Raw genomic sequence first — 72,089 nt, 5'->3', positions numbered from 1 at the left:
TCACATGCTTTAGAGTCCTCTAGAGAACCTGTAACACCCACCATACTACATTTTCCATCCAAAGATTATGACTCCATAGGTAGGGGTAAGACCTAAGACTTCACATTTCTTCCTAACAACCTCCAAGATGCTTTTGCTACACACTGAGAACCATTGCTCTGCAACATCTATGACTTTGAGGACAACACAACTCTTCAATTCATCATACATGCCCATAGGAAGTGAACCTGGCCAATAGTGTCAAAACACAGCAATTTTAGAAACAGATCTCACTCCTTCACTAGAGAACAATTGCATAGGCAGATAGATAATAGATACTTGACTTTATGACATCCTGGATAGCCAGGTCCAAACTTTTAGATAAGGAGGAGACATAGAGACAGAATCTTCCTTGGTTTTCAATTCTGCCTGAGGTAGCCAGGCCAATGGATCAGCAAATGCCAATAACCCCCTACTTCTGGTTTATCTGCATCCACCCACACTGCCTCCACCACACAGCTCATGCAAGAAGAAGCTCACAGTACTTATGTCTAAATAGACTGAATGATTGAATCCAAATGATTTAGACAAGTTCACTAGCAGCAAACATTCCCTAATATAGTTCCTGCTGTATAATTATCATAAATCATTGATGGTGTCTATTTCAAAATGATAATTTCATGTGCATTGTAATTTATTACATTAGATAGTTCTTTGTGCAAAATCTTTCAGAAGTCAAAATGTCTTAATATCCTCTGATCTTGAGCAAAGAAGCACATAAATTAAGCTACCTGGCCTGAGGCTGAACACTAAGTCAGTGGGTGTGGAGTCAAAAATCCCAGAACTCTTAAGAATTATGTCCATCAGTTCACAATACCTGAAAACTTTATTAACTTAAGAGCTCATATTCTGAGAAGTGATTTTTTTTTGCCAGTCCTGGGACTTGAACTCTGGGCTTGAGCACTGTCCCTGAGCTTTTGTGCTCAAGGTTAGTGTTCTACCATTTGAGCCATGGTTTCACTTCCATCTTCTCTTGTAGTTTAGTGGAAATAAAAACATCATGGACTTTCCTCACAGGTTGGCTTCAAATTGTGATCCTCAGATCTCAGCCTCCTGAGTAGCTAGGATTACTGGTGTGAGCCACCAGCACCTGGGTGAGAGCTGAATATCTAACGCTAAAATGGAGATTGAATTAAGCTTTCCATTAGCTATTGACAGCAACAATAGATCTCCTAGCCTCCTCAATGTAGTCATGTGACTGAATTATAAAAGGTAATTGCATATGCTTGTTAGTTTTATATTCATATTTTGAGTAACAAGAAGGGTCCCTTTTAGATTGCATCCAGTCAGTGGTTATGACAACAGAGTATAAAAGCTACCAGAATCAAAGTGTGGAAGATGTCTATACTAACCTACTTTTGGTCAGATTTAGAAAACCAAAACTGAGATATACTATAATTTAGGCACTTAATGTTTACTTATTTGAGTTACTGTGATACTATTGTGTATTTCTAGGATAGTGTCCTAGATTGTGAGTACTCAATAAATGTATGAGAAAAAAAAAGAATTATGTCTAGTCACAGTGCCTTTATGTATCCTGAAAAATTACTAAAAAGAAAAGATAAAAAAATAAGAACTTGTGGAGAGGTTGACAAAGGTGCAGTAGCTATATGCATGTTATCATATAAAATAATATTTATCAAAATGAATTCCAGGAAATAGAAATAGGTTCTTTTTCTTTTTTTTGCTGTTTTTGTTGTCTTTTCCTTTTGTCTTGTTTGTTCATTTATCTGTCTTTGGGGGGGCAAGGGTAAGCCCCAAAATGGTGGAACAAAAGATGAACAATGCAGCAGTGATACTCACTACACACTATGGGGAAAATGAACTATACAATTTTTGGGTGGGGATGGAAGGAAAAACTAAGAGAGAGCAAAGGAAGGGGTGATATTGTTCAAAAAGAAATTTACTCTTGATCTGACTTATCTAACTGTAACCAATCTGTACAACACTTTTACAATAATAATGAGATTTAAAAAACAACAACTTGAAAATGAATTATAAATATGGAATTATGCTTGAAACTATATAAACATAGAAATGTCTAATAACTATTTAAGCTCTGAATACAAGATTAATCACAAAGTCCATGTTATTTTGGGGTCAAAATAAGTAACATAGTGATTATGGTTTTGAAAAATAATTGTAGGAAACAGATCTAAAAGTCTCAATTACATTAAAACCATTTGGGATGGAGGAGATGAGAGGCTCAAAGTGTGCTAAGTCCCTGCTTAAATAGGGGCTACCATGTACTCTTGAGCTCATTATGATAATCCTGAGACATCACTGGAAATGGAGAGTATTTCTGACATGTCTACACTTTCAATTATCCTCCATGGCCATTTTTTTTTATTTTTATTGTTAAGGTGATGTACAGAGGGGTTACAGTTACATATATAAGGTAGTGAGTACATTTCCTGTCAAACTTGTTACCTCCTCCCTCATTTTTCTCTTACCTTCCCTCCTATCCAATTTTCCCTCCAAGTTGTACAGTTGGTTTACAATGTATTGTCTTGTAAGTACTAATGTTGTGTTGATTCACCTTTTAACCTTTCTCTCACCATTTTGATGTTCCCCTTCCTTTCCCTGATTCAGACAAACATATATACACTACCCAGGCTACCAAAATCAAATACAATAGCAACAGGGGCTAAACCATAGGGAAGATGAACAAAAGAAAAAAAGAAATAATTTCACATAGTGTGTTAAAAATAACAACAACAATGATGAAATGCTTGTTTCCATAACTTGAAGTTCATTTCTCTTAGCATCATCTTATATGATCATATGTACACAGCTACTGAGCTATTATGATCATCTTCTAGGACTATCCTAGACATATACTAATTACTACCAATGAGGGAAACCATAGAGTCTATGTTTCTTTGAGTCTGGCTCTCTTCACTTAGAATGAATTTTTTCTAAGTCTTTCTATTTCCTTATGAATGGGGCAATGTCATTCTTTCTGATAGAAGCATAGAATTCCGTTGTGTATATATACCACAATTTTTTGATCCATTCATCTACTGAGAGGCATCTGGGTTGGTTCCATATCTTAGCTATGGTAAATAATGCTGCAATGAACATGGTTGTTCTGGTAGCTTTATTCTCCATGGCCATTTCTAAATGTGCTTTAGAAAACTTTGCTCTCCTTTAGTGATGCAGATTTTCCTGTATATAGTCAACATATGTATGTTTCTGGCAATTCATAGATTATTTGTTGTTTCAAAAATTGCAGCATATTTTAGTTTAGTTAGATGATTTTTCTGTCAGTCCAACTTGCAAAACTTTAGCTTCTTGTCTATTTGGTTCCAATTCATTCCAAGTACCAGTAGCCATAGTGAGAAGTTTTTGTTTTTGTTTATACTGCCTAAATTTGCCATAGTATAATATGAATAAGACTAAATAAATGGTTACATTATTAATACAATGAAATGAAGTGGCAACATTTACTAACTGTAGGGAAAATTCATGAATGTTAAAGTAGAGTTGAGTATGAGTTCAAGGTAGAAAAAGCATTTTCTTTGTCTTATCAAAGTAAAATTTATTTCTGTCAATAATCTAGCAAGCAAGCACACAGAAAAATCATTTAAATTTTTTTAGTGTCATTATAAATTTTAGTTTTTAAAAATTTCATTATAATCCCCACTATAAAAATTTTAAGGTAGGAGCTAATTGAGTCTCTCAAATCAGAATGCTTTAAAAAAAATTCTATTTCTATTATGTCTTATTGATTACCGATGTATTAGAATGTATTTAAAATCATTTGTTTTCATTTCACACATACACACACATACATACACATATAATGTACATAAACTTGTGCAGGAAAGATGCTTTCTTTATAATATGGAAAAGTTAAATATCAGTCTTTCATTTTACTCAAACTAATTTTTCAATCTCAAACTGACCTTCTTAGCAGAGACTGGTGTTTGCATGAACGCAAGAACATAAATGAGGATTCAATGTTTGACAAGACAAAGTGCGTCTTAAGCATATGAGAAAACTTAGGAAATTGAACAACATGCATTTACAACACACATGGGGACTATAATAGCTTTATCAAAATAAGAGGGCTTCAAAGCAATTGATTTTACTTGCTGTATCTTTATTCCCACATTAGAACATACTTTTTAAACCTCCCCACCTAAGGGATATACTAAGAATAACTGGCCAGAATCCTCAATGACATGAGAAGCTGGAAAAGATGGCAGAGATGGAGGCATGATTATCTAATGAATAAGGGGTCTTATATCCTAGATAATAAAAATGTCACAAATTCTGCAGATTATCATATTATATCTATGTTACTTTTCTTGTTTTGAAAGTAACTTCTAGAGCTATGTAAAATATTATCATTAGGAAAACCTGGGGAAAGGATTTAATAGGAATTGTGTCAACTGTTTTTGTAACTTTTCCCTCATTCTAAGATTACTTCAGCTAAAGAGTTAAAAGAAAAATGAATAAACTATAATCTGCTTTGGCTTGACTGCGAGCAATGTACTCTCCAAATGATAGGAAGTTCTGCCCTTGTTTGACAGGAGTTCTCCACTTGAGCTGAAGTTAGGATTATCTTCAAGGAGCTAAGCCACTCTGGCCTTAAAAGTAACATTTCCATCAATACTTCTAAGCCATCAAAATGAATAGTTTAGGGTATGAGGGGCAAGGTAACAAACAGTACAAGAAATGTATCCAATGCTTAACGTATGAAACTGTAACCTCTCTGTACATCAGTTTGATAATAAAAATTTGAAAAAAAATGAATAGTTCACATATAAATAGATAGAAAGAGGATAGATACTGATGTAGTTGGTACCAATAGAGGATGCAGATAAAGATGCTGTAGACATGGATATATGATGTTTAAGTTTAAATAACTGGGCTCATGAGATTATAGGAGCTACCAAATCTAAACTCCTCAAGGTAGGCCAGTAGGTTGGGTGCCTTGGAAAGAATTGTTGCAGAGACAGAATTGAGATAGAATTCCTTTCTTTTCAAACCTTTCCCTCAATATTTTTCTCTTAAGGCCTCTGACTGACTAGATGAGTCCACTGGTATAATGAAGAGTTATCTGCTTTCCTCAAAGTCTACTGATTTGAATGTTGTGCGCATTTTTGAAAGCAACTGCACAATAACATCCACACTACCTTTTGACCATAAATACCACATCCTAGCCAAACTTGACAGATAAAATGAACCACTGTTATGTGTCAGGCACACAAAGTGGTGAATTAATGTAAACTGTGAAAAGAAAATTAATTGCACAGACATTACACATGGGAAAAGCATAGGACTTCATGTGGTAAAGCAAAGTTGGCCTTATGGGTTACTGGTGGGGGATAGATATGCTGCCCTAAAGGCCAGCTGTTACATCTTCTCCAGTAAGGGCAACCCTGCCAGTCACTTTAACATTCCCCCGGCTATCTTTACTAAGTGTGCTGCTCATTTGGGTCACCAAAGATGACTTCTCTCATAGTGCACAGTTAGAGAGCTCACATGTGAAAGTACTCTGTAAAATGACTGTCACATTCTTTGTGCCTCTCCTTGGGCTTCATTTTTCTTCTACTTGTATCTTTGCAGGACTCACTGAGAAAACACACCAAAATATACAACCCTGAAGGAAGGTCATGGAATTTAGTTACAAAGCTCGATCAACATTAATGATGGAAGGGGTGACATCAATCAAGATGTACTGCATTCATAAATTCCTGTGTTAAGTGGTAGTCCCTTTGTATAGCTACTTGCAGATAATCAAATACAATAAAATATGATAATGAAGTAGGGTTCCCTTTGGGCCACATCCCTTCCAACATTTATTATTGTTAGTTTTCTTGATAAAGGACATTCTTACTGGGGTGAGGTGGAATATCAATGCTGTTTTGATTTGCATTTATTTTATGGCCAGTGATGTAGAGCAATTTTTCATGGCTCTTGGCCATTCTCATTTCCTCATCAGAGAAGTCTCTTTTTAAGTCTTTAGCCCACTTGTTGAGGGAACTATTTGTTCTTTGAAGTTTTGTTTTGGAGGAATTTAATTTTTTTAGTTCTCCATATATTTTAGATATGAGGCCTTTCTCCATTGTATGGCTGGTAAAGATCTTTTCCCAATCTGTGGGCTTTCTGTTTATCTTGCGAGCTATGTCCTTTGCCCTGCAGAAGCTCTGCAGTTTGATGCAGTCCCATTTGTCCATCCTTTCTTTGATTTGTAGTATTTCTGGGTCTTTGTTAAGGAAGTTCCATCCTGTGCCAAGGAGCCCAAGTGTTTCTCCTACCCTTCTTTTAGTGTTTTCAGGGTATCTGCTTTAATTTCAAGGTCTTTGATCCATTTGGAATTGATTTTGGTGCAGTGTGATAGATAAGGATCTAGTTTTAGTTTGTTGCATGTGTTGAACCAGTTTTTCCAGCACCATTTGTTAAAGAGGCTATCTTTCTTCCATCCTATTTTTTTTTAGCTCCTTTTTCAAAGATTAAGTAGGCATAGTTCTGTGGGTTAATTTCTGGGTCTTCAATTCTATTCCATTGGTCTTCAGGCCTGTTCCGGTGCCAATACCATACCAAGCTGTTTTTATTACTATAGCTTTATAATACAGCTTGAAATTTGGTATTGTAATTCCTCCATCACTGTTCTTTCTGCTTAAGATTGTTTTTGCTATTTGTGGTCTTTTATTGTTCCATATGAATTTCTGGATTGCTTCATCTATTTCATTAAAAAATGGTGTTGGGATATTAATGGGTATTGAATTGAATTTGTAGCCTTTAGCACAGGTTTAGGCTAGTCACAGCAGAAGATCACAAGGGCCTAATAGCTATACCCTTATGAACACATAAGATGACGCTAAGTGAAATGAACTCCATGTTATGGAAATGACTGTTATATCACTGTTGTAATTACTTTCAACATGCCATGTGAAACCGTAGCTTCTATTGTTGATGATCCTCTTGTACCCCCTTCCTGTGGGTGTACCCACACTATCACTGTATCTTCTCTGAGTACGTTGGAAACTGTATATACTGTTATTAGAACTAGGAAAGTGAAAGGGAATATAAAAAATCGAGAGACAAAGGATAAAAAGACAAACGACTCCAAAAGCAATACTTGCAAAACCATTTGGTGTAAACCAACTGAACAACTCATGGGGGGAGAGGGAAAAGGGGAGGGGGGAGGGGGAAATGAGGGAGGAGGCAACAAACAGTACAAGAAATGTACCCAAGGCCTAACATATGAAACTGTAAGCTCTCTGTACATTACTTTGACAATAAATAAGAAAAAAATATGATAGTAATAATAATAAAAAGACTTGGGCAACATTTCTCTTGTGACAGGGCTATATTGTCTATTTCGTTTCACTGGAATCACAACATGAGACTTTCTTTTGTTCTGGTCTGTACATGTTAGTCTGGTATGACATGAAAGTCATCTTTCTTGTTACAAAAGCTCCTCAAGCAGTTCCCCAGACATATCATGATGTTTATGATCAAGGAGATAGAAATGCCATGTTAACTAGATAGCTAAGCAACTGTGATAGAATTACTCAAGACCCAAGAGTAGCTGGTTACTAGGATTTTTTAAGATAAAAAGGTGTGTCAGAATGAGAAGCTGGTAGCCTCTACAGCTGGGAGGGGGTAATGCCATCAAATGGGGTGAGCTATTTAAAATTTCCAGCAGTCTACCAGAAGTTTTCTCTCTGCTTTCGATTAATTCTCCTGTGACCATGTATTTCCATTTCAAACCTCCTTTCACAGTGACTTTATCCACTTCTCCTCCATTCCAGGCCCTAGTTTCTAGCCCTAGTCTAGTATCATCTCTCTGACTTCTAATGGCTTCTGTTGGTTCCATTTTAGTTTTGTTCACTACAGATTATATCACAATCAACCAACAATTTAACACAAAGACCGTACATTCCCATTTCTGTTGAATAACCATTCAAAGACAATGATCTGTGTGCATAAAAAAGGAAACAGATACAATTTTTGTGAATTTTATATCAAACTTATTTCTGATTCTGCTCCATAGAATATGCTTTTTATACTAGGGAGAAGATAGAAATCATAAAATTGTTCTTTCTACTTAGTTCTGTTTTCTCCCTCATAATTCTATCATCATAATGATATTTAATTAGTAGCCTACTTCAGTACGTTCATAAGTTTAGGCATCACACACTATAATCCATGTAACCAAGAAGTCAAGGGAAAAGTCAGCAGAGAAAAAAATTATTCAGGAGACCCTGAAGATATTCTCATATCCAGTTACATGTAAGACTCTGTAATGACAGTTCATGGCTTGCAACAAACTACAGTATTCAAAATATACAGATTTTTAAAAATTATCTTTAAGTTTTTATACAAAAGAGTTACCACTTCACAAAGTAATTTATGAAAACAATGCATCCTGATCACCCCTTTCAACATTCTAACCCTTCCCTTCCCTCCCCATTCCTCCCCTCATTCTTCTTAATTTGTAGTATATACATTGAATTCTTGCCGGCATCCCCCACCCCTCTTCATTTCTCTACTCTTTCTCCTTGACCCCATCCCACCCCTTTTAAGTACCTACTTACTTTTGTTTTATTTTGTTGAACTTTGACGTTGCTTTTCTAAGGAATTACACTATTGGAATTCTCTCTTGAATCTACCATATTTCAGGGAGTATATTTGTATACACTTGCATTCTACCCAATGCCCAATGTATTTACTTATAAGTTTATAAGTGAAATCTATCTTCTGCATATAAGGGAAAATATACATTCTTTATCTCTCAGGGTCTGAATTACTTCACTTAACATAATTTTTCCAGATCTTTCCATTTCTTTAAAAATGGTATAATATCATTCTAATGGGTGAATAAAGTTTCATTATGTATATATAACCTATTTTCTTTTTTAAAAGGATAGATAAAACAAACATTTATTAAAAATTGAATCTAAAAATCACTGAAGTTACAAATGCTAACTCTGTCAAAGGACCATGTTAGTAAAATATCCTACTAATTATATTTAATTTAATATCATACTATCATATTTTTTTCTTGGCAAGATGAGCTTTTAAATTAAGAGGGTCAAGATCAAAAGAAAGATTGCTAGACCAGAAACACTGAGAACTTAGGCCCGATAAATTAAGCAGGACTCTCTCAATAGTCACAAAGTGAGATCAAAGGAGGATATTTTTAGGAGAGGATCATAAGGGCTCAATAGCTATGTGCATATTATCACATAAAATGATGCTTATCAAAATGAACTCCTAGAAATGGAAATGAGGGCTTTTTTAATTTTATTTTTTGTGATTGTTTTCTTTTTCTCTTTTGGCCCTTTTGTTTCTGCTTTTGATTTCTGTACTTTTTGTCTTATATGTAAGTTTATCTGACTTGGGGAAGGAAAGCACAGAAACAGTGGGACAAAGGGGGAATTAATGCAGCAGTGATACTTACTAGACACTGTGTTGGAATGAACTATACTATTTTTGGGGGAAGGAGGGCTGGGAGGGAAAAATTGGGAGAAAACAAGGAAAGGGTAACATTGTTGAAAAAAATGGAGTCAATACCTGGCTTATGTAACTGTAGTCCCTCTCTACATCACCTTTACAAGAAAAAGGAAAAAGAAATACAAAAATGCAGAGAATGGAGAACGTATAGTATTTCTTTCCTAATGAAATTTGTCAAACACTCGAGTTATACCTTCTACTTTTTCTTTGTTCTTGTACTTTCTTTTGTTCGCTCATAGTTTTTGTTTTGTCCTTAGTAGATAGCCACCTATCAAAAATTACTCATTAGACTGAATGAATGGGTTGCAAATGAGGAAAGCAAATAATTGAGATAATACAGAAGAGTAGAGCCAACCTTTCTAATATGGCCTTGTACTTAGATATAGATGACCGTGAAGGTATTTTTATTGTGGGCTTCCAATGTTTGAAAAACAGGTTCAAATGATTCCTGAATAATGTGCTCAAGGGTGTTGTTCATGTAATTAATGAAGTAAGTAGACTTGGTAGTGAACATGAGCCAGTAAGTAGCTTAACTGATCACAGTTGCTGTTATTGATATGACAACATAATGATGTTGTGAAAAAACATTGCTTACTTTAAGTTGATCTCACTAGAAAACTGCTGATCTGTGCACACAGCCTATTTCAGAGGATTATCTGTATGATCTGTCAAGGGATTTCCTCAGGCAGCTTTACAGTTGAACTTCTGTTTCGACAAAAAGGTGTTCCAAAGTTGAGAACATTTAATGTGCATTTCTTTTCTCTCTTCCCACTCCCCACCTAAGGTAAGTTAGAACACAGAAGCTTTGGAGGGTATTAGTTTCTTTTCTACAGTATCTCTTGATCATGAACTACTTCAAGGAGACTAGTACTATACTTACAAAACAAATTTAGAGAGAAAATGGTAGTAATTTACTAAGGTTAGGAAAATAAATTTACTGACTTGGCCATAATAAGCATCTCTCTCTCTCTCTTTCTCTCTCTCCATGTGTATATATATATGTACATATAAGTATATATGTGTATATGTGTATATATGTATATATGTGTATATGTATGTATGTATATACACATACATACATATACACATATATATACACATTCATGCCATAACTAATTTAAAAGGGAAACAAATTAAACAATAAGGTACACAGTCCACAGTCCTCAAATCACTGGTTTTACTTTCAATCCCTTCTATTTCTTCTTTTTCTGTAATACTTTTCACCCACCAACATGCTCCAAGCTTAATAATTGTTGTGTCAATTCCCCTTACCATTCTCCTGCTAGAATGTAAGCTCCACAAGGATAGCCACCTGTTTTTTCTCTACCAATACATTCCTGTTGTTTACATCAATGTGTTTTGTTCATTCATGTAGTCAGTGTCACATAATAATTCTGCATGTAAAAGAAGAATTTTAATACTAGAACTTTATGCATATAACATGAGAGTTCTACAGTCTATGTTAGAAGCCATGGGATAGCACTTATTTTTGTAAGGACTAGGCAATAGGATTTGCAAACATAAGAGCTCTATTACAAATCTCCAACTGCACTGTGGTAAGGCAAAGGTGACAATAGAGTATAGGTTAAGAACTTAGCTATATGTTTCAGTACAACTTTATTAATAGAGATTGAATATCATTTCAATTAATTTTAATATAATACGATTTTCAGGTGTAATGAAATATCTCTTTACCCTGCAGCAATTTGGACGGTAACATTCAATCTTGGCTTGTGGTCTAGATTTGGCCAAAAAGCCAAATTAAATAATATTGTGAAAGATAAATGAAAGCCACAGACAAATGCTAAGAGAATTATGCCAAGAATAAAATAAATAAATATCCATATCTATGAATATAGATACATATCTTGGCAATATTGCTTTGTAAGATACATATTATTTTTGCAAGTTTTATTTCATTGAAATAGAAGGATAAAAAAATCTAAGTATCTAAATATTCTTCTAAGTCTAATTATTTATGTAGAATCTTACTATCTATGTAATACAACTCAAATTGCAAGCCATAATACACAAAGAGCCAAGGCTCTGGTGGATTTGAGCAAACAAGTCACATCCCTGGAGATCAACATCTGTGCCTCCAACCTCTTGACACAGTGTTTATGTTGATATTAACCCATGGGGTTAAAGACAACAAAACTTAATGCATTCTAAAGCATTCAGAACAAAGGTGATAGATGTGTAATATTGTCTTTTCATTTTACAAATGGGTGGTTTTATTGTCTGACCCCTCTGAAGATCAAAAATCTGGCATGTGATTAGTTAAGAGGAGAAAAAAAAACCACTCTACATAAAACTAGAGATGAGTCTTCTTTTCAAACTATCCTAACAAATACAATATGTTTTTTTTTCTTTTTTTATTGCTTTGCCTCTTTCTTCCCTTTCCTGGCCAGCAGCAACTGTTGTGTGGTATGATATGAAGGGGAAAAGTGCAGCCTTTTCTTTTTAGTATGTTCTGATGGGATTTACATGCACTAAGCTCCACCACTGTCACTGGGTGGGATTGAAATGTGATGTTCCTGCATCTGGACTGTGATAACCGTTGGTCACTTGCACCTTGAGAGCGGGCTGCAGTCATGGCCTAACTGCATAAGGTCAATTAGATGTTGGGGGTTTCTACACCTCTTTGAATCTTAAGTATTCATGTAGCAAAATCTTTACCCTGAACTTTATCTCCACTTTCTCCTAAGACATACTGCTGGATGAAAGCACACCTCTGGATGCAAGTATCTGTTGAAAATTCTGTTTCCACTCTCAGTGATATTTGGAGATTCAACAGATATCAGTGCCCACTGCCAGACCTGCCTACAGAGAACACACTGGCAATCAAAACAGACAACATGAAGCTCAAGTTCTGGTGATGGTAGACCTATATATTGAACTCGGAAAAATAAGGAAAGAAAACAAGCATTTTGCACAAATTTAGGAAGTAGATCAGCTATGATGTAACTGAACAGTCTGGACAGGAGGCTACAAGGTTAGATGGAGTTGGCAGGATCCACCTCACTAGAGAGTCTATCTGTCAGACCCCTGCCTGCATTGCTCTTAGTAATCCCGATAGTTTCCAGCTCTCTCTTCAGATCCATTCTAAGCTCATCCTCAGAATCTTCAGAACACAGCCTGTCTTCTATATCAGTGAGAAAACAGATAAACAAATCAAAGCTGAATCAAATTTCTGTCCATCAACTTTCCCATTACATTCCCTAAAATACATCTGGGGATTTATTTTTCTTTCATAATACAAATTAGCTTGTGAGAGGGTGGTTTCTAGCAAAGATCATCAACTATGGCCAATAGGCCAAACCTAGCTCACAATCCAAGAACAGTTGTTTGTTTGTTTTTACCATTCAAGAGAAGTCACTTTAAGACCAGCACTCCACCTCCATTGGATTTAGAACTTCTGAGAGCAATGTGTTTCTGTAGAAGCTAGAGATGCCACAGGAAAAACACCTTTAACTCTCCAGGTTTTTGTAGTTATGGCTTTGAGTCTCCCTACACCTACCTTAGGGTTGCTGAGATTGGAGTTTAAGACTGTACCCTATTTTTCTGTATTACTTTTTTGTTTCTCTATGCTCTTTTGTTCTCCTGTCACCTCTTTATTATTCCCAGTGCTCTTCTTCCCTTTTCCTCCTTGAAATATAATGTCTTTATCATTGTGACTCTTCTTTTGAAAAGTTGAACACAGGAAACTTCCTGTCTGTCATCTTGTCCTCAAAGTCTCTAACTTTTCTTGGTAAGACAATCTCATTACTTTCTTGAAGCTACAATCCATTACATTGTCTTTAATTATGCTGAACATGATCATTATGAAGATTAATAAACTAAAATTAAAAATCTAAAACAAACCCTAGCCAGATAAGAATATTGAGTATCAGTGACTCTCACCAAAACATCAACTTTCAACAGAAGCACTTCTAGGAAAAGGAAATTGGGAGTTCAGTCAGGTCCTTTGCTATGCTCCTATCTGCCATATGTACCATACACTGAGTGTAATATCCTGTGAAGAGAGTTGGCCAACTGGACCACATCAAGGAGACAATAACTGAAACAGTATTGAAATTGTAATCATGAAATTGAGCCAAGGACTATCTTACCAAGAGAAAAAGAAGTTATTAGCTTGTTCAAACATTTAAGTATTGTCACATGCACTAATTCCACATTGCCTTAGAAGAGAAAAATAAAATAAAATCAGTCATGTGGGACAATTCCAGAAAAAGCAGAAATATATATATATATATATAATGAAATTAGAATTACTTGGATGAATGAATGAATGTGAATAAGTGCAAAGAATTTAGTTCAAATCCCAGCTCCCCTTGCCAAGTATATAGAATCACTAGAAATATAAAACCATAGACATTAGGTTAGATATAGCAAAAGAATAATTCAAAGAATCACAAGATCCAATAGGGGAATTATTTAGCATGCAATGTGAAAATTTAGAAGCATCAAGGAATAAATTAAGATACGTGGGAGTTATCAAGACAAAGTGGAATGTACAATTAAAATGAGACAAGAAAATGGCCAAGAAGCAATACTCAAAAAGGAAAAGGCCAGGCTGGGAATGTGGCTCAACGGTAGAGTGCTTGCCTAGCATGCATGAAGCCCTGGGTTGGATTCATCCCCACCACATAAACAGAAAAAGCTGGAAGTGGCACAGTGGCTTACATGGCAGAGTGTTAGCTTTCAGCAAAAAGAAGCCAGTGACAGTGCTCAGGCCCTGAGCCCAAGCCCCAGGACTGGCAAAAAAAAAGGAAAAGGCTGAGAACTTTTCAGAATTTATCATTAACATGAATGGCTTTGACAAAAATAGTGTTACAAAGAAAATTCATAGTGCTTAGAGTGAAGGGAAAATATTAAACAGAGGAAAAAACTACCTATAAGAAGCAATAATTATACTGACAGTAGAATAAAAGAAGAGAGGATTAAAATATATTTATTGGGTGAAAAAGAGCTGAAATTAAAAGTTCTCCTACCAGCTAAACTAATTTAACTGGGGAAAATAAAACTCTACTTTTTGTTATTTGCCATTTTTTAACCAAGATTAAACATTTGGCATTATATCCTAACTAAAAAGAACTTAAAGTACAATCTTCAAAATAAAGGAAAGTTAACACAGAAGGTATGAAATATAAGATGCAACCATATAAAACCCACTAATAAAAATTGGTCAATCTAATAAATAACACTATAAAGTAATAAAAATTATAACTAATTGGGAATTTTGAGAGATGTAAATAATATACAAGGAAACAGAAAGTTGGAATAAATGACAGTTGTAAATAATATACAAGGAAACAGAAAGTTGGAATAAATGGGAAGATAATCAGATTTTTGTACAGGGATCACCCAGAAATATCTAAGTCCTGGATGTAAAGACATGGAGCCAGCTTTGATGTTTGAAAGCATCTATAACTGGTCTCTTAAATGTGGCTTATTTCCCAAAAGGAGAGATAAAGCAGTACAACGTGATCATTTTATGGGGAAATTCATGTACAATGCCTTTGACTACTTAACTTTGCAGCACTAAATACTGGCTCACTCTAGATATAGAGCTCCCTTATGACCCAGCAAGCTCTCTTTGGGGCATTTATCCAAAGCATTACAAGCAAGATCACACTAAAGCTACCAGCACAACTATGTTTATCACAGCACAAATTACCATATCTAAAATATGGAACCAACCCATATGTCTTTTTAGAAGAAATAAAACCAAACTGAGAAAATGAAAGATGTTTCAGAGAAATGAAGAACTCACTTATGATGGTTTCAGTGAGTTGAATAAATATATGTGATATCTTGTACCTTCTGAAGTACTGAGCAGAAAGATGTCACTTAATTATACAATTTCAACAGCAGAATGACAAGCTTTGTATTTTTTGGTAAAATTAAAATGTAATGTTCTTCAAGAGGTTTTGAACTTCTTCCATGAATCTTTTTCTGTTTACTTTTACATTTCTTAGTTTATCACAACTTGGGGGCATGGCAAGGCCTCTTTGACTGCCAGTTCAGCAGATAGTTCATTTCACCAAAACTAGGTGTGGTCTGTCATTGATTGTACTGACTGACTTGTTTTTGGAACTTATTTTGGGGGGCATATTTCTCTTTGTAACTTAAAGCCTATTTTTATTTTTTCATAAACTGAAATTATAAACATTAGCTGGACACTATTTTCATTGTCTACAATATAAATAATATAAAACCATCTACAGTGGTGAAAATGTTTGTGTTTGTAAAAAATTAGATAATTAATTATTTATTAATAAGCAAGAAGCACATTTCTTACTTCCCAAAACTGGTGAAAAATATTTCACTTGGTGTTTTTGATGTGTTAGTAGTGTTAAAGTTCAGAGCACATCAGTGTCAGTGTATGAGTTACAAATGTCACCATTAGACATGGTCTATTACCTACAAGGCTCATGGCAATTTTTTAATCCAAATTTAGAGAGTCATGGGAAGGGATTATACACGAATTAACTCAACAAGATATAAAAGACTTCTATGGAATCTGGCTTTATTTACAACCAGACACAACAAGACTACTTTTACTAAGGAGCTGAAAGTAAGCTTGAATTTTTGTCTTTCTGAAGCTTAGTCTCTTATCTTTTCCTTATATATAGTTTTGTGGGGAGAAAGTATGGGATAGCTGTTAATATCTTTTACCTGATTGCAATTGTATGGTATAATACTTTTTAGCCATGGAAACAAGTAACAAGTGAAGTGTATTAATTAATTAATTCACTCACTGCAGTCCATAAACTAGGATAGCTAAAGAATCTCAAATCTTGGTGTTTACTATGCAATCAATATAAACTAAAGTTATAACTAACAAAGTATATGAAAAGTGCATTAACTGAGATGTATTGTCTGTGCATGGTAGTCCTGTCATATGGGAATTCGATCCAGGAAATAGAGAGAACATTTATTAAAATGCCTGTGTGCTTAGCTCTCTCTGCTTGAGAAGTTTAAAGAAAGCTTATTAGGAAGTAATCAGTTGGAAAAGGCAGATATTTCTGAAGTAGAAACAATATTTTCAACAAATGACATTTTCATCACAAAAGAATATGTATGCATAGTCACCATAGTTAGTCCAGAGAGAGTAAAGTGTTATTTTCCTGTGTCCTAAGCCTCTCAGTCACCATGTGGTGTCTTTAGCTGAGCTTTATCTCCCCAAGTCCTGGCCCTGTAAGTGTTTGTAAAACATACCAATAAATAAAGAAGTCAATATGAATAGATACAAAAACTAAGGTGCCGAGACACTAAGCATTGATATGTCATAATTCTATCAATAAGCTTTGAAGATTAACTAGCAATTTCAGATAGCTTTTACTGGGTCATTAAAGAGAGAAAATTAACAATATGTGGAATTTACTTTTGCAGGCTTGTGTAGAATATGATTGACAATCACGGTGTGTGCTTTCACTGGCTTGTCTCATCAGATGAGATGTCCTCTACTCTGAATCTTGTGTCAAAGATCATAAATGACCTTGGATACACACCATTGCTACAGAATTAACCTTCAGCACATAGTGCAGTGTTTTAGCTGTTGTTCTTGCTGAAGTTAGTATTACTAGACAACTTCTGGTTCTCCACACCTACTCTGCTTCCTCTTACTCCAGTCTTTATTCATATTGTCTCCACCTTCTGGAATGGCAACAGGCAGGGTGCATGCATGTGTGCGTGCATGTGCATGTGTGCACGCATGCACACACACACACACACACACACACACACACACACACACACCTTCCTGGTTTTATACCAACCTAACTCTTACACCTTTAATTTTTTCCCTGTGTTTTCTTTCTCTATCAGGCCAGGTATTCCTTACCTGTTCTGCTTGCCCAGGTGCCACATGAAGTAATGGTATGATTTTACATATTATGTAACCTGCAATTACGTTTGTGTTTCTTTCCTGAATATAAAGATAATTTGAGAGGAGAAAAAAAGTTGGCTTTTGTATATTTTTGGATGCCTTGAATCTATCCCAGTCCGTGCTAAAGATTTATGAAAGCCAATTGTAGGTCCTTGTGACAAAGTTATTTTAGAAATCTTAATTTTTTATTTCAAAGTATTCCTCCAAATAGAACTCTTAATTTTTACTAATCAGCTGAAGCACTATGGCCAAGAAACGGATTGCTGTGATTGGAGCTGGAATTAGTGGACTAGGAGCCATCAAATGCTGCTTAGATGAAGATTTGGAACCCACCTGCTTTGAGAGAAATGATGATATTGGAGGCCTGTGGAAATTTCAAGTAAGTCTGGCTTATGTTATTTGATTCTAAGTATATACCTTCTTCACATAGCTGTAACAATTCAAATGCTTTCTTTAAATGGAACACATAGCAGTCATGTTTTAAGAACGATTTAATGACCCTAATCTTGTGCTTGTATTGCCACTTGCTTCGAAAGAAAGGGGAAAATGGTGTCAGAGTCCTGTGGAAATTTCAAGTCTGTTGTTTCAAATAATTTTTTAAAATATATTGAGGAATAATGCATTCATTAAATCATGTATACTCAGCTTACTCATAAAGCTTCAAAGTTGTTACATATTTATACACCTGTGCAACTCTAATAAAGTCAAGAGTTTAAGTATTTGCAGAACTTTAGAAAGCTGGTTTCCATATGTTTCTTCCTAGTGAGTAACCGGAGTCCTCAGAGTAGCTGCTTCTTTCATTTCTAACACCTTCAATTACTCTTCCTGGCTTTTGGAAGCATATATTTCTCTTCATTTATGTACTTGAGATTCATTTACATTGAACTTGTAATAGTAGTTTGTGTTGTATTTTCTGTTCATGTGTAGTATTGCTGTATAAGAATATACTGTAATTCATTCCTTCATTTTGCTGTTGATGACTTTTGGGTTGTTTTTACCATGTGGCTTTATGTCTGACTTCTTTCCCATTCCAAATCAAACCCATTTGTGATATGAGAATTTCAGTATAACACATAAAATGTTAATTACTGTGTAGCATTACTTATATGTACCACAATCAACCCATCCATTATATTGCTAATTGGCTTTTAGATTGTTGTCAATATCTTGTAATCATGGATAAAACTACTGTGAACATTCCTGCATATGTCTTTCGGTAGATACTCACTAGCTTGTCTCGCATACATTTCTAGAAGTAGAAGTATGGCTCTATAGGAATGTTTTGCTTCAGTAGATACTGCCAAACATTCTTATAAAACTAATACATCCATTTTCATGTTGACCAATAATGTCTTTCCAAATACTTGTTACGATTTTTATTTTGGACATTTTCTATTGAGTAGATAGTGGTGTTGACTGTAGGCCTGTTTTGAATTTCATTTATGGATATAGATGACAAACATCTTTTCGTATGCTTACTAGCAATTTGGATGAGGTTTTATGGAAAATACTTGTTTGAGTCTTTTGACTGTCTTTGATTTGGTAATCTACTTTTTATGTTTCATAAAGTTATTTTTGCATTTATTATAAATATCTTCTAGTATGTGAATGTCTTTTACTTATCACAGTGCCACTTTTGACAGAGGCTATTAATTTTATAATTTCTCTATGGTATGTACTTCATATCACATTTAAGAGACTATCATTTATCCAAAGGTCCTAAAGTTATTGTATCATATTTTCATGTAGAATCTTTATTGATTTACTTTTAGTGGTTAGGTCTTTTGAATCCATTTTGAATTTCTTTTTGTGTATGGTAAGATATGGAGATATAGATTATTTTTCTATACAAACATCCAGTGATTATAGCAGTATTTATTGAAGAGCAACAACAATAAAGAAAGTATTTTCCTCTACTGAATTTCAATAGTCCTCTTCATTCATATATATGAATTTTTTAAGTTAGGTATGTATTTCTATGTGTTTTCCTAACTATGTCATACCCTTTAGTGCCCAAACAATTCAGTCTTTTGGATTTTTTTATTAACTGTATAAAATGATACATTTTATGATAACATTTCCGTACCTTCATTCTATGTGTGTTGATCCATGCAAAACATTAGTGAATTTTACACATAAAAATACCAAAATTGGGGGAAACATGAAGGACAAGCCACCAGACATGTTGTTCCACATATACATTGCATTTCAATGTCTTCTACTAACATTCTCTTTTCCTGTCCCCAGCAGCCCTGTGGTCACTGCAACTAGTTCTTACTCAGTGAACCAAGCTATTTACTGCAGGTACTCTTGGCAGGGGAGAAACTGAAATGCTCAGATATCTTGGCTACATTTCCTTTTTAAGCTCCTAATTGAAAACTCGACTTGCTTGAGTTGGGATTTGCACACCACATTCCTGTACACAAATGTCACAGTAGTCTTCTAAAAACATTTCTTTTTCCAGCATGTCTTTTCTCAAAACTTTCAAAGCAAGAAGTTGTCTGTGTGGTAAAGTTCCCAGCCCCTGAGCCAAAATTCAAGCTCACCACAGCTGGTTTTGTCTGGACCTCCCACTGTTCTCTGTGGAAGGCAGCTGTGGAGGCACAAGCAGCGCCAGCCAACCAGGCACTGGAATCCCAGCTCTGCCACTTACTGCTGTGTCCTGTTGAGCCAGCTACTTATCTTTCTGCTATTCACTCTTTAAAACAAGAGGAATTATATCCACTTCAGGGGGCACAGAGTTGATGCCAGGGATTAGGTACTGCTCTGCCTAGTTCCCATCCAAATGACTTTGGTTCTCTGATAAATCTCCCCAGAACTCTACCATTTTTCACACCCACACTTCATTACCAACTCAAATGTCTCTTTTGACAAGCCATCCTGTGTAATAATCATTGTTTCTTGGAGCTTCTACAATTCAATCAAGAATTCTCTGACATGCCACACCCCTTTCCTCAACCTCAACAAAAATCAAAAATTGTTTTACACACTGGCACAAAGTGAAAGTAAAAAATATTTTGGAGCAAAATATATTACCATAATAGCATAAAGCCAACAAAAAATATGCAAGATTTCTACATTAAAACCAAAATTATTACCAAGAAAAATTTAACACACATGAGATGTATTATTTCATAAATAAGACATCAGTATTAAGAATTTTAAAATTAGGAATTAAACTCAGAGCCTCAAGCACACTTCCACTTGAGCCATACTGAGTCATTTTGCTTTTATTTATTTCCTTTTCAAATGGGATCTTACACTGGCCTACATGGAATAGGCTTAAAAATATGATTTTCCTACTTCTACCTCCTGAGTATCTGGGACCACAGGTTTGTACCACCTTTCCCAGTCCTTGCATTTCTTAATCTTTTTCCATTTCATCTATAGACTCTATACTATTACAAATAATCTTTCAGTAGTGTGCTTGGCAAAACTGGTAAGATCATTTTAAATTTTATATGAAAATGTAAAGAACATTGAAAAATCAAGACAGTCCTTGAGAAGGACAACAATAACAAGCTTTACTGTAATGATAAGTTATTAAGACCTATATATAGCACATAACATTTAAGTAACTAGGTTAAAAAATCAGTCTAGGACTCAATCAACAGATAAGTAGATAAAAAAATGTGGTATCCATTAAGACTAAAATCCTTTGCAAGAAAATAGATGGAATTGAAGATTGCAATGGCAAGAGGTAAAAAGAGACCCTCCTTTTGGTCAGTATTTCTGGTGGTTTGTCAACTTTATTAATCTCTTACTTAACTGAAGTTAAGGTCATGTCTTTTTCTTCTACTGTACATTAATTTTGCATTTCGCTGTCTTTTATATGCATCTATCCTTTTCTTTTTCTACAGATTTGCATTTGTTTTACTATTATCTAGGTTCTGACTTTAGGCTTCAGATGATTTGATTTGTGTGCAACTTTTTCTTCTATCTATCCTGAGTTTTTATGCTTACATTTTCCTAATCATTGGTTTGTTTAATTCACAAGTCTTGTACGTTATCTTTTCATCATTATTGAAAGTATGTCCTACTATTCTTGTGATATAATCCTTGATCAAAAGACTATTTCACATGTTGTTAATTTATATACAATTGGGTCTTTTCTAATTATGTTTCTCCTATAAATTTCTAATTTCATTCCACTATTGTTGAAGACCATACTCTGATTTTAATTCTTGAAATTCTTTTATACTTTGTAAATGGTCTACCAGATGGCAAGTATTGAAAAGTATATTGTATATAACTCCAAAGTATGTATATTACAAAAACAGATGTAGTGCGCCACATTTCCTGTCCAGGCAGGAAAACTACAAATTCAGTACCAGGTACAAAAATGAGTCTCTGTCATAAACAACCAGCCAACCAACCAATCCACCAATGAACAAAAATGGCTGTATAAAGTTGTAGGGTATAATTGTGATTGTCAATTTCCTATGTCATAATAAATATTTGCTCTGGTATTCTATCAGCTACTTAGATTAATTTATTTTTTTACTATAAACAGGTTTGTGTGGTGCTCCTTTTTATTCCATTAGTACTAATTACTGTACATGCTTTAAAATATTATTAGGCATGTTTCAATTTAAGATTTGAATACCTTTCTGTGGAATTGACCTTTACACCATAATAAGGAATATCTGGTTATCTCTTATTTTATCCCATGGTATTTGATTTGATTGCTATCAATACAGCTACTCCAGTTGCCTTTTAACTCTCTGTTTTCATGTTATATCCATCTATCAACATCGTGTTGTCTCTTTTTTTTTTTTTTTTTGGCCAGTCCTGGGCCTTGGACTCAGGGCCTGAGCACTGTCCCTGGCTTCTTCCGCTCAAGGCTAGCACTCCGCCACTTGAGCCACAGCGCCACTTCTGGCCGTTTTCTGTATATGTGGTGCTGGGGAATCAAACCTAGGGCCTGGTGTATCCGAGGCAGGCACTCTTGCCACTAGGCTATATCCCCAGCCCGTGTTGTCTCTTATCATTAACATGAGGAAAGCTTAGTTTTATGTGGGATTTTGTTTGTGCTAACTGGAATACTTGTAAATAATGTACTGTAACATACTGAGTTTTACCATACTACCTTACTTATTTTTTGTTTTGTGTCTTTGTTGATTTTATTCTTCACTTGCCTTTTGGGGAGGTTACTTCAGAATACCTTACTTTTTTTTTTAATTGCTAGTCTTGGAGCTTGAACTCAGGGCCTGGGCGCTGTCTCTGAGCTTCTTTGTGCTCAAGGCTAGAGCTCTACCACTTGAGCCACAGCACCACTTCCAGCTTTATCTGAGTAGTTTATTGGAGTTAAGAGACTTATGGACTTTCCTGCCCTGGCTGGCTTTGAACCATGATCTTGAGATCTCAACCTCCTGAGTGGTTAAAATTACAGGTGTGAGCTGCAGGTGCCCAGCCTTTTCTGGTTTTTTGTTTTGTTTTCTTTTAATATTCATTATTTAAATGTCCACTCTTATACTATTATTAATGGCAATCTCCAAATTTTCAAAAAATCATTGATTTATTATTTTCTACATAATGTTTGTGACTTCACCACTTTCTACAGAAAATGATTTTCTAACAGCTTAGCCCCAAGAATTTGACTTTCTGGTCAACATGACCACATGTAAAATTGTCAATGTTTATGTATTGAGCCATATATTTGTGGTTTCTATTGTTTTTATTCCATACTATGTTTTCAGGCTTGTATCTTGGTTCATTCCCAATTAGTCTGAAGGATTGGCTTTCATGTTGTTGTTTTTTCCATATTTTGGGTTGCTAGCAATAAATCTCCCTATTTGTCTCTGAAGATGTATTTACCGCCATTTTTTTTTTTTTTTTGCCAGTCCTGGGGCTTGAACTCAGGGCTTGAGCACTATCCCTGGCTTCATTCTGCTCAAGGCTAGCACTCTACCAACTTGAGCCTCAGTGCCACTTCTGGCCTTTTCTATATATGTGGTGCTGAGGAATCGAATCTAAGGCTTCATGTATACAAGGCAAGCACTCTTGCCCCTAGGCCATATTCCCAGCCCCGCCATTTTAAAGTATAATTTCACTAGCCCTAGAAGACTAGGCAAACATTTTAATTTTAGCATTTGAAATACATCATTCTCTTGTTTCCTCCTTCTCTCCTTCATATTGAGAAGTCAGACATAAGATTTATTATGGATAAATAAATAAACTTTTTGTCTGTCATTGGAGAGAAAATATTCACGGAGAATATAAAATGCAATGTACTGCTTTATTACATGTGATATTTTTGTCTTTAAAATACCTTATTTTGATTATCTTCTAATTACAAAGTATGTTGTAATAAGAGGTCCTTCTTCCTACAGAAAAATCCTTCAGAGAAAATACCCAGTATCTACAAATCTGTGACCATCAACACTTCCAAGGAGATGATGTGCTTTAGTGACTTCCCCATACCTGATCATTTCCCCAACTATATGCATAACACGAAACTCATGGACTACTTTAGGATGTATGCCAAACACTTCAGTCTTCTGAATTACATTCGCTTTAAGGTAAAATATAATTGAAATATATATGTATATATGTGTATACACACAAATATACATACACATATGTATGTGTGTGCACACATGTATGGAGACCCATTCATCTCAGTTCTTCATGGCATCTTTAATTGTGATCCAACAGATTACTTGTGAATTTCCACTCTAGAAGTCCATCACCCTATTGTAATAATGTTTTGATCATTTCACTTGAAGATGAGGTTGGAAATATTTTTCTCATCAGAACCCATTCTGATAGCACTTGAGTGCAGTAGGGTAAAGGGCCCTCAGCCTTAAAGTCAAATTATTTGAGAGCGCAGAATAATAGTAGCAGTAGTAATTGAGCCAAATCCCATTGCCTATAGGATAAGAACAAACCTCATATAAATAGCATCCATTTTGTTCCCCAAATCTAACACTAGCACCCACGATTCACACACACAACATCTATGCTCTATGTGTATGGTGAAATATGAATTCTTCTCTGAAACTCAATATCCAAGTCTAGGGGAACTGAACAGGTCTATGCTAAAATACAAAAAGCATAAAGAATCCAGATTTCTTACACATGTAGGTGCTCCTAGAAAGAAGGCATCATTGCCATGGCTTCTGTCCCACCTCTGCTATTTCATGGCTAAATCTCAACTGTTTCTAATTATATGAAAAAATAGATTTCAAACAAAATTCCCATCCTATCTTGAAGATATATAGCCAATTCACTTTGGGGAGATCTAGAAGTAAGAGTAGGCACCCTCAGGTGGATGCTATTTGTGGGAATTAGGAAGGAGGAATCAAGCCTGACACCATGAAAGTGGGTCACCTGTATGTATTCCTTTCTTTTCAGACTAAAGTGTGCAGTGTGCAGAAGCGTCCAGACTTCCCCATCAGTGGACAATGGGATGTTGTTGTGGAGAAAGATGAAAAACAAGAAACCTTTTTCTTCGATGGAATCTTAGTCTGCAGTGGACATCACACAGACCCCTACTTACCCCTTTCCTCCTTCCCAGGTGAGTCCACAAGAATCTGCTTGCAGAGATTCTTTCACAGCATTTATGGGGAAAATGAGTATGAATTTTACTAAAGTTCAATGAAACTTTTTTGGTGACAATAACTGTCCAACATATATGTTAACCAGACAGTAATGATACACTGAAATGTAAACGTAGGCAAAAACAATGACAGCTTTTTACTTAATATAGTTCGATATAGCCATCAATAAAGAACAGAACCCACATTTCAATTTTTATAAATTTATTTGACTTGACTTTCAGAGTGAGTGAAATTGATGTAAGAAGGAGAAGAGAAGAGCCAAATGACAAGCAAAGCCTGAAAATCCACAGATGTAGAAACCTTAGAGTATGGGGAAAACACTTTGCTAACAGTTATGTATCACAGAGTTTCATTGGTTAATAAAACAAAACTAGCTGTTTATTGCTCCCTTTAAATTCTACTTGGTAAAACAGACCCATCTCAGAGGATGGTCTCCATCCCTCCTACTAGCTACACGGAGCTCCCCCGTTACCCATGCCATTCACCTTCTAGTTCCATCCATTGCTATCAGGAGTCATTCAAGAAGTTTTTGACCTGTGAGTGCTCTTCCACTCCTTGTAAACTGAGACAAAGTATATAGAAAAAGAATCCTAGAGAGAGAAATAAGGGTCAAAATGTGGATTTGGGTGCACAATGAAGTGAATTACGAAAAATATTTAACCTTTTTGGGTCTACCCACCAACACAAAAATTTGTAAAATAAATATGTTTGATCTTCTGAATGTTCAAATATCTATCCTATGAATAGTTTAAAATTATATCTATATGTTAGATGACAAACTATTCTATACTTTTTACCTTTTTTTGGCTTGCTTCCTGGCTGAGAGAGATGCATGGGAAACACATACTTGGATAGATTTCCAGGGAAAGTGATATAACAGGTCAGAGGGTGACAGAGTCTGGAAATGTTAGACACAGACTGAGGGCTCTTCTGAAATCCTTAGTGAAGCCACTCATATCATAGGGTACAAGAGATGTCACATGAGGAAAAGACCTCTGAGCTCCTTAGAGAATAGTGAACCGATGCAACCATCAGTTTCCTGCTTTGGCATTTTAGTAAAGCCTGCCAATGACAATATAGTAGTGAACAAAATTAGATCATGGTATCATTGTGCAATTCCTGTGGAATTTCACTTGGGATAGATTCAAGACACATAGATCTGCTCTTTTATCAATGCTTTATAAAGTCATTAGTCTATATTTAGAACATATATTCTTCTGAATTTACCAGACCTTTCTCTAAGGTTTATGAAATATACAACATTTTAAGGCAAAGACTAATATTCAATCAAATGACCTAGACTCTGTCTTGCTTTTTCACATTATTCAAGATTTAACTTTTTTCTATGTATTGAATAACATTGAAATTTCTCCTTGGAATGAAAAAAAATATCTTTTTTTTTTCACCACAGGCATTGAGAAATTTGAAGGCTGTTTTATCCACAGCAGAGAATATAAAAGTCCTGAGGACTTTGTAGGAAAGAGAATTATAGTGGTGGGTATTGGAAATTCTGGTGTGGATATTGCTGTGGAGCTCAGTCATGTGGCAAAACAGGTTTGTTTGCTTTTAACAATGAAAAACTGTGTGTTTGTGTGCCATCAAGAATAAGTTTGACTTTAGAAAAACCACAAAAGACAGAGAAATCTGTGAGCCTTGGCTGAGCAGGGAATAAATGAAAACAATAAATTCCCCATATTGACAATGGGGACACACCAGTAAACAGATTACTATTCACTGAGCTAATTGAGTTTGCAAGATGTGCAAACTCAACCCTCTTGATTTCCTTGTGACACTTCCATTTTTGCATACACTGTACACTATCAGCCATATTCCTTATCTTTCCCCATTATCTTCCCCTCGTTTCTTAAAACAATTTCAATATGTTTCATTGCTCTATTTTTATGCATGCATATAAAGAAATTTGACCATATCCCCTCTATTCACCTGTTCTTTTCCTTTGATACCCAGTGCCAAACAGACTGATTTGCTTTCCTATCATTCCTTTTAGTACTTGCTAATTGTACTAAGGAGCTTCACTGTGGTATTTTACATATGCAAATATTATACTTTGTCAAAATAAACATTTCTATCACTCTCTCTCTCTCTACATCTCTAAACCATTTCATTGTTCAAGATTTCAATGAGATTTTTATGCCATCTTCATATATACAGTTTTATTTCAAGACATACAATTTAAAATTATGTAGTAGTGAATATATAATTCATTTCTAAATTCAAACCCTTCTTTATTTGTGACGCACAGTGATATTAAGATCCAGGAATACTTTCAAAATAATACTTCAAAAGTGTACAGGCTAGTGAAAAATTTCTTCTTTTCATTGAGGAAAGTTTCAGTCATAAAATTCATTGTTATAGAAACAGTCTTTTACTGGAAGTTAGTAACTGCTTTGGCAAAGCAGAGCACAGTAACCATTGAATTTTTTGTCTGGGGTTTCACAGTACAAGCAGTCTTAAAAATGAGTAATGAGTAAAGTGTGGAAGAAAAATCATGTAAGTTTCTGTGTGGATACTGCCAGCTTGCCCTATTTTTGTCTCTCTCAGGTGTTCCTCAGCACCAGAAGAGGATCCTGGATATTGCACCGCGTTTGGGAGAATGGTTATCCCATGGATAGTTCATTTTTCACTCGGTTTAATAGCTTTCTCCAGAAAACATTAACTACGTCAGTGATTAATAACTATCTGGAGAAAATACTGAACTCCAGATTCGATCATGCCCACTATGGCCTGCAGCCCAAGCATAGGTGATATAACTGTGGGACCTCATATATGCAATTATATGTAGTATAGAATGGAATCAACCTTCAAGATGCTAACAATTGATATGAATTTTGGTTAATCTAATACATTAATTAATGTTAAGCACTTATAACACACCAAGTATGTATTACAATGAGTTGGTTTACTTTTCACAGTCTGTTTATTCAGCAACATTAAAATGTTTTATGCCAAACACACACACACACACACACACACACACACACACACACACACACACGAATATAATACCCCTCCTTGAACAAGACTTCAACATTAGAGGACAGAGAAAGACATTAAAAAAGGTCAGGGCAAAGCAATGTAGTTCATATAATGACAGATGTCAGAATGGGGAACCCTAAGGCCCGAGTAGAACAGTTGATTTAGTTGAAGTTAAGGTGGAAGTATCAGGCACGTTCACATGAAAAGAGATCTCTTTTCTGTGCAAAAGAACCATTATGACTTAAGTCTTATGCCCTAGAGGGTTCTTTGCTCAGAAGTTATCTTTAGCTTTTAGGGAAAATGTAGAAGACTTAAGTGTCATCACTAAAAAGCAGAATTAAGAAAAGAAAATAAACAGAATGAAGAAACAGTATTTAAAAGAGTAGTGTCCAAGAATTCACTTGTTGGGAAGTTAATTTCCAGAGGCCTGTGTTGATGATATGAGGAGTAGTGCCTTTAGAAAGGAAGCAGGAGTAGATAATTCAAAGAGGTTAGTGATTTGAAAAGAGGAGTAACAGAAAACTGGATTGTCATCCTTATTCTTTCTCACTGTCCTGAATCACTTCAGACTCTGTAAGACCCCCTCCTACTGGACAGTCTTTGCCTGATAAGCCCCTTAACCTTGGGTCTTCAGAATTGTGATCTGAGGCAAATAAACTTTGTTTCTTCATGAACTACCCACTCTTGGATATTGCTATAGCAATATAGAGATAGTATTGCTAAGCAATATCTGAGAGATAGATTAAACACATTCACACATATACACATATGCACACATACACATGCCTGTATATGTACACATACACATACACACATATATGACAAAATATATCTTTTTTGAGTGTGCCAATCCTAGGGCTTGAACTCAGGGTCTAGACATTGTCCCTGAGCTCTATTTTGTTCAAGATTACCACTCTAACACTTGAGCCATGGCTCTACTTCTGGCTTTTTGGTGGTTGGAGATAAGAGTCTAACAAACTTCCCTGGCAGAACTGGCTTCAAACTGAAATTCTCAGGTTTCAGTCTTTAAGTTGCTAGGATTACAAGAGTGAGCCCCAGCACTCAACTTAATAATATCACTATTATGTGGGCACTTACTTACCTCTAACAGCAATTCTGAAAAAGAAATTCCTCAAATATTTTAACAAATGAGACAAAGAAATGTAGCATTTACTGGCTTTCACTAAAAATTGTGCATGAGTTTGTACTATGCTATAGATATAGACTAATATTGCATTGTATGGAGGGAAATGAATAAAGATATTGCAGAATACAATGAGAACTACGAAGGAAATGACTGAAAGACAGAAGAGTGTCTGGGGATGGGAGCATACAGCTGATGTATTGACATGATCAAGAAGGGGATTCTGAGAATGATCTTTAAGCTAAGACTTGAAGGGCAAGAAGGTGCCACAATAAAAAGAGCCCAGAGGAAACATCTACATAAAAGTATCTGCAAGATCTTAAAGTTCTTGAGATAGGAAGCAGCTTGGTGCAAACTGAGGCAAGGAAAGGATCAAACAATGTCAGTGAGATAATTACAACAAGGCAGTATCCAAGATACATATTTCTAGGTAATGGGGGCAATTTTGGATTTTCTTTCTAATTTATAAACTAAAATTATAAAATTTATTTTGATTCTCTATCATCTATCTATTCCTCTCTAGAGTATGAATTCAATGCCTGGGGAAGAGTAAATTAAAACAACAAACTAGTTATTTAATAAGTAGCTGAGTAAATGTGTGAGTAAATCTGTTATAAATATTTTCTATAGCTCATTTGGACATGGATTTTGCCTACAAATAATGACAGTTTCATAGGAAATTAGGTAGAAGGGTGACTCAGAATCTATGACTTGTTTTCTAACAGGAATCACACACACACACACACACACACACACACACACACACAGAGACATATATTTATATAGAGAGTGAGAGACAAATACATAAATACATACACATATACAAACATATATACACATATATACATGAGACCTGACATTATCTTTAGAAAGACTTTGTGTGGAATTCTGGTGGAAGTCTACATCAGCCATTATTAACAGAGTCCTGCCTAGCACTGATGAGTTTTAGAAAAAAGAAGAAATACGTAGCACTCCTAAGGCCATAAAAGGCCTAGGAGGGAAAGAACAGGTTTTCTCCAGCCACTTCAACAACTGCTTTCTAGTTCCTGTACCTTGATCCATAGAGAGCTCATCCATTTTGCCTCATTCCATCTGCAGCACTGACACCATAAGGGGTCTCCAATAGCCAGACAACAGCCCCAGTAAATGACCAAGAAAAATACCATGCCTATTTGACTAAAAAATCTAGAGAGTGAAAAAAGAAGATTCAGAGACTCAAAACACATGCTTTGGAAAGCAGAGGAGAAAAGAAGGTCAGCTTCCAAAACAACATTCAGTACCAAGTACCGCACAAGTAGCAAGTACCACACAAGTACCAATTACCACATAAACGATTCTTGGGAACTTACAGATATCATCTCCTAATTAAAGACATCAGTAGATGGACTTGCCAGACTGTTTATCAAGGATCTCTTTCTTCTTTAAACAAAGGTTGTCTGGACAGGGTGGTAACATAACCTCATTTTCCCCAATAAAAGGAAACAAGTTCTGAGTGGAATTTCTGGGAAGGCTCATGTTTGTCTATAAGAAGAGCTAATCTCAGCAAATGAATATCTTTGTCCTTTTTATTTCTCACTCTTATTGTTCCTCTCTAGAATGTGTATTCAATGCCTGAGGTAGAGTTATTTAATAAAACAACCTAGTCATTTAATAAATGTCAGAGTAGATGTATAGGTAATTTTGTAATGAATATTTTCTTTTTCTTTTTTTTTTTTTTTTTTTGCCAGTCCTGGGGCTTGGACTCAGGGCCTGAGCACTGTCCCTGGCTTCTTCTTGCTCAAGGCTAGCACTCTGCCACTTGAGCCACAGCACCACTTCTGGCCATTTTCTGTATATGTGGTGCTGGGGAATCGAACCCAGGGCCTCATGTATATGAGGCAAGCACTCTTGCCACTAGTCCATATCCCCAGCTCCTGTAATGAATATTTTCTACATCTCATTTGGATGTGAATTTCACCTACAAATAAGAATTTGGTAGGAAATGAGCAGAAGTAAGACTCATAATCCATGAATTGTTTTCTAACTGGAATCACAGCCACATGTCATTTTCATTTCTAAGAAGTGTAAATATTTTAATACTAAGATAAATATATGACACACAACACAAGATCTACACATGCTTTTCAATATAGTAATATGAAACTTGGAGCAATGTGGAACTGAGGTAGCCACTAAACTCTCAGCCTACAAAGTACTCCCCTGTATTATGACAGGCAGACAGAGGGACCTGTACAGATTAAGGGGCAAGTCCAACTTGCTAGCTTTAATTCCTCATTGTATACAATGCTTTCTTTTTTAACATCTCTTTGTTCATGGCTTTTACTTTTTTATACAGACTTCTCAGTCAGCATCCAACTGTCAGTGATGATCTGCCAAATCACATAATTTCTGGAAGAGTCCAAGTGAAGCCTAATGTGAAGGAATTCACAGAAACAGATGCCATTTTTGAAGATGGCACTGTAGAAGAGAATGTGGATGTTGTAGTTTTTGCTACAGGATACTCTTTCTCTTTTCCTTTCCTTGATGGTCTGATTGAAGTGGCTAATAACGAAGTGTCCTTGTATAAACTGATGTTTCCTCCCAACTTGGAAAAGCCAACATTAGCTGTCATTGGGCTCATCCAGCCACTGGGCATTGTTCTGCCTATTGCAGAACTCCAGTCTCGCTGGGCTACACGAGTGTTTAAAGGTATGTGAATAAAGACTGGAGCAATGTCTAACAGTTCACCCAAAGTTAAGCCTCTTTTCTCTTGATGCCAGTTTTCTCCTTCCAGCAAAAGGTACCTCTCTCCTACAAGTACTAACAGACTGGATATTTCCCTTCTAGAGCTAAGCAAATTACCCTCAACAAAGACCATGATGTCTGACATTGCTCAAAGGAAAAGGGCTATGGATAAACGGTAAGTAAAGAATCCGTAACCATTTGGATCAGGGAATGGCAAATCAAGGTTCTTAAGTGTATGCCTCATCTCACTCAATCCCATTTGTTCTCCATGTCCTATACTCTATTATATTATAGCATATAAATTAAATGTATATTTATTTCCTTTACATCAGAGTGAATCTGAAATGATACCCTCCACTTCAGTCTCAATCATTATTGCTGTTTCTTCTGAGATGTCACCATAATTCAGGAAGCTGATCTTACTTTTCAAATCATCTCAGATTTTCTTCACAATGATGTTACTAACATGGTTGTGGCCTAAATCTAAAGTACACAGAAAAAGTGTAAACTTGACTGTCTTATATTAAGTAGGATGTACTGGAGTCACTTTGTTCTCCAAAGGAGGCAACAATCATCACCTCCTTACCCCATTGCCAAGGTAAGGCTCTAGATGAGATGATCTTGGGCTTCTCACTTCCCAGAAGTCCTGCCCAGTTTCCCTCTAAAGTCTTGCCATAGGTCTCTACACTCTTTAAGTCCAGACTTCTATTTCACATAAAATGTAAAAATCTCATTTTTCCTTCAAAGACATGAATTTTATTCTCCTTCATGGACCCAGAAACAAAAGCTAAGACAGATTTGTCTTCCAAGGAAGATATCTTTGGCTGTATAATAAAATGCAAAAGAGTCTTGGCCAATTCATTGGAATATGGAAGGAAGAAATATAGACAGAAAATATAGACATCAGTAGCTTAATAAGTCATCTTGTTACTTTATTTCAACAATCTAAAGGCTTTCCTATAAAAACATGCAATTCAGTTTCCCTAGTCACTCTGTCCTGCTTCCTACATACTTCATAATCAGTTTTAGAAACTTTGAAAAATCATTTTCAGCAAAAGCAAAGTACAATTCTCTTCAATACTTAAAAGAAGTGATAGATATTTCTATTTTACACATTAAGACTTTACTTTGTGTTTACTATGAGAGGCATGTTGCTAAACATTTCCAATCTGATGACTCACAAAGCAAATGGTAAGTAATATAAGAATGGATGCGTTGTTGTTCTTATGTGACAATACCTGAAACATCTTTTTCTACTCAGTTCCAAAAGCTATGAACTCTATATTGAAGGAACTGCCCACCACATGGAACAAACATTCAATTCATGCAGCACAGACGCTGGCTTTCACATAACACAAAGTTGACACTGTCTCTAAATGACACTTCACACCAGTAAGATACACTACCTTGCCCCATGCTGAACAGCAACTGAACAGAGCTGTTACCATCCTAATAAAATGCATTTGTAGAACTTGGGAAATGACCCACCTTCCTCAAAACACTATATTTCCAAATATGGAAACAAAACTCATAGTAAACATCAAATCCACAATATCCACATTTTGACTGTGGTCTCCTGAAATGTGTAATCCCTGACATGCATCTTCTTCACAGCTCAAGCAACTGAGATACCCCGCCCCTGCCATTCCCAAGCAGTACTGGAGTAATTTTGTTCTCCAAAGGAAACAACATTCATTACCTCTGTACCCCATTGTAGCTATAAAGCTCCTTGGGCTAGATTATTGATGACTATCTGCTTAAACATTTCAATTATCTTGGCTGAAAACAAGAAGAGCTGCAAGTTGAGTCTTCTGTCTACATAGTGCAAAGTCCTGCATCACAATTACTTTTAGAAAAATGATTAACTTCACAGATAAGGATCACTCTGAAGCCCAATCTGCAGTTCAACCCCCACACCCCCGCCTCCCACACAATCAATTGATCAAGGGGCGATATGCACAGAAGCACAGATTCTGTGTCTACAGTGCCATTCCTCAGCTGAGTAGTTTTGCAATAGTCAGGACAGCTTTCTAGTTCTCGGGTTCTTCTCTGTAAAATGAGCAATAGTAAAGGTCTTTTAGTTCTAAGGTGCCATAAATCTCTTCCCTTGTGTTTCAGTTATGTGAAAACAGCCCGGCACACGATCCAAGTGGACCACATTGAGTACATGGATGAGATTGCCACCTTGGTGGGAGTGAAACCCAATCTGCTGCTCCTCTTTCTCTCAGATCCAAAGCTGGCTGTGGAGGTTTTCTTTGGCCCCTGCACCCCATATCAGTACCGCCTGCAGGGGCCAGGGAAATGGGCTGGAGCACGGAGAGCCATCCTGACCCAGAGAGAGCGAATCATTAAGCCCCTGAAGACTCGCATTATCAGTGAAGATAGTCACTCAGCCTCTTGGCTCTCTTGGATAAAGATGGCAACACTTGGCCTGGCATTTTGGGCTGCTGGTTCTGCATACTTGAGATGTATTCGCCGTGGGGAACGAAAATAAATGAGTAAACATTGTGTGGTGGGAAGCATTATTTTTATTTACCCTGGGTCATTATAAAGCCTTTACTTAGTCAATTGGCATAACATAACTTATAACTACTATAGCTGCTTTAGAAAATCATCAGATGTATTTTACAAGCAGATATACTTTTATAAATGAGTATCAATATCTACATAACAGTACATAAAAATATGGTTAAAATAACTCCTAGGTATAAAGATTTTTAGAACATAAAGTAAAACCAAATTTGTTTCCTGAAGCTAGTCTATCCTGGTAGGAATTTATAAATAAAATTGTGCCTTTCCATGGGCAGGCCTGAGGCCCAATGAAATAGAATTGAAGACCCAGAAATGAGCCCACAGACCTATGACCACATAATCTTTGATAAGGGAGCCAAATACACAGGGTGGAAGAAAGGCAGCCCCTTCAACAAATAGTACTGGCAAAATTGGACATACACAGGTAGAAAATTGAAGTTGGATCCTTATATATCACCCCACACCAGAATAAACTCCAAAAGGATCAAGACTTCAATGTAAAATCAGATACCCTGAAAAAGTACAGGAAGGAATAAGGGAAGCACTAGGGGTCCTTGACACAGGTTGAAACTTCCTCAACAAAGACTCAGAAACACAACAAATCAAAGAAATAATGGATAAATGGGATCACATTAAGCTGCAAAGCTTCTGCCTGGCAAAGGACATAGCTAGCAAGATAAATAGAAAACCCACAGATTGGGAGAATATCTTCACTATCTATACAACAGACAAGGGTCTCATATTTAATATATACTTAGAACTCAAAAAATTAAATTCACAAAAACAAATCCTCAAAGAAACAACTACTCCATTAATAAATGTGCTAAAGACTTAAAAGAGATTTCTCTGAAGAGGAAATAAGAATGGCCAATAGACAAGGAAAAAATGTTCAATATCTCTGGACATAAAAGAAATGCAAATCAAAACAACATTAAGATTCCACATCACCCCAGTTAGAATGGCCATTATCAAGAAAAAAAATAATTACATATGCTAGTGGGGATGTGGCCAAAAGGGAACACTACTACACTGTTGTTGGGAATGTAAACTTGTTCAACCAATCTGGAAAGCAGTATGGAGGGTCCTCAAAAGACTAAACATAGAGCTTCCCTATTACCCAGCAATCCCACTACTGGGCATTTATCAAAATGATCACAAACAAGGCCACACTAAAGCTATCAGCACAACCATGTTTTCTGCAGTATTATTTACCCTAGCTAAGATATGGAACCAACCCAGATGCCACTCAGTAGATGAATGGATCAAGAAGATGTGGGGGATGTATGTATGTATGTATGTATGTATGTATGTATGTATACAGTGGAATTTTATGCTTCTATGAGAAAGAATGACATCACACCATTCACAAAGGAAATGGAAAGAGTTGGGGGAAAAATCCTATTAAGTGAAGCAAGCCAGATCCAAAGAAACATAGGCTGTCTGGTTTCCCTCATTTGTAGTAACAAGTATATGTCAGAAATAATTCTAGCAGAGGATCACAATAGCTCAAAAGCTTTGTATATATGACTTTATAAAATGATGATAATCAAAATGAAGATACAAGATATATAAACAAGAGAGTCTTTTTTTTCCTTAGTATACTCTATGCAGCTATTTCTTTTTTCTTTCCTTCCTCCCTCTTCAGTTTACCTCCTGCTGTCATTGTTTTTTATGTCAGTGCCCTTTGTATTGTATATAAGTTTATCTGGTTTGGGGATGGGAGGGGGAATCACAGAAATGATGAGACAAAGGACAAAGCATGAACCAATGCAACAGTGATACTCACAAATGGAAATGAACTTTACAACTTGAGAGGAGGGGAGTCGGGGGGAGGGATAGAAGGAGAAAATCAGGGAGGTAGTAATAATGTCCAACAAGAATTATACTCATTTCCTTACTTATGTAACTCTAACCCCTCTGTACAGCACCTTTATGGTACTGATAATATTTTCCACCTTGCACTTTTCTCCTTCTAAATAATTCTAGTATATTCTCACTCATGCATGAAGGCTTCAGTTTGCAGCACAGAAGTTAAAAGACATAATTTAAAAAATCTTATAACTAGATGCCAGAGGCTTCTTATAAGGTTCTCATAAATGGTTGATTAGGAGTATAGTTATAAATGGTCTCTCTGTCTGTCTGTCTGTCTGTCTGTGTATCTCTCTCTCTCTCCCTCCTAACACTATAGAGTGCTCTCAGAAACTTGAACCCATTGATTGTAAAGGAAGTGGTTTTGTTTCTCATGAAAAGGGGAAGTTGCTGCTACTTGTACTGCTTCATGATGACACTCTACAAAAGCTGCCAAGTGCCAGTCACTAAAGATTAAAGTTAGAGTAATAAGCAACTATTTCTCAAGATCTAAAATAAAATAAAATGGAGCAAGAGGGATATCTCTGTAATTGGGGCCTCTCTAGCTCATTATAGCCTTGGGACTGGGAATTCATGAAAAATTTTATTTTGAAATGCTTAAGATCTTTTTCTTTCTGGAAAAAAACAGTAGAATAAGATAATAAATATCTGTTTTGATCAAATGATCAGTTACAAACTACAGATAACTCAATTGCCATAAATATTCTCTCCTTATTTTGTTATGAAAATGTTTCTGAGTACATTTGCATGCATGTGGATAACACATATGCTTTTATTCCTCCTATTGCTGTATTATTAATATGGTATTTATTGGCTTTATGTTAGTACTTAATTATTATAAATTGTTCATTATAGTTTTGAATCTGGGATATCAAAAGACAATGAGTAATATCATCCAGGAACTTTATGTTCTCTTTTAGGAAAGGATTAGTGCTCTTTCAGTTAGATATCATGTTAATCAGAATGATTAGCATTTAATTGAATTTATTTGGAAATTAAATATGGATTAAAAGCAAGCATGTGAGTACCAAGTTAACAAAGAGTAATAAATATTGGTTAACTTTCAGCTGTAAACTTGACTGGATTAAAAGATACCCAGATATCTGTCAAAGGTCAGTAGGCACTAAGTCTTCTTTTGGAAGAGAAGTCTATTTGTGTTTGGTATTTGGTTAAATTAGCTGGACTGACAAAAAAGTGTGTATGAGGGTGTTTCCAGAGGACTGACCTGTGCCTCAGGGGTCTGAGTTGGAAAGATCTATACCTGCATTGTGAAAAGGCATGATCCAATGAATGAGGGTCAAAAATAGAATAAAAAGGCAGAGAAAACACAATTTCCCTCTTTCTCTCTTCTAGACCCAGAACCCTCTTTCACCCACAAACATTAGGCTTTGGATTTCACGACTTGAACCAGTGGCTCCTATGTCTCCAGGCTTTAAGGTCAGACAGAAACTTCTACCATCAAATTGGAGTACGCCGTACCTGCACTGAACCTATCAAAACCACAGAGTCTTAGACTTGTGAGAAGTTTATTTTTCAGACCCGTCCACCTCTGCAATCTTCTAAGTCAGTTTCTCTAAATCCCTTCTCATTTACCTACATGCTTCTATGTTTGTACATACATTGATATTATATCGGTTCTGTCTATCTGAAGACATGACTAACTCCTAAAGAAGGGATTTCACTTCAGGAATGTAGCATTTTGTCATTGCAGATTCCTGAAAAGATATATGAAAGGGATTTCTCTCGTTTTGAAAGCCCTGAAGGTGGAATTGGAAACATTTGCATTGAGAAGTGATTGACTGCTGTTACGCGGAAACAGTCTACCTCTATCTTAGTAACCGTGGGTTCCAAGAAGAAAGGGGCGGGGGGCGGGGGGAGAGAAGGCAGGTCATTTCAAGAGCAAGTGTAAAGAACTCATAGGGAAAAAAATCCCTCCTATGACAAAAAGGGACCAGGCAAATATAAAAGAAGACTAAAGATGAGAAGATACTGGCAGCACCAAAGTTCCTCTGGAAGTTAAGAGGACCAGAGAAAAGTTGAATCTTTCTAGAAGCAGACAAGTGAACTGTCCAGCCAGAAGAGTAGCCTTGTTCTTCTGCTACACTGTCCCTTGGCACACAAGCAACCCAGTCTAAGGGGGACAGGACAGAAGCACTCGACAGCAGAGCTGCACAGGGGACTGACCCAGGAACAAGACCGCTCCCTTCTTCAAATACTGTGAGTTGGACAACACTTCCTCTGGAACAGTGGGAGATTTAGTGTTGCAAACTAGGCTCCTTGCTATTTCTGCTTTCTTCTATCTCTGTCTAAACTCCAGTTGCCCTAGTTTCTACAACTGTTAAAACAGCAATAATATATCCAGGAATTGTTATGATATCTTTATTTTAAATAATTAAATCAAGAATAAGAACAAGATGTGCACTGAAGAAATGAAAATTTGTCAGGTGCTGGTGGCTCACATCTATAATCCTAGCTACTCAAGAGGCTGCAATTTGAGGATTGTGGTTCAAAGCCAGCCTGGGTAGGACAGTCCATGAGACTCTCTCTCTCTCTCTCTCTCTCTCTCTCTCTCTCTCTCTCTCTCTCTCTCTCTCTCTCTCTCTCTCTTCCAAACCTGGGGCTTGAACTTGCCACCTGGGTGCTGTCCTTGAGCATCTTTGTGTTCAAGGCTAGCATTTTACCACTTGAGCCACAGCACCACTTCCAGCTTTTTCTGAATAGTGAATTGGAGATAAGAGCCACCAGTGCTCTGTGAAACTCATCTCTAACTAACAGAAATCTGAAAGGGGCACTGTGGCTCGAAGTGGTAGCCTTCAGCAGAAAAGCTCAGAGACATCACCTGGGCCCTGACTTCAAGTCCCATGACTGTCGAGAAAAAGAAAATTTTGTACTCGGGGAAATGTAATAATTGTAATTATATAAATATAATTAGCACTTAACAATGTCATACCTATAGCTCTCCTACTCATTGCTTCTCTGGTGCAATTTTCTTTGATGCTAGAATTAAATCTTCCTCATGATATACAATCTCTGTCTGAAATTATTTTATATTTTGATGATTCCATATAAATATGTTGGACCAAAGTTTAATACAGACATGAAATTAAGGACAGAAAAATCATAAACTAAAGACAATGAAATGAGAAGACTACCTAAAAGGAGGTATGGAACTCAGTAAATTTTGAGCAGGTATTTGCTACTGCAAACATAACCCCAATCACACCTTGTTCTTAGGTTTTCATTGAAGATTTGCACACAATCTGATTTTCTAGGTATTTATTAAAACATTGGATACCATTTACTGAGCACGCATTCTGTTCCCAGGCATCATTCCAAGACAGATGCCTGTGTTTTGGTTTGGCTTTTTGTTTTTGTTTGTACTGGGGGTTAAACCAAGGATATTGCACTTGGTAGGCAAAGGCTTTACCACTGAGCTATATCCCAGCCTGCCCATGTCTTTATCACCTGGACATAGTGTAAATAATTAATGAAGGTCCAGTTGTATGAAAGGGGAATTTTGAGTAGCAATACTTTTGTAGCCAGAAAAAAGGGGGGTTGGAAAAATAGGGCAGTTTTGTTTATTTTTAACAGAAGAAATGTGAAAAAAATCTAAAATGTGTACCTGAAAACCATACACAGAGAATTCTATAGCCATTGAAATTTATCAATTATTCAACCAATGTTGCTTGAGACTCTCTATGGAAATACAACCATAAATTTTCTAGACTAAAAACCAAATGACATATCTTAAATAGTCTGTTAATATGTTCAGGCTATATGGAGAGATAAATTAAAACAGACAGAGATAGAGACAGAAAGAAGAAGAAATATATGTTAAATCATCTCTGGCTTTTTGGAGTTAGCAATTTTCATTTTAGTTTTGCATGTCATTTTTTAAAAGTAAGCAGAATGAGTTAATTTGGGGAAAGAAAAAAATTGAACAGGACTCTTGGACGCTTTGTGATAGATCATGGCTTTCATGGTTATATGCAAATAGTGGATGTTACAAATAATAAACAGATATAAAAATATAAGAATGGACTTTGTTTTTTCCATAAACACTTTAAAATCTTGTTTTATAAATATTTCATAATGCATTCTACTTTCCAGACAAAAACAAAAGGAAGGAAATGCATATTTGCCATAGATATACTAGCAATATGAATATATATTTCTCAGAAATTCTAACAAAGTGAAGAGTGGATGTAGAAAACTGGGCATTAAAAGACAGCATTGGGGGCTGGGAATGTGGCTTAGTGGTAGAGTGCTTGCCTAGTGTGCATGAAGTCTTGAGTTCGATTCCTTGGTACCACATAAACAGAAAAGGCGAGAATAGGGCTGTGGCTCAAGTGATAGAGTACTAGCCTTGAGCAAAAGAAGCTCAGGAACAGTGCCCAGGCCTTAAGTTCAAGCCCTGGGCCTCCCCCCCAAAACAAACAAACAAACAAACAAACAAAAAAGACAGTGTTGGTTTTATTGCCCTAAGTACAAGGCTTGAAAAATAATGGCTTCTACAATCTGAATAGAATCCCTTTATCTTCTTTCTCACATGGAGATTTTAGAAATTTCCTGTCAAAATGAATTCTTCAGATAGTCCGTGTTAGATGCATGAAACTCTGTAGTATATGCACTTCAGACCTTGAAGGGCTCTTTAGAAGAAAGAGTTTCAGTGCAAGTAAGGTCCTGTACTTGCTTCAGACTCCACAGAAGACAATACAATTGGCTTTCTCGGCCACTAGAGGAAAGGACATTCTTTATCCTCCCCAGACATGATCAGAGTGAACAAGGGGCAACAACAGAAAGTAATGCTCCAAATGTCTCTAAAATGGGAGTAAAGCACGAATCCCTTCACAGATAAACAGGGCTTGACTTTCAGGAGACTGCCCCCATATCTCTGACCCCAAATCCCTCTGCTCTTCTTTGGCATGTGATGATGCCACAATCCTAACTCCATCCTCTAATTGAAAGAGAAATAGAACAAGCCCAAACTAAGGTAAAATACCAAAAGAATAAAAAATCCAAAATCAAGTGTTAAGCTATGTATTGCGAACTAGGGATAGAACAGAAGATCAAAAAGAATCAACATGATCAAGAAAAAACTCAAAAAGGAGATGACATCTTTGTTTCAACATTTCTCGTAACAGATCTGAGTTTGGAATAGATGTAATTGGTATGCATGAAAAGAAGACATTCTGGGCAAAAGGAATAACAAGCTGAAAGATATCAAAATAGAAACATCACAATGCTTAATACAATGGGGACACACAAGAAAGAGAATAAAGAGTGAAGTTTGTTTTTCTAAGAGCCTTGAAACCTAAGTAGTGATGTTGAGCTTTGATGTAATAAGAAATGAGCATATTCTTCACAATCATTTCCACTATTGTTTCCCCCAGTATCAAACTCAAGATTCCCACAAGATTGCATCTCAGTTCACCAAATGAAAGAAAAGAAATTTTATCATTCAATGTTTCACATTATTTTTCCATGCCTGGACTGGTGATAAAAAAAAAAAAATTCACCTGACCTAATTGAGAAGAATTAGACAATAGAGTCAGAATGGAGCAGAGACAGAATAGGAAATTTTTAATTAAGACCCAATACAATTTTCTTATACACCTTTGTGGCAACCTTAAGTTCTCCTATTTGTCAGCAAGTGATATTACATAAAACTTCAATATACAGATAACTATTTTAAAATCAAATATTAACAGAATATTAAAATTTGGGAAGCTTTTATAAAAAGTTTTCAATCATCTGAAAATTTGTGCAAATTTTTCTTGGATTAAATGAGACAATTCTTTTATGATGCTAATAGAAATTACCACAGAGCTGGTTAGTATATAAACAACCATCCCTGTTTATTTGTGGAAGATGGGTTCCGGGGTCTCTCACAGACACCAAATTTGCAGCTGTTCAAATTCTTTATCTGGGTGGAATATCTACACACAACCTCTCATGTGATAAAATCATATCTGGATTACTTACATAATACATGCCATATAAGTAGTTTTATTCTACTATTTTAGGAATAATGACAAAAAAGTCTAAATACTCAGTATAAACATTATTGTTTAATTTTTTATCTGTTGTTGGATAAACATGTGGATGAACAACCTTCTGATATGAAGAGCTAATTGTGTGTGTGTGTGTGTGTGACTCACATTGAGAAAACATATGCTATGAGAGGAGGGCGCAGGTCTTGAGGAAAAAAGGGTGAAAAAGTACAGCAGTGGAGGGCACTGGACATAGATGAAAGTGAACTACACAACTTGTGGGAGGAGATGGGAGGGAGGGACTGGGAGCGAATGAGGGAACAGAAGACACTATGTGAAAGGAAAGGTACTCATGACCTGACTTGTATAATTGTATTCCCTCTGTACATCACATCTATAACAACAATAAAGTAAATTAATTTTTGAAAAAGAAAACATGCTATAATAAAATATGCTATAAACAAAAATATGCTGAAAGAAATTATGGGAGTCATAAAATGGAGGGAGACACTGATTGATGCTGTTACTCAAAACATTGAAGAAAAAAAAAACTCTTCTTTATTCCAGAGACCATGAGAGCTAAAAAAATTGCTGTAATTGGTGCTGGGGTCAGTGGACTGGGTGCCATTAAGAGCTGCTTGGAGGAGGGACTTGAGCCTGTGTGTTTTGAAAAGAACAATGACATTGGAGGACTGTGGAATTATGAGGTAATATTATAAATTTTCTCACAAGTATGATGTTACCTCTGTATAACAAAGCTGCTTTCATTCAACTAGGAATAAGAACTCTGATAACATGTTACACTTTCTTAGATGCATTTTTCAAAGTAATACTTCAAATAAACTTGAAATTTCTTGAAAGACTTGGCCAAATCCTATTCCCTTTGCTTTTTCTGAAACCTACTATGGAATATTTGGGTTATCTGTATGCAAATTTACCTTTTAGGAAGCTGAAGCTCAGAAAACATCTATAGTAATTCTGCCTCCAGCAAACTTGGCAAAAGGACTTGAGCTCTGAATTGTAATCTTGACACTTTACTCTGTCCTATAGAATCATCTTCCGTGTTTTTTGCATTATTTACTGGTTGCTAGAGAAAATAATGTCTCCATTCATTTCTTTGTCATCATGAATACATACCTTTACAGAAGTAGGGGTATGGCATGGATAGTGTTTCAGGAAAAAAGAAAGAAAGAAAGAAAGAAATGTAGTGTGTGTGTGTGTGTGTGTGTGTGTGTGTGTGTGTGTGTGTGTGTGTGCCAGTTCTGAGGCCTGCGTTCTGCCCTTAGCTTTTCTACTCTAGGATGGCACTCTTCTACTTAAGCCACAGCTTCACTTTCACCTTTTTTGGTGGTTAATTGAAGGTACGGATGCAATCCTCACATCTCAGTCTCCTGATAGCCTACTAGGATTACAAGCATGAGCCACCAGCACTCTGTGGTAGTATGGTCTTAACATCCATGTGTGTTACTATAATACATGCTTTTTAAGGGCAGCCACTATTCCTCTTAGTGTTCATTGCATGTATCTAATCGTTGCTATAATAATCACATAATATTTTAGCATACCATATATTTGCATGACTTTTTAAACCAAAATTTTTGTGCCTCCCCACCCTGCCGTGCCTTCACTCCAAGAAAATTCCTTTCATTGTGAGGTTGATTTTGTCTCTTGATAGTTTTTCTTCCCAATAACCTATGTGTGTTTCTTTACATTATCCATGTATCATCTACACTCTTAGTGTTTATCACAATTTTCCCATTATGAAACAATTACTGCTACTACATTGACTCTGTCAGTACAAATAGATACAAATAAAAAAGGACCTTCTCATTAGAAAGTGTTGAGCAATATTACAAAAACTGATGATCAAACAAGGGGTTTTCAAAGAAAAAAATAAATCCAATATCACAAATATAGTCATTTCAAAGACACTCTTCATTGTACTTCTGGATCTTGAAAGCATGGCTTTGTTTCTTATAGGAAACACCAAAAAACAGAATTCCTGGGATATACAAATCTTTGACCAGCAACACCTCCAAGGAGATGACAGCCTTCAGTGATTTCCCCATGCCTGACCATTATCCCAACTACTTGCACCACTCCAAAATGATGGAGTATATTAGGATGTATGCCAGTCATTTTGGACTTATAAACTACATCCAGTTCCAAGTAAGGAGAAAAAAAAATTTTGCTCACCATTTACACATTGGTAAAGGCAAAGTCCAAACTGCCAGGGAAAACTGAAGCATGGTTTCCATTTACATTTTCCATTAGGATTCTGAATTCAAGATCATGTCTTCCTCATTCTCATTATTAGTAAATATTCGTTTCTATCTTAGTCTCCCTCCCCTACTCCAGAGAGACAGCATCTTCTCGGGTTTGAACCTGAAATCTGGTTTTCAATTTGATTTACTAAAAGGATTGTAATACATAGGAAGTGAAAGTATTAGATTTTATTTTCCAAAGTAATTTGGTTAATGATAAGTAACATTTGGGGGAGGATTATGTACACAACACACATAAAGATAGAGGAACTATGTACCCAGAAGATAAAACTCGCTTTATTTTTTCAAGGCATAGAATTCTTAAGGAAAAATAATGAAGACTGAGAACAATGCTCTAGAACTAAAGCTACATTGCTTCTTTCTTTCCCCCAGACAAAGGTGTGCCGTGTGAAGAAGCGTCCTGATTTTTCATCCTCTGGCCAGTGGGAGGTTGTGGTAGAAATGGATGGGAAGCAGAAAACCTGCATCTTTGATGGAATCATGATTTGCAGTGGTCACTATAATCAAAAGCATTTTCCACTGCAGGATTTTTCAGGTATAACTGACAAATAAATATTATTTTGATATTAGCAATGTTAATCTCTGTTCTATTATAAGTATTAAACATAAAGTGTTTACACCACACAGTGTGGATACAAATGAACATACAGTGCTTTTCTAGAACCTTCAAGAAAGAGACGATAATGAAAATAGCACTGGAAGTGAACATTTTCTCAGGTGAACAGGGCCTGAAAACGGGCCCTTCATTAAAGGAAGCAGTCTGTACAAAGTAGTAGAGTGTGAAATGGCTTCAAGAAACTTAAGGAATGGCAGACCTTTTATGTGTGCTAAGTGGGCAGATAGGGAAAGGTATTCAAAAATCTTTAGAAAACTACTATACTGTGTATGTGTTTGTGTGTGTGTATGTGTGTGTGCATGTGCATGAATGTGTATGTGTAGCATGTGTAAAGTACAAATGTGTGATTGTCTTTGTGCCTTATAAAGATGAGTCTTTCAGTGCTATAGAAGATCAATTGATAGGAAGGGGGATCAAATCATCAATACTAGTTCAAATTTTTGAATAGTCTGTTTTACAGATGATAATGGAGGCTTTGAGTAAAGTGATGCTGGTAGGATTAAGAAAGTTGAGATTTGATGATATTTTATTTATTAATTTATTTTTGACATGTTGCATTGGAAGTCTTTATTTTTTATTGTCAAACTGATATACAGAGCCATTTGATGATAATTTTAGAGGTTATTGGCTCACTGAAGGAATGATAGAAAATACAGGACAGTTTTTAATTTATTTAATTAATTTATTTATAGTATTTAATTTATTAGCATACATTGCTATGGTTATGTTTTTTCTTTTTTTGGGGGGGGGGTCTGTTGGTCATGGTGCTTGAACTCAGGCCTTGGCACTGTCCCTGGGCTCTTTTTGCTCAAAGCCAGTGTTCTACGACCGCAAGCCATAGGACCACTTCCAGTTTTCTAGTGGTTAATTGGAGATAAGAGTCACACACTTTCCTGCCCAGGCTGGATACTTGTATCTCAGCTTCCTGAGTAGCTAGGATTACAGGTGTGAGCCACCAGTGCTCAGAGTATTTTTCTTTTATAATACATTGAAACCTCTAACATTCCTGTCTCATATCCATTAGCCAAGTGCCATTATTAAGCATATGCAATGTGAATTCTACCAATGAAGATATGCTTTCAGTGTAACATAAACACCTGATTTGTAATGTATAATAAGAACACATAGAGCATCTTATTATAAACCTCATATGTTGATTATATATGGGTATTTCAGATTATCTTATATTAAGTAAAATATACAATTTTATTACTGTCTGTTTTACACATTTTCATAGGACTACTATAAACTTTAAATTTTGTTATGTATTTTGCAAATTCTTTAAACAATATTGCTACTCATTGCTAAGAATCTTTACATATTTGTAAATTTTCTCATGGAGTTACAAAAAGGGAATGTGTAAATGAAGATAAGAAAAAGACAATAACATAAAGTGGCGTGAGCAATCATAATGAGCAAATTTCAAATCAAGAAACAAGTATGCATTGATTTTGATTTTAGCCAGATTATTACTATCAATGATTATTTTGTTCCTTGGATAATCTCATTCTATAATTTTGATAGCAGTGACCCCAAGAAGAAAGAAGGAATTTAAGTATTATGTACTTCAAATTTAGAAATGAATGTTGACAGCAGCGTATCCCACTTCTGTCAGTGATTTAAGGGTTTTGAATCTTTCCTCACAGGGATCAAGAAGTTTAGAGGCAAATACCTCCACACTTGGGAGTACAAGCACCCAGATAATTTTGTGGGGAAGAGAGTGGTTGTGATTGGCATTGGAAATTCTGGAGCTGATGTGGCTGGGGAGATCAGTCGTGTTGCTGAGCAGGTTTGGCATTATGCACTGATTCTGTTCTTGGGTGTAAGCTTCACCCCTGGAGAGTATGGGCATGGGATCTAGATTTTGTTGTTGGTTTCACAGTAGTGTCTAGATTTTTGAATGCTAGCTAGCTCAACAAAGAAATAGAACCCTTTAATTCTTACTATACGTGAGTGAAAGAACACAGAAAATTGGAATATAGAAAATCATTCTATCATAATGAATTTCAATGATGTTCATGGAAGAAAGTAATTAAACTGCAGCCAGATAACTTAGAATTAGCACAATATGGTTGAAATATTTTATGTACGTATGTGAAAATGGAATAATAAAGCTTGTTGGGATTGGTTTGAGATAGAGATGGAGAGGTTGTAAAACTATGGAAATGTCAAAATGGTGCCTGCTTATATAACTAATTGATACTGATCTTATTTTATTTATTTTATATTTATTTTTATTGGAAAGGTGATGCACAGAGTAGTTACAGTTACATAAGTTAGGTAATGAGTACATTTCTGTTTTGAACAATGGCACTTCTTCCCTCGTTTTCTCCCAGGTTTTCCCTTCCCAAACTCCCTTCCCTGCAAGTTGTATAGTTCATTTTCAACATAGTATCTAGTGAGTATCACTGCTACACTAGTTCACCCTTTGTCCCAAAATTTCTGTGCTGATTTTAAAATACAGGTTATTTCTCAGGCATCATTGCACTAAGTAAATGGGAATTTTTAAACTGAAATTAATTCTACAGAAAATAGGAAATATTAATATTAAAATAAATTTGAAGTACTGCATAATATACAAAAGATTGGGTAAAACTTCACTGTTGATCACAAATAAGTGGCTTGGAATAGAATGGAAATTCATTGTGCTCTCAGAAATGTGAGAAAATAAAAAAAAAAAACAGGAAGAAAAGAGGTATTTCTTCCATGAAATGAATGTTGTTGACTCCTAAAGAACATGGAGGGAGCCAGGTGCCAGGGTTTCCTGCCTGTAATCCTGGCTACTCAGGAGGGTAAGGTCTGAGGATCTTGGTTCAAGGCCAGCAACAGTCAGAAAAGTCCTCCAGGCTCCATCCTCACTTAAGTAACAAAAATATCAGAATAGAGATGTGGCTCAAGTGAGAGAGTTCTAGCAGTAAGAGAAAAGTGACAAGCTGTCCAAGAAGCTAGGTACAATGTTCAAGCCCTGATATAGGCACACATACATACACACACACATACACAAATGTAACAAAACATCAAAGTTCAGATTATTTCTGACAATTCAAAATTAATTCTTGGTTTTGATTCTGTATTCCAAGCTAGAAAGACATGATTTTCAATAAATGTATGATCATATTGAGTAATCAACACTAACTATTTTGAGGGTCCCTACCAAGACCAAGATTTCAGAACTCAAAGTACTGAGAAGTGACAGATCGTTGTGGTTGTTACCTTATAAGCTTATGATTGTGTTTTCATTATGAAACTTTACCTAGTTGTGTGTGGCTCATTATAAAAGTACATGTTTTCATTATAAAGCTTCACACACTTGAAGTGTGTGACTCTAGTGATAATCAGTCTTCTGAAAGAAAATAAATAAGAGTTCTAGGCCCTGAGTTCAATCTGTGGCACTGGCACAAATAAGTAGAAAAATAAAGTTTCACTGGCACAAATGAGTATTAAAAAAGTTTCAGCCTCTTCTCAAGGTCTGAGCTCAAAATAAAGAGTAAAACGTTTCTCAATATGCATATCTTGTTCTTCATACACTGTAATGTGTTTAAATGGAATTTTCCATTTGTAAATGTGAGAAAATTCCTAGCAGGAATTTATTTTGCTGTTATTAAAAATGTATATTTAGGTATATGCATGTACTCACCATCATTCTGAAGCATAAAATTAAAGAACTTTTAGAAACTTGAATTCTAAATTCTAATTCCTAAGATAACCTACTTGTGTTTAAAAAAAATGGTTTTTTCCCCATTCTCAGACCTAAAAGATTCCATACTTCTTAGCACAGCTAGAATAAACATTATAATTGTTATAATTGGAATAGGTTCATGACAAACTAACTCACTTGGCCTCTAAGTAAGTGTGAGGAAAGAGGACAGGGAGCAGACAGGGTGAATGAAGTGAGGTAATAAATTAATCTTCTAGGAAAGTGAAAGGGAATGCCAAAATTGAGAGACACAGAATAAAAAGACAAACGACTACAAAAGCAATACTTGCAAAACTGTTTGGTGTAAACCAACTGAACAACTCATGGGGATAGAGGGAAAGGGGGAGGGGAGAGGGAAATGAGGGAGGAGGTAACAAACAGTACAAGCAATGTATCCAATGCCTAATGTATGAAATTGTAACCTCTCTGTACATCACTTTGACAATAAATAAGAAAAATAAATTAATTAATCCTATTCCCAGAACAACTGAAAATGTACTCTGAGAATATGAGATTGGTGGGATTAGCAACCAAATTTTTACTGGGCCATTATTTTTCTCTCCCAGATTTTCCTCAGCACGAGACGAGGCGCATGGATATGGAACCGGGTCTGGGATAATGGAAATCCCATGGACGCAACACTCTTTACTCGCTACAACAGAACAGTCCAAAAATTCTGTCCTACATTCTTGATTAACAGATGGACAGAGAATAAATTAAATGCAAGGTTTAACCATGCTAACTATGGACTACAAGCTAAACACAGGTAAGGTTAAGGACTTCAGACAAGCCACAATATGTTTTAACTACTGGCCTAGTCAGCAGAATGTACAAAATACATGTACAGAATAAAGAATAAAGGTTGCCATTTTGATTTTTATTAGAATTTATCTTGCTGAAGAATATCTTAGAATTTTCTTTCCTAGTAGAAGCTCTTGGTGTTTCCACTAAGTTATAAGGGAAAGGTGCATAGGGAGGGTTAGCAGAAGCTTAAAAACTTGTTTTATATCAGATTCATATCATTCCATCTTCTGCTTCCCCATTCTCACTCTTAGCTTTCATCTATTTCCTCTTCACTCTCTAGATTCAAAACTAGATCACTGGTTGAGCACGGGTCACTCAGTCCTATAACCCTAGGTACTCAGGAGGCTGAGATCTGAGGATCACAGTTCAAAGCCAGCCTGGGCAGGAAAGTCTGTGAGGCTCTTATCACCACAAACTACCCCCCATAAAAGCCACAAGTGGAACTATGGCTCAAGTAGTAGAACACTAACCTTGAGCAAAAGAAGCTCAGGGCTAATACCTAGGCCCTGAGCTCAAGCCCCAGGACTGGTGGGGAAAAAACATACACCAAAAAAACCATTATTCAATTGTATAACCACCCCACACTCATATCCTACAACCCTTGACCATTTCTATTTTCATAGATGTATCCTCAGCCGTCCCACAACAAATCACCAAAATTGTGATATTTCTGGATATATTCCATGATTCATTCTGTTTGTAAACTGCTACTTTTCTTTTCTCCCCTCCCTTCTTCCCTGCTATCCTCTCATCCCACTGTCCCTCCTATGGCATTCTTCAGTTTTGCAGCCATTCCTCTTTTTTCATTCTTGGTACTTTCCCTCTGCCTGACTTAAAATTTGGTATTACCCACCTATCCATTCTTGGTCCTCTTCTTCTTCTCCCCAAAAGAACTCTCTGTATTAATTTTCTTACTTTAGGCAAAATAATAAATGTTTGAATTAATAAGTGGGTGGTAAAAACAGAAGATTAATATTAAGTATCTGGACAAAGGCTTCCAGAGCTTCTTAACTATTTGAGGTGGTGTATGTGACTCCAGGATCTTCTATAAAAATTATTTGGAACATGAGAGATACACTTAATAAGAATTTCAATGGAAAGTGAAATTGTGATTTCCTATTGGTAACTTATAATTCAGACCCTGAGTTGTAGTTACTAAAGATCTTTGCATCACTGAAGACTATTACCATTGGAGCTTTGTTCTTAGAATGTTGTAGTTACACTTCAGAGGTCTTTAAAATATGAATAAGCAATTAATGTTAACCTTACATAATAGCAAAAGCAAATAAATCTGTCAAAAATAAAAACATCTTGTTCCTGGTTAAAAAATTATGATGACCTAATTATATTTGGTATACATTAGCACCTGTTTATTGCAATCTGTTCAGGTTGTTGTCTTTACTATAGCTTTACAGCTTCAGAAACTGGGGCTAAAGTATTTCCTGTCTTGTCCAAAGTTTCACACAGGGAAAAAGGTAGAATTAGGGTTTAGATTCTGTTGTGATTATAAAAATGAAGTACTAAACTAATACGTGTAATAAATTTACTTGTTCATCTCCAAAGATGCCAATAAGCATGAGTAAAAACTAACTGTAATTTCTTAATGAACAAGAATTCATACTCACTTCTTGACATTACATCCCTTATCATGCAGAATTTTTAGCCATCAAACAGTTATCAATGATGACCTGCCCAATCACATAATTAGTGGAAGAGTATTGATAAAACCAAATGTGAAGGAGTTCACTGAGACATCAGCTATCTTTGAGGATGGCACCGAAGAGAAGATTGATGCTGTTGTATTTGCCACAGGCTACACTTTCTCTCTCCCTTTCTTGGAGGATGAAGATATCCTGGATAACCAACATTCCATGTTTAAATGTGTCTTTCCCCCTCACCTAGAGAAGCCAACACTAGCTTTCATTGGCCTCCTCCAACCAGCAGGATCCATCATTCCCACATCAGAACTGCAGAGCCGATGGGCTGTCCGTGTATTTGCAGGTATATGTTAATCTTATGAATTGAATAGGTTCCTAATTATTAATTCCGATTTACAGATCTTCTGTTCAAATTTTTTCCCCTTGACCTGTGAAGTTTTCTGAAATTTCACTATTAGAAATTAATTATACTTTACAGAAGGAGCATTTTAAGCTCTGTGAGAGTTCTGTGAAAGATGAAAGCATCTAATGAATTAAATTAAAAATCTGTGAAATCATAATCAGATTACATTTGAATATTAGATAGACATTCATTTTAATTGTTTCAGCAAGTTGTCCATTTAGGATGAGACTTTACAGAAACAGAATAAGGTCAAGGAAGAGAAAAAATGGGAGGCAGATGTATTTATGGACATATTTTTAAATGGCAGTTAAGTTACTTTGCTTGCATTGCCAAATGATTCATGTTCTTGTCTCATTTCCCAAATTCTTACCCAAAGGAAAGGATGGATATATACATATATATTATATATGTACATACTATATATATATGTATATGTATATATACATAGATAGGGAAAAATATAGTGGACCTACTTCTCTGTGTTGTATTTCCCTGATTTGTTATTTCTCAGGATGAATTCTGAAAGTTCCTTATTGCAATATCTGAGCACCAGAGTAGATTGATTGAATCACATGTAGCCTTTTCCCTAAAATCCCATGCTCTGTCATGGGTGGGAAACCATTTTTATTCTGATGCCAAGGGCCATTTGAATATTTAAATCATCTGCAGACTATCCAAAATTGTCAACACAGCCATACAGGTCATGGGCAGCCAACAAAGAGCATATGTACCTCTCCTGTTCTGTACCAAATGATTTCTCAGGACATTTACAGCCTGTGGGCTACACATTCCTCAACTCCAGGAAGGTTCTGTCTTCCCAGGATGATTCTCCCTGATGAGTCAGAATGTTATGCAAAGGATCCCCTTCCTCAGTCCTCTGCATTTGAGACACGAAATTATCAGTTGGGCAAATTATGATAAAAGTACTCCTTTTCAGTAAATGAGACTCGGATATAAATCCAGGTGATTTTAGCTGATTCTCTGTCTTACTCATTTTCTGAAGTCATGTGGATAGCCCCTGAGGGAAGTCATTTCAAGTAATAACATTTGATTGTTATTAAAAATCTCACCCTAGCATATCTCTACCTTGGTATGTTGGTTTACTTTTATGTGTCTTGCATATCTTCTAACAGGCATAGTTTTTTCTTTGATGACTCCTTATATAACAACAATATACATTTACTAAGAATATGAGCAACAACAAATGAGTCAAATCATAGTCAACAAACTGATGTTACATTGTTGGCCATATGAGAAAGCAGACAGGCATTTACCATGCTGGATGTATTTTTGGTTTTTCCATTCATATCTAATTGTCTTTTGTAAAGCAATTTAAAGTATTTATTTTAGTATAACATAGACTACACACATATAATGAACATATACCTTGCTTAATTTTCACAAACTGAACAAACATACCTAATCACCCACTATTTAGAGCTTTTCTAAAAAAAGAAAAGAGTACTCAGAAGTTCTCCTACTTGTGTCTATAACTCACTGTTCTATCATCACCAAAGGGAACAGTGCCTATTTCTGGGAATAACATCAGCTCCATTATTTTTTCTTGATATAACTTGAGTCGTAGAGTGTATATTCCATTGTGTTTGGTTTTACTCTCAAAAGAATATTGGGAAATTTTCCTTATTCTCCAGTCATGTATTTTCACTGCTAAACAGCACTCCATATAGTTATTTATCCAATGGACTGATACAAATAGCTGTCTATCATCTATCTATATATATTAACAACTCTCATGTTTTATGTTGGTGATAGGACTATTATAAACAATGATACCATGGATAATCTAACACAGGTTCTTGATTAAATATGTACATACATTCTGGTTGTCTATATTCTTAGGAGGATAATTGGTATTTCACAAGATATGCGTAGATACAAAACATCATCTTAATGCACTAGATGAACTCTCTATACTGAAACTCTTTTCCTTTCATGATTTTTCACATTCCTCCTCTAAATTGTTTTTAAAGACACTGGGGGTAGAGTACTTGCCTAGCACACAAAAGGCACTGAGTTCAAACCCCAGAATCCTCCCTCGCCTCCAAAAAAAGTGAAAGACACTTGAAAATATTCATGTACATATTATACTTTTGTGTCATCTGGTATGTGGGTACCTGATAAGGTAACAAGGGGAATAACTCAGAAATCAGTGGGCCTTCTTCCGTTCTGTCACCCAGTGTTGTTATGCTTTTTCTCACTTTGTTGTTTCCATTCCTCGGGTTCACATTCACATATATACAACTTTCTTTTTATATTATTTGCTATTATCTTACCAAATGCAGTTATTATTTTCTTGGGACTGTTTCCTTTACTGAATACTACACAAAAACTAAGATATTTACAACCATTACACAGATTGAGGAAGAATATATTTGGGACTTAAGCTCAAAGTTAGACAATGATCAGATAAGAAAGGGACCTGTCAGTCAGGTCACAGAATAGTTTGAAGGTCTCTGGAAGACTAAAATAGATTCTAAATAGATTTCTTCATATTCAAAAGTTTTTTAGAGTCAACTGAAAAATGATTCATAACCTACATCCCTTTAGGAAAATTTGTCTTATTTCCTGACAATCTGAGAATGACATAAAGAAAATTTTCTTCCTTGGGATTTTTTGACTTTTTAACTATGAGTTCCACACAGACCTGCTTGAGTAGAACTATTTTCTTTCAAAACCACTCTCTTTGTTTACTTGTCCCCCTCAGCTACTGTGGTAGTCTTGAATTTTTATCTCTTTTTTTCAGGACTGCAAAAATTACCCTCAGAGAGTGACATGCTGGCTGAAATCAACAGAAGGAAAAAGGAAGTTGAAAAGCAGTAAGAAACTTAGTTTTTGTATAAATAAAACTTTTTCAGAAGGAGCTATTTGATATTTCTCTTTTTGCATGTTTATTTACATTATGTATATATTTGTCTTCCTTCTTTGGTACCCTAATAAGATCTGCTGAGATAATTTATCTAATGTACATTATATACATCTGTCAAAATGTCTGATTATGGAACAGTAATCTGAGTTGTGGAATAATTGCAGAATATCGAATCCATGCAATGAACAGTCTGTAAAGCAAGGACATTGAGAAATGAGAAAGACACAACTTCATTCACTGTCAGCACAGGGGTCATGAAAACTACACTGGAAATTAGCTAAATTCAAGGTCTAAAGAAAGAATATATTTCAAATATATGAAAAGAATGGTTTAAGAAGATGCACATTTATTTCCATTTATTAAACAGTTTGTGTATTTTGAAATAACCCCTTAAGACAAATTTTAGAAGAAATGACCAGGTGAACTTATTCGAAATTTTATACCCAAACCATTAGGCTACAAAAGTAAACATGATATGTACAGTTCACTTATATTTCCTGTGATCCTGTGTCTCTACCTAAGTTTATTCAAAATACTTTAATTTTGGTTCCTTTAAAAAATAGGATTTCTCTTCATAATTTCTAATTAGTAATTTCCATGTTTTCAGAAAGCTATTCTTTTACATACGATTGTTTTGTACTCAGACCTAACTCCTTTTTGGTTGTTACATTTATTTTATTAGGTTTAGTAAGTAGACAGTGAAAACAATTTTCACTCTTCCTTTCCTATATTTATGTCATCTTGTTTTTTCCCTATATTTATGTCATTTTATTTTAAAGATAGTTTGACAATAGAGAATATCAGTATTTTTGTTGTATTTCCAATTTTGGGTAGTCCCCTTTTAGTGTTCCAACTTTAAGTTTGGTATTATCTGCTGAGATTAAGTGTCCTTATCTTCCTATCTTTTTTATTGTCAGATATTGTACAGATATGTTATACAAAAAAATTAATGTCTTTCCCATATTTTAAAATGACATGCATATACACCATTTTTAACATGCTGTTGGGTGACTTACAATACTATAATTCCTAGTACTAAGGACTTATTAAGATTTCTTGATAATTGTTTATGATTACTTTAAATACCATTCAATTTTACTTGAATGAAACTTCAATTATAATTTTTCCAGCTTTTAGAGACAAGAATAGTCTGTGATTTTCCTTTTCTTCCTCTCTTTTTTCTATATTTGTTATATTTTCAAGTTTATAGTAACCTTATAAAATGAATGAATGTTGATTCTGCATATTTGGCAACTACTTAGAGTGTGATAGGATGGAAAGTTTATGCTGTTTGAGTGTTTAAATAAATCACTGTTAGATTTTAGTTATTTAAGAAATAATTTGAGTCCCATATTTCCCTATTATTTTCATCATTTTCTATCTAGTTGCACTTTCTATTCTCACACTAAATGTAAAAATATACATGTTTAAATAAAACTTATTGTGACTTAATTTTGCAAAATTTAAGTATGGATTCATGTATTACCATTTTCCCATTTCTTCCATCAACCCCCTTATCTTTGTATTTAAAAAAAAACTTACTGGTTTATATTTCTGCTTTTTAAAATAATCGTCGATAAGATTCAATTCTTTCATCAAATTCAAGAATTTAGCAATGTAAGTCTAGTAATGCTTTTCTTAATCTTGATTTATATTTCTTTCCTCCTAATTCTTTTTATCACCATTTTTGTTATTTTTAAGTAATTGGACATTTAACAAATTATTTTTAAGTATTTGTTATTTGACACTGTGGTTTATGAATACAATGTATCTTGATCAATGTCACCCCTTTCAACATTTTCATCCATCCCTCCCTTACCCACCCACTCCTCATAATTTTGTAGGATATACATTGGATTCCTGTCTGCATTGACCCCCTTCTTCTCCTCTTCATCTGTCTGTCCCTATCCTCTTGACGCCACTATACATCTCTCAATTACCTGCTCCCTGGAGTTTTATTTTGCTGAACTTTAGTTTTGGCTTTGTAAGGAATCAGACTATTTGGGAATCTCCCTCAAATCCACCGTATTTAAGTAAAGCCTCTAGCACACAGCACTATTCACCATAGCCAAAGAATGGAATGAGGCCAAATGTCCTTCAGTGGATGAATGGATCAAGAAAATATGACATGTACAAACAATAGAATTTTACTCACCCATTAGAAAGAATGATATTGTACTATTTGTAAATAAATGGAAAGACTTGAAAAAATTATGTTAAGTGAAGCAAATCAGGCCCAGAGAGACAAAGGACCCATGTTTTCCCTTATATGTGGAAGCTAGATTTAGCTTACAAACTCATAAGTAAATATGCTGTGTGGTATGCAACTATATACAAAGGTATTAACTTAATTCTTCTGACTAGTTGGTTCATACTAATTTATCTTTGACCTACATTTTGAAAACTTTTTATAGCATTAAGTAGTCTTAATTCCAGGTTTTTCCTTTTTTAATAAAAGAGATATTTAGCAAAGTGACTTTTAATTCACAAGTATACAGAACAATTTATACTAGGAGTACTTAGAGGAAAAATTTATATACAGAATTAATGCATACAAAAGACATTTAACATAACTTGGAAACATAAAGTCAGAAATAGAGTTCAATATTCCTTTATGCATACAGTCTTCACTATATGAGAATTCATCCAATGCAACTGAATGCTGCATTTCGAATGGTAACTAATATCTAAGACCTTATCCACACAATAATTTGTATATTGGAACTTTAAAACACTTGGGGAATTACATCTTGCTTTAAGACTACAATATACTAAAGAATTAAAGCAAATGAATGAACTTAAGATAATTTAGTAAGTAGAAAATAATGAAGTCAAGAAACAAAAAAGAAATAAAATCCATTGGAAACTCAGAAAACCAAAGTGACTGAAATATGACCTAGAACTTCTGATATTTTCTTTCTATGTCAGGTGTGTGAAAAGTCCAGGAAGTGTACGCCGAGTGCAGTTTATCTACTACATGGATGAAATTGCTTCTGAGATAGGAGTCAAACCCAACTTGTTCTCTCTCCTCATCTGGGATACAAAACTAGCCATGGAGATGTTATATGGGCCCTGCACCCCTTACCAGTATCGTCTACAGGGACCTGGGAAATGGACTGGAGCCCGCACAGCCATCCTCACTCAGAGAAATCGAATCCTTAAACCCCTGAGAACACGTGTGCTCAAAGACTCTGGATTTTCTTCTAGTCTGTTTTTGTTCAAAAGTATCTGTGCTATCATTTTACTCTTTCTTGCCATGTTAGTCATCACCTCTATGGTATGTCATTAAGCTCACACTAACATTAATGGCTTAAAGATCCCAAAAGACGCAATCCCATTTGTCCAGACTTTCTTTGATTTGTTGTGTTTCTGGGTCTTTATTAGAAAGTTTCGTCCTGTGCCAAGGAGCCCTAGTGTGTCTCCTATTCCTTCCTGCAATGTTTTCAGGGTATCTGCTTTTACCTCGAGGCTCTCAATCCATTTGGAATTGGTTGTGGCCCAGGGTGATTCATAGGATCTAAGTTTAGGTTTTTTTTCGGGTGTTTAAGCAATTTTGCCTGCACCATTTGTTGATGAGGCTGTCTTTCTTCCATCTTTTTTTTTTTTTTTTTTTGCTTCCTTATCAAAGATAAGGTGGTCATAGTTCTGTGGGTTCATTTCTGGGTCATCAGTTCTGTTCCATTGGTCCTCAGGCATATTTTTGTGCCAATACCAAGCCGGGTTTTTTGTTGTTGTTAGGTGTTGTTGTTTTTTTTTTTTTTTTAACCAGTCCTGTGATGTGGAACTCGGGTCCTGAGCACTATCCCTGGCTTCTTTTTTTGCTCAAGGCTAGCACTCTGCCACTTGAGCCACAGTGCCACTTCCGGCTTTTTCTGTTTATTTGCTGTTGAGGAATCAAACCCAGGGCATGCTAATCAAACACTCTACCTAAGCCCCATTCCCAGCCCCACCAAGCTGTTTTTATTACTATCATTTTGTAATAGACTTTGAAGTTTGGTATTGATATTCCTCCAGCACTGTTCTTCTTGCTAAGGATTGTTTATGCTATTCAGGGTCTTTTATTGTTTCATACTAATTTTTGGATTGCTTCCTCTATTTCATTAAGCCAAAGAAACATAAACTTTACGGTCTCCTTTATTGGTAATAATTAGTATATGTCTAGTATAGTTCTAGGAGATGATCACAATAGCTCAATAGCTATGTATATATGATCACACAAGATGACGCTAAGAGAAATGATCTCCAAAATATGGAAACAAGTGTTTTATCATTGATGTTATTTTCAATGTACTGTGTAAACTTATTTCTTTTTTCTTCTGTTCATTTTTTTCCTATGACCTAGCCCCTGTTGTCACTATACTTGATTCTACTACCCTAGGTATTTTGTAGATGTCTCTCTGAATTAAAGAAGGGACGGGGAACATTAAAATGGTGAGACAAAGGGCAAAAGGCAAACCAATGTAACAACAATACTTACAAGACAATATGTTGTAAATTAACTGTAAAACTCAGAGAGGGGGAATTGAAGTGAAGGGAAGGTGGGAGAAAATTGAGGGAGGGGGTAACAAGTTGAACAAGAAAGTACTCACTACTTAATGTTTTTAACTAATCCCTCTGTACCTTGGCAATAAAAATTTTAAAACAAAACAAAAGAACATATTGTTTTTATTTGAATTGCATCCCTTAAGACCTATTGACTGTTTGTTAGACCAACTAGCTCACATGTGGATATTCAAATTTTAAAAATCACTCCAATAATGATTTTCCTAATCTCTGATTCCAATATAAAGAGTAGTTTCTTGTTTTACATTAAGCTCTTTCATCCATCTCAAGTTGATTTTTTTACAGAATGAGAAATAGGCATCTAGTTTCAGACTTCTGCATGTGGGCATCTAGTTTTCTCAGCTTCATCTGTTGAAGTCAAAAATCAAATGATTGTGCCTGTAGGGCCTGCTCTGCTATCCCATTGTTCTGTTTCTGTGCCAGTGTCGTTGATATTTTAACAACTATGTTTCTGTAATATAATTTGAAGCTGGGTCTTATGCTTCCTAAGCACATGTTCTCTCACTTGAGCCAGGCCCCTAGCTCCAAAAAAATAGTTGCTATACATACAAGCTATGATAATGTGACCAGTTGCAGAAACTAGTATGGTAATTGTCATGAGTACTTCCTCTTCAGTACTACCATGACTGTGTATATATTAAGCAATTCTTAGGTATGGAAACAGAACTTTGTGCTTTTCTCTAGTTGGCTTAATTGAGCATAATGGGTTGACTTACAATGATGAATTTTAGATGTCAACTTGACTGGATTAATAGATAACCAGACAGTTGGCAAAGCACTAATTATTCCCAAAGTTTATTACATAGTGTGTCAATTCCTTAAAACTAAGTTGGCATTTGATTAGAATAATAAGGCTGCCAAGGTGTGCCACGTGTTTCCCAGAGGGTGTTTCCAGAGGACTGGCCTGTTATTAAGTGGTTTAAGTTAGAAAGATCCACCCTCCCTGTGGGCAGGCATCATCCAGTGGGGGCCCATCAGAATAAAAAGACAGGGATAAAGTAAATTTCTCACAATTCCCAGCTTCTCTCTTCTAGACCTGGGACATCTTCTGCCACCAGACATTAGAGCCCCAGGCTCTCCACCCCTTAGGCTCCAGGACTTGCACAAGTGGCTCCTGTTTTTCCAAGCCTTGGCCTTAAACAGAGATTCACAACATCAATTTCCCTGATCTGAGGCCTTCAGATCCAGACTGAACCATACTATCTGCATTATAGGACCCCAGGCTTGCAAACAACCTGTGGTAAGACTTTTCAGCTACTACTATCATGTGAGTCAATTCTTGCTTGTACATGGTATATATCTATTTCTATATCTATATTGTTTATACGTATATATTGATAGCCAATTCAGCCACCCTATAGAACTCTGACTCATGCATCAGGAAGGAACTCATCACTTTGAAATGATTTTGCAGTATCTTGTCATTGCAGATTCCTCACAAGATTTGTGAAGGGGAATTCTTCCTTCACATGTGAGACAAAATGGGGAACTAGAGAAGGTTTTCCTTCAGAAGTGACTGGCAGCAGTTATGTGGAAATAGCTTGACTCTATCTTCAGCAATCATGTGTTTCAGATACAATGGGTGGGTCCTTCAGTGTAAAGGTTTGCTCTAGAATTTTTTAAAAATAAACTTGGTCAGTATGAAAGATTGATAATGGGAACCCAGTGGCAGTGCCAAAGTTCCTTCAGGTATTGAAAGGACATCTCAGGACAGACCACAGAGAGCTGGCTGGCTAGAAGAATAAGTGGGATTGCCTGTCACAGAGTTCCTTAACACATAAGCAACACAAGCTGAGGTATCCAGGACAGACGAATAAACAGCAGAGCCATGTGCCATTAAATTCAGAAACAGGAGGGCATTCCCCTTCCTCAAAGACTGTGAGTTGGAGAGTATTTCCTTTGCAACCTCAGAAATTGTGGTTGTCAGCTGAGTCCACTGAAATGTCTGCCTTCCTTGATCTCCTATTGCACTGGTTTCAAGTACTGGCCCCTTAGTATAATTTTTCCAAGTCCTTCCATTTCCTTACAAATGGGGCAATGTCATTATTTCTGATCGAGATATAAAATTCCATTGTGTATATGTACCACGTTTTCCTGATCCATTCGTCTATGAAGGGGCATCTGGGTTGGTTCCATATTTTAACTATGACAAAGAGCCACAGCATATATTGCATCCCAGCATCTCAACTTTCTTGATTTTACATAGTTAATTTTACAGAGATACAAATTGAGTAAATGCTAAATTTCTCCTTGGAATAAATAGTGAATGTATCTTAGCACTTATATCTCATAATGTGTCCTATCTATCCTTATTATTGTACTGCTCTATGCTTCACAGGTACATTCCAAATTCTTGATGTTAGAATCAAAACAACCCTCGTGATATAAAAACTCTGTGTTTGGAAACTACATTTTGTATTTTTTTGAGTCAGGGTGGCTATCTGGCCTTGAACTCTTTCTCCACCTGCCTGCAGCTCCTGAGAACTGAAATTACAGGAATTTGTCACCATGTCTGCTATGGTATTTTAATATGTGTGTGTATTGAATAAAAATTTCATACAAAACTGAAACTAAGGAATGAGGAATCAGTGAATTGGAAAACTACATAAAATCAGGTGGAAAGTTCACAGAAATAGTTGGACACGAATTTAAGACATATTACATTTACCTGTTAGTACAAAATGACCAGTTGTTTTTGCACGGGGGAATTTTTGCTTGTTAAAAATGTTAGCTACCACTTACTGAGTAGGTTCTATGCCACAAGCATTATACCAAGAGATATGGCTGTGTCTTCATAACCTAAGACTAACTGAAGGAGAATCAGTTACAAGAAAAGGAAATGAAGCAGAAGGTCTTTAGTGAACAGGAAAAGCTCTTAAATGAAAGAAAAATAAACCTTCTTTGTAATAGCTGCAATCTGAAAAGCTCTATACAACTGAAAATTATAAAGTGAAAATTTATGAAGCCTTTAAAATTTATTAATTTGTTTAAAAAATAACCTTGGAGAGCCTCTATGGATATGTATATTAACTCACAAAATTGTAATGTTATAGTCAAGTTACCTACATAGATGCAATATGATAACATAGATAGATAGATATAATGAATTATGTATGCTGGATTAAGTTTTTTTATAAAATATGCAATTTTAAATTTTATCTTTATGTTTTTCTAAAAAGTAGTGAACATATATTTCTTAAGGGATAAACAAAATAAGAATGAGCATGATTATTGTGCCCATTGTAACAGATCGTTAAAATATAATTCTCATATGTGAATAGATGATGTTCTAGATATTAAATGAAGCACTATGAATTTTGTTTCCTTCCAAGATTAAAGAACCATTAATTAACAAGCTCCATTTTGAAATAAACAGAATCTCTAGTAAGAAAAGAAAAAGAATGAAATGCATATAAAGCTACTACATATAGGGAGCTACATATAAGGAGGTATTACCAAGATAAATATAAAACATTTATTGGTTTTATCCAAGTGAGGAAAGGATATTGAAAATAGGCCTTATAATACAGCACTGACTTCATTGTCCCAAGTACAAAGCTTCCCACTGAAATTGACTTGGAGAGTGTGGCTTGCAAACTGAAGAGAATTTCCATTTCTTTTTCCTCCAGTGTAGATGGAAGCTGTCAGAAAGGATGATTTTTCAAAGAGTCTGTCATGCCAGATGTGTAGATGGGCATGGGACATAACAAAGCCTTAAAGGTAAAACAAAGAGCCTCAGTGAGAGGGGCAGGGTTCTGGGCTTGCTTCAGCTCATACAATTGACAGCAGAGTCTAAAGCACTAGAAGAGCTCTTCTTCCTCCCACATGATATGTGAATCAGAGCCCACATGGTTGAAAAAACAGCTATAGACAATGTCCCAAATGCTCCAAAGGAAATGCTCCAGAGGAAATCAGGCATTTCTTATAAAACCAATACTGGAGAAACAGAACTTTACCTTAAGAGGCCTGCACCCATTTCTCTCTATCACAGAATACCTCTGGGCGTGTGATGAGCATTCACAGAGTGGTGATGTCCCCATCCTACCTACTTGCACTGTAGTTGAATAACAAATTCGCAACATGCAAACAGTAAGAAACCACTATGTAGTTTAAAACTACGTGTTGACAACTGTATGTATAGAAGAGAAAATCAAAGAGAAAATAGTCAAGAAAAACTCCAAAGGAGCTCATATTAGAACTACCCTCATTATATAATTACTTTTTTCTTTTTATTGGTCATGGGGCTTGAACTCAGCACTTTTGTCACTCAAGGATAGCACTCTACCACTTTGAGCCACAGAGCCACTCCCAGTGTTCTGAAGGTTAATTGGAGATGAGAGTCTCATGGACTTTCCTGCCCTGGGTGGCTTTGAACCCTGATCCTTAGATCTCAGCCTCTTAAGTATGAGCCACAGAGCCTGGCTATAAGTACTTTTAAAATGGAATTTTAAGATAATATGAAAACTTGGAGATATTTCAAATATAAGATCTTTTGGTTGTTCTGGAGATTCATGCATACTGTTCTAATTAGATGAGGTAACTCTTTAATGATCCTTACTAAATAACTACAAATTTGGTCTATATGTACACAGTTATCCCAGGCTATCAGTGACTCAGGCCCAGATTCCAGCACCCCCACATAAACAGACTTCTGTGGAATGTCATATACTTTATATAAAATTGTTTAGTATTTACATGTAATATATTCAATCCTCCAATATACTTTAAAACATATCTAGATTGTTTATAAAACTTAATGTAATACAACTGCTACATCAATGATTATATACTGTAGTGTTTGGAAAACAGTTACAAAAAATGTCTGCTCATATTAACTGTAGATGTAGTTTTTCTTTTAGTATTTCTAACCTGCAACTGGTTGAATCTGTGGAGGCACAGCTCAAGTATATAGAAAGTCAGCTACTTGCACACACACACACACACACACACTACTATATATGTAGTTATATATAAAATGCATTTTATATATAATTGTGTGAGTTGTACATACATATGTGTAATGTAAATATTTGTGGCTATATGTGTGTATATATATTTATTTTAACTTTACATAGCTGTAACAGAAGCAAGCAAACTCATCAAAACAAATGATGAGGATGCTAAGAGGAGACACTGATAATGAAATGGAGCATAATTTTCTTCCTCAAGCAAAACTAAAAGAACTCTTCTTTATTCAAGAGAACATGAGTGTTAAAAATGTTGCAGTGATTGGCGCTGGGGTCAGCGGATTAGGCGCCATTAAGAGCTGCTTGGAGGAGGGGCTTGAGCCTGTGTGTTTTGAAATGAGCAACGACATTGGAGGATTGTGGAGATATGAGGTAATTTTGTAGAAGTATTCCGAAGTTACAATGCTGTTGCTATGTAATAAGAAACAGAACTCTGACAACATTCAAACTGTTTATTCCTTAAATATACTTTTCAAAGTAGTGGTTATCTTATAGACAGATAAACTGAAAACTTTTCAAATACTTTCATTTCCCTGACAACTCCATGTGACATACTTCTGATACTAGCTGCCAGTTATATGGATGATAAAGCTAAACTTTAGAAAGTATGTGTACTTAGGCTTCTTCCAGACTTGACAAAGGACCCAGGAGCTCCTAAATATTGGCTCTGACATTTTACTCCAAATTCAACATACAGAATTCCCTTGTACATTGCTTTGTGATGTCAGACACTGGAAAAGTTATCACTACTGAGAAAGATGTCTGTTAATGATTATAAATACAGTCATGTAGAAATTAAAGAGATGGATTTATATCATGAACAGTGTCTTTGTTAGATTTCCATCACAGTGACAAAATGCCTGAGAGAAATCAATAAACAGAAGGAAGAGTTTATTGAAGGTTATGGTTCAAAGCTTTCAATCTATGGACACTTGCTCCTCTGGCTTTGTTTCTGTGACAACCCAATATAGCATGGTAGGAGAGGAAACCTGAGAAGTTTTGTTCACCTCGTGGCAGCTATGAATCAAAAAGGAGGACGAGAACAGACTGGAGTTCCAGTTACCCCTAAATGGCAGGCCTCCAACCATCTAACTTCCTTACACTAGCCCCAGATTTTAAAAATTCTTCTCCCTCCTTCCATATAGGGTGCATGTTTTACAGCATCATCATAAGGTGGAGACCAAGCTGTAGTACATGCACCTTCTGGAGAATTTCTAGAACCAAGCTTTTGTATCTGGAGAATTTCCAGATCAAAAGTATTATTCTAGCTGGATAGAAGGAAGTAATACAATATTAACTATAATGTGTGACTAGGGATGTGGTTCAGTGATGGCATTCTTGCATACCACACACGTCCCTACATTTGATCCTCAGCATTGAAAATATCACTACTACTACTACTAATGTCTTTATAAATGATGTTTTTAAAAAAAATCAAACACTTGCTCTCTTAAACACTTGCCAACATACTCATTTTTGTCTATTTTATCCACTAACTTGTTAAAATATCTCACATTTCTGTGATTTTTCTGTTCCAAATCATGTTTTTTTTTTCATAGCACCTTTTTTTCCTAGCACTTCTCCTAACCCAAATACCTTTCATTGTGATTCTGATATTGTTCCTTGAAAATTTCTCTCTAACACTTTTTGTGTTGGTTTTAGTTTTATTCATCTTGGTTTTATGTATTTGTGGTATTTTTAGTATCTACAACAATTTTCTTATTGTGATACAATTGCTGCTATCATTTTGGGTCCATCACTATAAACACAGTTCTACAAAGAGATCCTTCCTTATGAAAGTGAGTCTCATGTTTCCATTCTGTTGGGCAATCTCATAGAAACTAAGCATCAAACATGATTTTTTAATGACAAATACATATGAAATTGCAAATCTGTTCATCTCTACCACATTCTTTCCTATGTTCCTGGATCTGAACTCTATCACCCTGGATCATACCAACCCTATGCTTGATGTGTTTCTTGCAGGAAATACCTCAAAGTGGAAGTCCCGGGATATACAAATCTTTGACCTGCAACACCTCCAAGGAGCTGACAACCTTCAGTGATTACCCTATGCCTGACCATTATCCCAACTATTTGCACCACTCCAAAATGATGGAGTATCTTAGGATGTATGCCAGTCATTTTGGACTTATAAAATACATCCAGTTTCAGGTAAGGGGTAAAACTCCATCTACATAGCCGGAACAAGCTGAGGCATGATTTCAATTCGCATTTCTCACCAGAATTCCAAAAGTAGCATCATGATTTCTCCATCATGGTGATGGGTGAAGATTTGTCTTATCTCCTACCCCAGAGGAGCCTTGACATGGAATTTAGTCCTAAAATCTTCTCCTCAATTAATTTTGCTAAATAAAAATACAGGTTGAAGGAAATAAAATCAATGCATTTTGTTCTCGAACATGCCTTGATCCTTGGAAAAGGATAATTTTAGGAAGTGTATACTCACAAAATTCCTAAAGAGATATAAATAGAGAAGTTATAATGTGCTTTATTTATGTAAACACATAGCTCTGGGATAACCATGGAATTCTAGGAAAAACAATACTCAAGAAGTGATAGCACTTTTGTTCCTTGTTTCCCAGACAAAGGTGTGCAGTGTGAGGAAGCGTCCTGATTTTTCATCCTCTGGCCAGTGGGATGTTGTGGTAGAAGTTGATGGGAATCAGAAAGCTTATGTCTTTGATGGAGTCATGATCTGCATTGGCCAATACTCAGAAAAGTATTTGCCCTTACAAGATTTTCCAGGTATTTAACTGATGAGTATGTGGAAAAAACATTTTGATTCCACAAAATCTTAGTACTTCTGAGATCATAACCATTTGGCACTGTGTTTATATGACACAATGGTGTTACTGAAAAAGGTGTAACTTTCTGAAATACTCAGGAACAATCTGCTACAAATCATACTGTTAAACATTACCTGGGAATAGGCATTCTAGAAAGATGAAGCAGTCTATGAAAAGCAGCAGACTGTAAAACTACTGAGACAGCTCAGGGAATGGTATACATTTATTATGGCTGGAGCAGATGGGTAGACAGGGAGAGGTAGGTCAAAGTCAATGAAAACCCATGATAATGTATATATGTATGTGATATATATATCACAAAGAAGATATGCCATCACATTTGCATTTCCTAGGGACGAGTCTTGCAGTGGAACAGAACATTAATAAATAGGGACACTAAAACATAGCAGGAAATTCAATAATGAAGATCTTTAAAGCAGCCGATTAGAGACAATGATGGAATGTTGAGTGAAGCCATGGTAGTAGGACTCAAGAGAGGAGGACAAAATTTCAAGAGATGTTTTAGAAGCCATGAAAAAACACTAAATGAGTAAAAGAAGATGACAAGATAATTTCACCTTTATACCATACTTACCAGTGTAAGCCATTTTTTTCTGCAACTTGTTTAGTAACTTCTAATCACTGAGGTTTGAATCATTCAGAAGAGTAGCCATTAGCCAAATCTCACCACTTATAATTTGAAATGTGACTAATGTTTTCAATATAAAAGAAATACTAGACTGTGAAGATATCATCAAAAATATAAAATATCTCATGAATATCTTTGTTTTTATAATATGTCAACATTTTAGATTATGTTAAATAGATTATTAAAATTAATATGTTTTAATACATTTTTCAAATTTAAAGTTGCATGTGTGGTTTCCATTTAATTTCTTTGGTTAATTTGACTTTATATTGCTTAGAACTTTTATATATTTGTAAATTCCTTCACAAAATAACAACTAGAGAAGAGCTTTTTTATGTATGAATAAATAATAAGACGAAAGGCAATAATCATCAATGGTAACATAAATAATCATACTGAGAAAATTTAAGATTGGACATTTTTAAATTATATTACTATTTGATGTTTGTCTGTCTTAGCTTGCTTCTTATCACCACTGAAGATTTTTTTTTCTCTTAGACAATCTCACTCTGTAATATTGGCACCAACTGGCCCACAAGAAAGGAGATTTAAGTCATATTACTTCAGATATGAAAGTTAACCACAGCTTCCCACTTCTCTTAGTAATTTGAGGGTTTTGAATCTTTCCTCACAGGGATCAAGAATTTCAGAGGCAAATACCTCCATACCTGGGAGTACAAGCACCCAGATAATTTTGTGGGGAAGAGAGTGGTTGTGATTGGCATTGGGAATTCTGGAGCTGATGTGGCTGGGGAGATCAGTCGTGTTGCTGAGCAGGTTTGGCATTATACATCCATTCTGTTCTTGGGTATAAGCTTCACACCTGGAGAGTATGGGCCGTGGGACCTAGACTTTTGCTGTTGCTTCAACTGTAGTACCTATTTTGACTGTTAACAAAGAAATGGTACATTTTTTTTTGTCTTTTGGCCATTAGAAATGGTACATTTTAACTCCGATTCTACAAGAGTGAAAAAACACAGAACATCAGAACAACAGTACCTTTCTATGCCATAATGCATTCCAGCCATGATCACAGAAGAGAGCAAGTAAATAATAGTCAGATAGTTTAAAATTAGTCAGAATATGGTCAAAATATTTTCTGTATGTGAATGAAAATGGAGCAATGAAATTTGTTGAGATTAGTTTAAGAAAGGAGAAAGGGGGTGAGGAACAGTGATGGTGTGGGGAGTTTCACTAAGGTACACTGGGTTCATATGTAGGCATTTAAAAATGATACCCCTTAATGGATGCTAATTTAAAATGCAGATGAAAGAAGAATTATCCAGATATTATTGTACTATTAAAAATTCAAATGAAATAAATTTTACAGAAAACATACCATTAATTTACTGAGGGGTATATGGGTTGGGTCCATATCTTAGCTATGGCAAATAATACTATAATGAACATAGTTGTGCTGGTAGCTTTAGTATGGCCTTGTGTGTGGTCATTTGGATAAATGCCCAGGAATGGGATTGCTGGGTCATATGCTTAGTCATTTGAGGAACCTCTATACTGATTTCCAGAATGGTTGAATAAGTTTACACTCCCACCAACAGTCTAGTAGTGTTCCTTTTTGGCCACATCCCCACCAGCGTCTGTTGTTATCAGATTTCTTGATAATGGCCACTCTAACTGGGGTGAGGTGGAATCTCAATGTTGTGTTGATTTGCATTTCTTTTATGGCCAGGGATGTTGAACATTTCTTCATGTGTCTACTGGCCATTCTTATTTCCTCTCCAGAGAATTCTCTCTTTAAATTTTTAGCCCACTTATTAATGGGGTGGTTGTTTCTTAGAGAATTTGTTTTTGGAGGATATAATTTTATGAGCTGTAGGTATATTTAGATATGAGACCCTTGTCTGTGGTGTGACTAGTAAAGATCTTCTCCCAATATGTGGGCTTTCTATTTATCTTGCTCACTATGTCCTTTACCATGCAGAATCTCTGCAGTTTAATGCAATACCACTTATTCCCTTTGATTTGTTGTGTTTCTGGGTGTTTATTAAGAAAGTTTTCACCTGAACCAAGGAGCCCTTGTGTTTCTCCTATTCCTTCCTGTAATATTTTCAGGATATCTGCTATTACCTCAAGGTCTTTGATCCATTTGGAATTGGTTCTGGTGCAGGGTGATATATACAGGTATATAGCCAGATATGCCAGCACCAAATGTTGAAGAGGCTGTCTTTCATTGCCCCATTCATAAGGAAATGGAAAGACCTGGAAAATTATATTAAGTGAAACAAGCCAGGACCAAAGAAATACAGGTTGCATGGTTTCCCTCATTTGTAATCATTAGAATATGTCTATGATATTCTTACCAGAGGATCATAATAGCCCAACAGCTAAGTGCATAGAACTGTATATAAAGAAACATATCAAAATGAACTTCAAGAATTGGAAGCAAGAGTCTTTTTATGTACTATATGCAGTTATTTCTATTTTTTCTTTCTGTTTTAGTTTTCAGTACCCAGTACATAAGCTTATCTGATCTGTGGAAGGGAAAGGGATTTACAGAAACAGCAGGACAAAGGATGACCTAATCCAACAATGATACTCACTAGACCCTATGTTGGAAATGAACTTTATAACTTGAGGTGGGGGGAGTGAGGAGGAGTAAGTGGAAAATATGAGGAAGGGGGTAACAATGTTAAAAAAAAAAAGGAATGTACTCATTACCTTACTTTTGTAACTGTAACCCCCCTATTCATCACCTTTATAATAAATAAAAAAGAAAAAAAAAAGCATTAGAGTTAGGATTAAATTGAAGAAGAGCACAATAAGCATAAGTAAAATTGCACTGTTGATCTATTGAATGAAGGGCAGAAATTGTGTGTGCTCCCATTGATGGTGAAGAAAATAAAGATTAGGAAAAGAAAAGACATTTTATCTCTGTAGTGACAGTTGTTTACTACTAAGAACATGGAGGTCTTACTTTCCAAGATTAAAAATTAATATTTGGTTTTGATTCAGGGTTTCCAGCAAGAGTAAAAATTTCAGCATCTAATGTTGTCTATATGAGTAGTGGACAACCAACCAGTTTGAGGGCCCCTAGCTATACCAGGCTTTCTAAACTAGAAATATTAATATATGCCATGGATCTCTGTGATTATAACCTCACAAGCTAATGAAGTTGTATTTTCATTATAAATTTGTTTCTCAAAGTCTCGCCTAATAACTGAAAATATGTAGAAAAATACTTATCAGAATATATATTGTTTTCCATACACTTTACACTTCATATATTGAATATTCTATATGATAATGTGGGGAAATTCCCAGGATAAATCTTCAATCATTATGTTTATAGTTAGATTTTTCTGTTTATCTTGATCTTTATATTCAGATACATATCTATCATTCATAAATTAAGATCAAAAAAGCTTACAGCAAAGTTGGATATTATCTTATAACTCCTAGCATAATAACCTATTTATGTTAACTTTTTCCCACATTCTGGGACATAAGAGATTCCAGACTGGTAGTATGGACATTATGATAGAAATAGGTCTGTAACAAAAGAAAGTGAAGTGAAAGGCTTTTTTTTTTATTATAAAATTGATGTACAGAGAGGTTACAGTTTCATACGTGTTAGGCATTGGATACATTTCTTGTACTGTTTGTTACCTTGTCCCTCATACCCCCCTCCCCCCTCCCCCTGTCTCCCCCTGAGGTGTTCAGTAAGTGAAAGGCTTTTAAGCAACTGGACCTGTGTGTGGAGAGAGAAGTAAGAGGAGCCAATAGAGAGGATGAGTTCAGGTGAGAATATTCCCATGATAATTTTGGAAATATTCTGAGAACATGAGATCAGGATAAGAATGGAAAAAAACATGTTACTAAACAGCAACTCTGTCTACTAGGTTTTCCTCAGCACGAGACAAGGTACATGGTTATGGACCCGGGTCTGGGATAATGGAAATCCCATGGATGCTACACTCTTCACTCGCTATAACAGAACAGTCCAAAAGTTCCTCCCTACCTTCCTGATCAACAGATGGATAGAGAATAAATTAAATGCAAGGCTTAACCATACCAACTATGGACTACAGGCTAAACACAGGTAATGTCAAGAACTTAAGGCAAGCAAACAATATGTTTAAGCTACCATACTAGTCAGGAAAATCTGTATGCTATTTGTAAGACATAAAGAGTGCACTTTAATCCTTGATAAAATTTATTCAACTTGAGTAATATTCAAGGAGGTTCGGGTCATTTTACTAAAGTACACCAAAAAAAAAAAAAAGTACTACGGCATGAGGTAATAGATACATATCATTTGAGACTCTTGCCATCTTGCTATGCCAATCTCTACTACCTCTGTTTCACTTTTGCCTGTCAAACACTTCCTGTTCACATTCTTTCTTTCTTTCTTTTTTTTTTTTTTTTTTTGCCAGTCCTGGGGCTTGGACTCAGGGCCTGAGCACTGTCCCTGGCTTCTTTTTACTCAAGGCTAGCACTCTGCCACTTGAGCCACAGCGCCACTTCTGGCCATTTTCTGTATATGTGGTGCTGGGGAATCAAA

At 35.7% G+C, this 72,089-nt stretch overlaps 3 protein-coding genes across 3 annotated transcripts in view; all 3 read left to right on the top strand.

Moving 5' to 3' along the window:
- The first annotated feature begins 17,651 nt into the window (after positions 1-17,651).
- LOC125360150 (flavin-containing monooxygenase 5-like) lies at positions 17,652-38,456 on the top strand. The gene is made up of 9 exons (XM_048358187.1): positions 17,652-17,786; positions 23,740-23,928; positions 24,764-24,926; positions 26,381-26,523; positions 27,532-27,731; positions 31,446-31,798; positions 31,937-32,009; positions 33,953-34,277; positions 38,316-38,456. The coding sequence occupies exons 1-9, from the start codon at positions 17,652-17,654 to the stop codon at positions 38,454-38,456; spliced, it is 1,722 nt and encodes a 573-aa protein (XP_048214144.1).
- Positions 38,457-42,800: 4,344 nt separating this feature from the next.
- LOC125360149 (flavin-containing monooxygenase 5-like) lies at positions 42,801-57,867 on the top strand. Its single transcript, XM_048358186.1, has 8 exons — positions 42,801-42,935; positions 44,209-44,397; positions 44,886-45,048; positions 46,776-46,918; positions 49,393-49,592; positions 51,285-51,631; positions 54,456-54,528; positions 57,507-57,867. The coding sequence occupies exons 1-8, from the start codon at positions 42,801-42,803 to the stop codon at positions 57,865-57,867; spliced, it is 1,611 nt and encodes a 536-aa protein (XP_048214143.1).
- A 6,478-nt stretch (positions 57,868-64,345) lies between these two features.
- LOC125360148 (flavin-containing monooxygenase 5-like) overlaps positions 64,346-72,089 on the top strand; it is a 13,691-nt gene continuing 5,947 nt past the window's right edge. The window contains exons 1-5 of the mRNA XM_048358185.1: positions 64,346-64,480; positions 66,095-66,283; positions 66,715-66,877; positions 68,202-68,344; positions 71,428-71,627. Of these exons, the coding sequence (XP_048214142.1) occupies positions 64,346-64,480; positions 66,095-66,283; positions 66,715-66,877; positions 68,202-68,344; positions 71,428-71,627 (830 nt within the window). The remainder of the gene's footprint in view (positions 64,481-66,094; positions 66,284-66,714; positions 66,878-68,201; positions 68,345-71,427; positions 71,628-72,089) is intronic.

This window comes from Perognathus longimembris, chromosome 11, assembly GCF_023159225.1.
Source record: "Perognathus longimembris pacificus isolate PPM17 chromosome 11, ASM2315922v1, whole genome shotgun sequence".
NCBI classification, from domain to species: Eukaryota; Metazoa; Chordata; class Mammalia; order Rodentia; family Heteromyidae; genus Perognathus; species Perognathus longimembris.
The sequence above is the reverse complement of the archived record's forward strand: the minus strand, read 5'-3'. Positions and strand labels throughout refer to the sequence as shown.

Bases quoted from the DNA above. Each gene is read 5' to 3' on its own strand.
- LOC125360150 (XM_048358187.1), top strand. From the start codon at position 17,652: ATGGCCAAGAAACGGATTGCTGTGATTGGAGCTGGAATTAGTGGACTA. The intron at 32,010-33,952 runs GTAAGTAAAGAA...CTTGTGTTTCAG, and splicing joins AAAAGGGCTATGGATAAACG to TTATGTGAAAACAGCCCGGC. The intron at 34,278-38,315 runs GCTGCTGGTTCT...TCCAGCCAGAAG, and splicing joins CACTTGGCCTGGCATTTTGG to AGTAGCCTTGTTCTTCTGCT.
- LOC125360149 (XM_048358186.1), top strand. From the start codon at position 42,801: ATGAGAGCTAAAAAAATTGCTGTAATTGGTGCTGGGGTCAGTGGACTG. The intron at 44,398-44,885 runs GTAAGGAGAAAA...TCTTTCCCCCAG, and splicing joins TAAACTACATCCAGTTCCAA to ACAAAGGTGTGCCGTGTGAA. The intron at 49,593-51,284 runs GTAAGGTTAAGG...CTTATCATGCAG, and splicing joins GGACTACAAGCTAAACACAG to AATTTTTAGCCATCAAACAG.